Source organism: Chanos chanos, chromosome 1 (genome assembly GCF_902362185.1).
Source record: "Chanos chanos chromosome 1, fChaCha1.1, whole genome shotgun sequence".
Taxonomy (NCBI): domain Eukaryota; kingdom Metazoa; phylum Chordata; class Actinopteri; order Gonorynchiformes; family Chanidae; genus Chanos; species Chanos chanos.
Genome location: NC_044495.1, coordinates 17,627,221 through 17,699,309, shown reverse-complemented (window position 1 = coordinate 17,699,309; position 72,089 = coordinate 17,627,221). Strand labels below are relative to the sequence as shown.

The 72,089-nt window shown below is 38.3% G+C and overlaps 1 protein-coding gene across 1 annotated transcript; it reads left to right on the top strand.

Moving 5' to 3' along the window:
• The first annotated feature begins 16,625 nt into the window (after window positions 1-16,625).
• On the top strand, window positions 16,626-44,029 carry plcb2 (phospholipase C, beta 2). Its single transcript, XM_030767070.1, has 33 exons — window positions 16,626-16,709; window positions 17,309-17,386; window positions 17,830-17,898; window positions 22,686-22,826; window positions 23,436-23,515; window positions 23,662-23,715; window positions 23,938-24,013; window positions 24,107-24,207; window positions 24,377-24,537; window positions 25,001-25,147; window positions 26,255-26,412; window positions 28,125-28,207; window positions 28,395-28,479; window positions 28,926-29,132; window positions 29,475-29,477; window positions 30,327-30,398; window positions 30,517-30,613; window positions 30,819-30,903; window positions 31,405-31,529; window positions 32,136-32,287; window positions 32,969-33,133; window positions 33,358-33,457; window positions 33,832-33,936; window positions 34,063-34,121; window positions 34,336-34,438; window positions 34,709-35,161; window positions 35,361-35,544; window positions 36,260-36,392; window positions 40,031-40,095; window positions 40,504-40,542; window positions 40,853-40,898; window positions 42,724-42,810; window positions 43,859-44,029. The coding sequence occupies exons 1-33, from the start codon at window positions 16,626-16,628 to the stop codon at window positions 44,027-44,029; spliced, it is 3,768 nt and encodes a 1,255-aa protein (XP_030622930.1).
• The last annotated feature ends 28,060 nt before the right edge of the window (window positions 44,030-72,089 follow it).

Below are 72,089 nucleotides of genomic sequence, written 5' to 3'. Positions count from 1 at the left end.
AGTGTACTAAGGTGTTTTGTTTCCCCAGCAAGCCTTTAAATGTTTATCCAAAGACTTTTAGTTGAATTCAAAAACATCAATTTTATATATCCACAAAAACTATATATCCACAAAAACTTTTATGTTTTCAAGGTCATCAAGTCTCTCACCGAGATAAGAGAGGGAAGAATGTTCCAGTGGTGAGCAGCAAAGCTAAAGGCAAGGACCGCCTGACTGGGAGAGCCAGAAAGTGAGAGACTCCTGCACTGCATTCAGCTGAGATCACATAATTACAGGAAGCAAAATATTTTCCAAGGCTCAGACTAAATCCAAATAAATCCTAGGACTAAATCCTTTGAAATTGTGAGATACCCATATTACAGAGGCGTTGCTGGTGGAACTAAGATTTAGCATTGAAAGTATACATATTAATATTTGAAAGTAAAAAAGGTTAAAAAGTAAAAAGTTGAAGTGTTTGCCCTTTTGTTTTTCTGGAAAAATTGTGAATCATGTCAAACTGTAAGATGGAAGTAGTGTATTACTGTAATGATACTGTAAGCAGTATTGACCCACTTTCTTTGCCCTAATTAGTTGAGTAGAGTTTATGTCCTAAGTTTATGTCTTAAGTCTTGTGGGGGGTTTTGTGCTACAGAAGCACATCCACTCACATGTGCTACCTTAATTATCTTCCTTTCCTTCTCATTGTATCCAAACATCCTAGTGTATCCAAACTGTTATATACCTGTTGCACAAAGACTCTAGAAGTTTAGACTCTGCTTAGTTTTTTATTTGTTTTTTAGCAGAAAGATTCAACAAAGTGATGTTCCCTTAGTAAGTTTGTACTGTTCCACCCTCCTTGTCTTGCATCATCTTTCTCGAACTGTAGTTATTACCTAATTTGAAACACGCGGTAATTTCTGCACTTCTTTTTGATTCAGATGGGATGCCAAAGAAGAAGAGGAGCAAGTACAGGTCAGAATTTATTATATTTCCCAAAAGAGAAATGGAATATTTCCATCTCTGGTACTTCAACTGTGAAACTGATTTGATTGTTTAGGTTTCTGAGGTGAATTTGAAGGAGTTTTTAGAGGAATTAGATGCCCTCTGCGATCCACAAGTGGATGACCTCACCCTACAGACGGGGAGCCCAGAGACTGAAAAGGAATCTATTAAGCTAGTTATATCTAAGGACACTTCTGCACCTACTGATTTTAAAAGTGTGACAGTGAGCGAATCTTTTCCTTCAGAAACAGTGATCACTGATACAGCCGCTCAAAAAGGCCTTGAAAAGAAGGTTCGTTTCTCAGAAAACTTCATTCAAGAGGCTTCCAAGCAACCCTCAAACTGTGGAACCTCAGAACAAGAACTCTACCCTTCAAAAGGAGCCTTATATGTCACAACAGACCCTGGAGATCAGGAGCCAAATCAAACATCACAGCTCAAACAAGAAGGAATCAACACAGCCCAGGAATTGGCTCTAACAGATGGCCCCGTCACAGACATCCAAAATAGATACCCCTCATCAGAGCAGGAACAAGGGATGATAGAGCTTCCAAAACTTTCTGCGGTGTCCATAATCAAAACTGCAGAAAGTGAATCTGTCATAACACTTAGTCAGAGTTCCAGTTCACAGAATATTGATGATGCGTCTGCCCTAGAGGAGAAGAAAATGATTCAGACTCTCCAGCACACAAAGAGCAACACCTCTAGGAGTACAGGTAGGAAGGCCTGTGGGTCCATCATCATTTATTAAAGATGATGTCCCTAAGACTTCATAGTACTGAGAACAAGCTTTACTTTGAAACTTTGCTTTTAGGTTTGATGACAGAAATATTGTGTTTACCATGAATTTTGCATTTTATCTTGTCTCACGACTAGCTACTGATAAGGCTATGAAAGATTTTTTTTAACAAGGTCATTGTCATAGACAGGTGAGTTACTACTCCTGAGTCAACAACAGTAAGTTGTTCTTCTCTTTAAAGGTATTTTAAGCAAGATGCAACACACAATTTTTTTTTCTAATCACTGTTTTAACACCTTTTGATGGTTTGTTTAAATTTGAATTCTGAATCTCATCAGCGCACACTAATTAAAAACTTACTTGTAGGCTTACTGCAGCAGCACTAGGCTGCTACAGCTGAAACTCTGACATGAGCAAATGAGAGAAGAAAATGAAATGCTACTGGAGTGCTAGGGTCATCTGATTACTGACTGTATTAACAGTATCCATTCACAGTGCCTCAAGAAGGACAATGTGGGTATTGCTGCTTGAGCTCAAATCAATTTCACAAGTTTCAGTTTCCGAGTTTGAAATAGTAATGTACAATGGCAAACTAATTTTTTAAGTTGTGCTAACTTACATAGTCCTTAAAACCAAATATTTGTGCATAATTCAACTATCAGTGATAACTTTATCATTGGAACACTTGAACTTTGCCTTTTGATCATTTGTAAACTCAAAATATCAGGGCAATTACTGACTACCTTCCAGCATCAGGTGGTGCCAGGCCTCTTCAATCATGATAATGTGTGTACTGGTGCTGACACTGCATCTGAATAAAGCCGTATAGTATGTTATTTAACTACAAAAATCATTTGGAACAAAAAACTAATGCTATATATTGGTTACTCTGGATTGCAATTTATTTTTTGAGCCCCAGCAAAAATATTTTGTCTCTGGTTTATATCTGTTCTGTGAAAGCTTTATCTGCATCCATTTTTTCATTTCCATTCTTTGAACTATCTCTAGGCCATGTCTTTGGTCAGCTTTAATGTCAGTTTGAAGCCATACAGAATAACACAATTTCTTTTTAATTTATGTTCGCTCTCTGTGTTTTCTCCCTCACAGAGGAAATGATTGACTCCAGTCTGTCCATGCTCAGTTTGGACTCAGAAAAATCTCTTCCTGATCATAACACCAGCACCGAGAAGGTGATTCTGAGCACACACTTTAAAGATCTGTCAAAGTTAGATGAAAAAGACAAGTGATAAACAGCTGGTCAGATATACCATATGTCTGATGGCCAGTCCAGGTCACTGGTTTGTCTACGGGTAAATAAGAATTTGTGAAGAAAGACGTAAAAGGAGTATAAAGCTAATAAACAATCATACTCTTTCGTGTAAGAAAAGCATCACAAACCCTTGCAGACACAAACCTTCTAGGATTATGTTTGCCCATCCCTACTGAATGGGTGTCAAAGTGTAGGTGGACTTGTGGGCTTTTCTGTTTTCAAGTACATATACTGATTTCTTATTAGATGTGCACTTTCATTTGCTGTAGAATTAGGGGCTGAGTGGAGTGATTCATTTACATTTCAGTTTTGAAGTGCTTCAGCCTCACATATTTGAACCATCCACTTAAGTTCCATTATAGTTCAGAAGTGGTTTAACAATAGCCTGGAAAATGTGTTCTGACCACTACATGCACAAGGGCCATGCTTTCAACCATGATTTTATGTAATTCTGTTTTGCCTGCATAAGACTGTGATTTCAAAAAGCAGTACTGTTCTGATAATTACTTCTCTTAACCCTTTTTTCCTTCAGGCTCGGGAGAATGGGAAAATCGTCTGACTGAGGAACTCTCAGACAGTCAAATCCTGATCTGAATGTATACCAAGACATGCAAAAAAGTCCCAATAATATTCATCAATAGTTTATTCCACTTTTGCTCTTAACAATATGTTGACAATGCTAAATTAGCTGTATGAGTGTCAATATATATCTGTTTGATTTAACAGGTTTTGCAAAAAGTAAAAAAAAAAGTAACCACAGTTGTTTCTGGTTATTTTGAATAGATGATAGTAGTTTAAAGTAATGTGTTAGGCAGTTCTCTGAACTCCTTGACCTTTGTTTTACAAAAATGAGATCCTTAGGTGAGGGAACACAAATGGCCAGAATTTCCTCCTAGACTGTGATAGGATGCTGGAATATGTGGTAAATCCCCTTTGGAAGAAAACTGGTAGATTATAATTGGAGTCAAGAGGTGTGTGACTGCTGGAGTTGTTGGATGTCAAACAGAAGCTCTACATGCAAGCATGGAGCAAAAAATGATAGTATACCTTAGAGCAGGGGTTTTCAACCTTCTTTGAGATGCGCCCCCCCCCCCCCCTTTGTCTAGGTTTGAACTCGTGTGAATATTCACTTGAATGTCCCCTCCAACTATGTACAAGTGACATCATTTTCCTCTTATAAGAAACTAATTTTGTGCACTGCTTACATTATTCTTGTAGACTTCTGATGATTAATTATTGTGCTGACTGTGCCTTTAATGTCTTGTACACTTTGCCAGTCTGGAGGGGATGACCATAGGCAATATTAATTGTGCCTGTTAATCTAGTTTCATTTGTGTCACTTGTCAGTTCACGTTGTGAGTTTTTTTTTTTTTTTTAAGTTCATCAGTCGATTGTTTAAATGTATTAACTACTATCCTTAAAAGACAGTCCAATTCCTTGCAATCCAACAAGTCTACTAGATTCATTTTCTGACTATATCAGACAGTGCCACTTTACGGCAATTTCCGCTTGTGACAAAGCAAGGCACTGAAATGCAATAGACTTGCCTGATTTCTGCAGGTTTCTGTGGTATACTAATTTTTGCTTTTTCAGCGTCTGACCAAACTCATGAAAGAACATCCTGAATTTTTTGCGTCCAGTCCTCCTGAGGTGCACTGTTTAGATCTTAAAGTAAAAAATTTTGATTATTGTTTGGAATTTTTGCTTAAAATATATTCATTTTAAACATTCTGGACTGCTTAAAAGTAAATTCTTTAAAAGCACTTTATTTTTTTAAGAACATTGAAGAATAGTGAATGATTGAAGATGTTACACACTCTTTTGTGGGTATTGCACCACTACAAAAACACTGTTAGTCACATCTGATAGATAGATAGATAGATAGATAGATAGATAGATAGATAGATAGATAGATAGATAGATAGATAGATAGATAGATAGATAGATAGATAGATAGATAGATAGATAGATATGGCCCACAGTAAACCTTAAAGTAAGTTTAAAATGCCCATGTATACAGACTGATTTTGTTTTGAGATCCAGCGTCTTTTATAAAAATGGATTCTATAAGCTGGTCCATGAAGTTAATAATGATTTTGAAATAATCCCAGTTTATGATTATATTGTGGATTCAAGTAATGGTCAGCTGACCCTTCAGCCCACAGTTCTTTAAATCTGAGCTCCCTAAAGTAAATTTATTTTAAGTCTGACTGATCTGCCACTTAAGCAGCATTTGACATGTCATCTGTACATTACTGCATAGTATTCTAAAATAAGTTCAAAACCTGGTAATACATGTTTTGAACTGAGAGCCAGACACGTTTTACCAAATTTTCTGTTGTCATAAGCTACACATTGAATACTGTGTTGATGTTTTCTAAAACTTAAGAAAATGCCATTGCACTCAGAGCACATGCTGTTATTTTGATATCAGTTATCTCACATTTGGGTAGGAACTTTGAATTAGACATATTGTTATTTTGAATAATCAATATTTAAATTAGGTATTTTTAAAATATGAATGTAATTTATATATTTTTTTATTTTTAATGGTTGTAGTGCTGATTGATAAGTAAAAGTCATTTTCATTGAGTATTTTGTTTAAACAAGTGGCTTAAATAATTATTTATACACATTGTATATAAAAACACACAATCTTAAAATTGTCCAAATTTGATGGCACAGCAATTTCCCCCCTACTCAGTTGTTACCAATAATAATAATAATAACGATAATAATTTACACCTTAAACGCACAAGCAAACAATGCCCTATTTGCAGATGATCTACTCAGGATGATGCAATAATTGATGACAGCAGCCAACAATCTTTTTTCCGGGCAGCTGTTGAAATGACGTGATTGCATATGACACTCTGACGTTCAACACAACAATAATGATAATAACAACAATGTGATGTTACTTGAACTTACTTGAACAGATCATTTGTATTAGTTCTAAATATGACTGGTGCAAGTGTCTGAAGTGAATGACAGATCGCTGGTTTATTGTTCATCACAATCTAAGTGGCTGTGCAAAAAGAAAAAAAAAGAAGAAAAAAAAACGTAGGTAACAATTGATAGCTTTACTTTGAGTTGCTTTGCTAGTGAATCATCGTTCTAACCAGTCCAAATAAGAGGACTAACAATGACGTTTCTCCATCTAGGTGGCCAAGCTCTTTAATTATAGCCATGTTTTCTAGCAGCAATAACTACAGTCTTTACATGATGCCTGGAAGTTTGCACCTGTCTCACCTACGTAGCCTGTTCAAAGCTCTAAGCCATTAAGCTGCCAACAGTGACAATTAATCCTATTAAAGGCTAGAATCCATCTATTTCTTTTTTGCTTATGCCAACCCCTATTTTGCACAACTACCCATAACAACATACTCTCGTACAGGAACATCCCAATTTGCATATTAATTTGAGGATTCAGCAAAAGTCCACAGTTCATGTGGGCTGTCACTTTAAAATCAGTTACAACCCCCCCCCCCCCCAACCCACCCACATTAGTAAATCAGGCCCTCTGTTCTCAGCACTTGTTTGTCTCAAACTAGCAAAGAGGAAAATATAACCCAATTAACTGTCTCATGAATATTTATAAAGTCCAAAATATCTTGTTGCTTTTGTGGAACAAACAAGAATAGATGTGTATTAAGTGGTGAAATGACTGTGAATGTATGCTCTGTTGGAATGTATGACAGCATAGAGGTACTATATAATGACTTTATGTCCATGTAATCTTAAGACCTACAGTAATCACTGTCTTTGTCAGGTAGGTTTTTCTCCTACACTAAAATACGTATTACAACATGATATATGTGTGCGGAATGTGAATGCTTTAAATCTTTTGAACTATATTTTACTGTGTGCCCTAAAGCGCAATGCTGTTGGTATAGTTTAATAAGTATTTTAATAAATAGTTGTTTAAATTATTTTTACTGTCTATTGGTCTGTTATAGTGATGATGAGGCAGCCTAATCTTATAAAAAAAGACACCAAATATTGATAGTTGAGAAATTGTCAGTATTCAGCATTGCGTTGATCTGGGTTTGCTGATTTGGTTGTTTGAGTTTCCCCAAATCTATGTACACTGAATAACTAGAAAGAGATCCATAGTATATTCTGATTTGCAGCTAGGATATCACCTGTTCAGAGTAATCTAAAACAATTTCTCCACTAAGTACTTTACCCCTACCTGGACTTTCTGAGCATCTGCTGAATGCTGACTGTTCTGTGATCAGAACATGACTTTTTTGGGCTCTAGAAAACCCTAGACATATATTAAATTTTCCAGATGCTCAAGGACACTTTTCCTTTTCTTTTTTCAGGAGAATTTCTGAAGGTTCTGAACTCCCCTGATCAAACCCATAGGACTCACATCCTATGAGTTTGATATAAGAACTCTTAGAAAATCCATAACCCTTACAAACAAAATTTGACTACAAATAACTGTGACTTGATTATTCAACACAAGCGAGTGAAATGTCATCCATATGGTCACGTGAAAAGTTTAATATCCCTAATAATCTTACCCATCAATAACCTTGTTCATATAACCTAGTTGTTAGAATTTTTAAACAAAATGACAAAAATTAGGTCATGTTGAAAATGAAAAAGAGAACTAATCAAGGAGAAACAGTGGCTTACGGTGGATGTACTACAGTGGTAATGCCATGTCACATATTGACATGTTCCTGCAAATAGGCTGAATGTTAACATTTCTCTAGGTGCCAAAAAACAGTTTTAGGTTTAGCACATCCCAGGCCCAAACAGTGTAAATATTAGGCTAAAGGAATAAACCACAGGCTACAGACTTGCCCTGAATACTGCTAAAACTGTTTTGTCTTTCAATTTCAACAAGAAGCCCCTTGGTGCTAACCTCACATTGACTCAGTTACTAAGTAACCACTGTAAACCACTCTGCTCTTGCTCACTAGCAACCTAGTTATGTAAACAGACATGTTTGCAAACGTCACTTTGAAACCTACCACAGACTCAACATGAGATACCAGACATTCATTCTGGAATGCAGCAACAGCATAGCCTGCCCTGCAAAATCCACTTATGCATCATCAGACTCAAGCCTGTGAGCTATGTGTGTTGTGTAAATGTACGTCAAGATAAAATTTAATGGATGAGTTTTAGACTATGAAAAATTATTAGACTTATTTTATTACATAAATAAAAACAAATTACCATTTTTGTGTGTCCAAATATAACCAGACTGACTTTTAAGATTAACTGTAGTCTGGCAGTTACCAGTAGGTCCACACACTTTTTCTAATACCTACTCTAATATTTTTAAGATTATTACAAACCACTTTAATAATCTATGTACCTGTTTTATAATCATTATTTGTATTTGAGGTGCACTGTAAAATAACTGGAAGTTATTTAAAATACTTAACTAGGTTATGGAGTTATCCTCAAATTTGATCAAACATTGAATTTTCATTCAGAACCCTGACTTGCGGTCACACATGAATATACAAATACTGACGTGATACTGTTTTGTGGAAAAGACCCATCAGACCTATTTCAGTGGTATAGTTATCAGACCTAGGCCAAAACACTATGATTAAAAGTGCCAACTATTCCAAATAGGTTAAGGATTTAAAATACAAGGTTGTGCAGTTATTTTTACAATTGACACCATTGCAAAGCAGCTACTGTGGACCCAGAGAGAAACAGTCAAATGAAAAAATTCCCTTCAACTACAACAGCAAGCAACAGTGAGAGAAACCAAGACTAACATGAGGGAAGCTCTTTAATTTATTTTAAGGTGTATATCATTTTATAGTTGTGCTCTCATGTGGATGGGATGTCTTTTATACGTTATTATTCCAAAAGGTTGCAGAGTTTCTATTACGTTACTTTTTTTCCCACATCCTCACAACATGTTAAAAGTGCAAGTTCTGGGCAAAATGTCTTAATTGTAGGGCATTTGGTGAAAAGACCTGTGTGTGATTGCATACAGTACTATAAACAATACTGAATGGCAGATTCCAAATTCCACTTTTGCACTTTTATTACTTCACTTTCATTCTATTTCAACAATTCTATAGCTCAGCACATTTATGTCCTGCCAAATAGAAAGTCCAGAATATAAGAAATATTCTAAGGTTGTTTTGGAAACAGAATGCTACATAACATGGTGTTGCCTGTCTTCAGTGGACTTCCTAAGGGAATAGGCTCTTATTAATTTACAACGATCCCTCTCCAGACTTGTTGCCCTGGAGACAGTCCCCTTCCCCCTTTATTCCACTGAAACAGAGCATCTACTGCTACTCATTTAATTGTTTTTTTTTTTAACAGGACCTCTTGGGGCAGTTTGCTCCTTGGGGTCCAGGCTTTTCTTCACTAGTTCTTCTGTCTATATTGACCTCCAACTTCACATTCATGTGTAGCAGATCTGTTACAGGCTCCTCTCCTAAAGGACGAAATGAGAGGTCTGGTTGTAGAGTATACTGATCTGCGAACATAATATTTGCGTGCGTCTTCCAAAATAAAAAAATGACATTATTTGCAGTGCTTTATATCAATTTCTCATTTAACAAAGGTCCAGCATCCACTCCCAAAAAACATAAATTTTCAAGACTTGACCACACAAATGTATGTTTTAGTCCATCTTTAGCCTGGAACTCAACAGTCTAGTCATGTATTAATTATATGAATCTAACACAAATAGTGATAAAATGAGCAAAACCTACTTCATCTTCATTTCTTCGCAATTGTATTTTGTGTTCAGAGCCAGCCAAGCACTTCAAAATAATTTCAAAACTAAAAGCTAAACCCATTCATGTCAACAAGAGTGCAAACACTAGCGAAGACTTTGCTTCATGTTACTCCCAGAGCTCCCTAGGCTTTTGCTGTCGCTAAGCAGCTCTTCCAGGTCTCCTGTTATGTCATGCATTATGTTACATACACCTGTGGCCTGCTCTGGAACACTACATTTTGAACTCATGACACTCGGTGCTTTCTGTTCACTGAGAGAGAGAGAGAGAGAGAGAGAAAGAGAGAGAGAGTTTTCTTTAGGGCCTTCCATAAGATTCTGAAAGAGGAAGAGAGTTCATTACCCACATGTGATGGCAACATGTGCCACACAACAATTTGAACAATCTTTCCATCCATTAAGCTAAACATAGACAAAGAGATCTTCACTTTAACATGTTTAAAGATGGAAGCTGTCTCTATAGCTCCTGTTTTTGTGTGCATGAAATATGTAGTGCAGAATCTACATGTGTTTGTCACAGGCTCTTGGATTAAGTTATTATGCCATAGAAAGTGAGAACGTGTTTATTAGAATACGACTGTTGTAGAGTTTAGCACCAGGAAACAGAGGCTGCAACACTGTTATTGCAGATTTTTAGTCTAAAATAGAGCAGACCAGGATTGTGTAATACGTTCTTCCTTTTTTCCCTTTCTTTTGACTTCAGAGCGATCAGTCGATAAACCTCCTTCACAAGCAATTCACTGGCAAAGAGCCAGGGTAGCAAGAGTTCACTAGCAATGACTCAGAAGCTGAGGTGAGCATGCGCTCCATGCTGTGAGCTGTGAGAGGCTGATAAACACTGTGTCCTGTTACACACACACACACATACACACACACACACTGTGGGACTTCCAGCAATAAAACATATGATTTGATTAAATGCAGATAGATTGGCTCCAGCTCTGTTTTGACTTTGGCAGTCTACATATTGTCCTTTGTACTTATCAGCACAAATCATCTCTTCATTATAGACCATCCTGTTCTTTTCTGGTCAACAGAATCTTTGTACAGGCTTGATTTTTGATAATGCAGTGAAACTTTCAGTTATGATATTGTACGAACTGTCATTAGCCAAAGGTCAAAATGAGCAACTCAGAGTTCAAAACATTTTGTTCAGAAAAGAAAGAAAAAAGCCTTCTTTTAGGATCACAGTGCCACACACATTTTTTTCATTGATTCAAATCTATACAAATTTTATTTTTTTGTCTGGTAGGTTCTGTAAGTTTTATTTCTTAAAAAATTAAATTTTGGCACACTGTTTATGAGATGGCCATATGATCAAACAAACAAAGAAAAGACAAACAAACAAAAAATCTTTGGAAAACACTTAATGACCTGCATTAAATACTAGTTCTGTTTTATGCTGGTTAAGAGTATTTGAGCATTGCACTTTGTATTGTGTGTTATATAACATTACATTGTGGTTGGTTTTTAATACAGTTGAATTTCTGCTTTCTTACAACCTTTCATACACTGGACAAACTTGCTTTAGCTCTGAGGCAGTTTCTTAGCTTAAACAAGACAACTCCCGTCATGTCTCAACACCTTTCAGAAAAGAGCTTTGACAAATGACACAAAACCTGTGGAGTTTCTTTAAATGTCTCCTACATTTCCTGGTCCATTTACATTTTAATCTCCTTTGAAATCACAGGGAATGAATCTATTGCAGTTGGAACACTGAATCTGAATGTTGCATTCATATGGCTCACCTTTACAGAGGCATTTTTATACCAGTGTTGGAACATTTATGACTATACTATATATATATATATATATATATATATATATATATATATATATATATATAAGCTATCAGTGAATAGGCTTTCAAGTTACAAAATACAAAAAACTTCATAATTTTACAAGGACATTTATTCACCTTGTAGTGATTAAAGTATATGCGTATGATACACTATATTTGTAAAAAGTGCCTAATTAGACTAAAAGTTCAGTCAGGCGCGAGCATGTACCGTGCCATATGTACAGTGCCAAATACAGAAAACATTTACATGGTTATTTGCACATACCTGAGCATAACTCAATGCAGGTTCCTCATAAAGGAATCCTAATTAATTAGAATATAGATATATTCAGTTGTAATGCACATTAATAGCTGTCCTGTTATGTTTAAAATGCTTGCCAGGAAAATGTTTATGATCTTAAATAAAAGACATTACAGATAACATTGTCATGTTGACACTGCAGTCGAAATGCATTTCTCTTTTATACACTGTGCTTATGAATGGCACTGTGTATGACTAACATAAGTAATTTATTTTGGACTATCATTTACCATATTAATATGCAAACAGTCTTGACCTTGAGTGATGTTTATCTGAAATATGGCATAAATGCATTAAGGCAGAACAATAAAAGTGGAACGTTAGATTATTGTTGATATACATAGGAATAGGTCAGATAAAAATACTATTAGAGCTTTTGCTATGTTTTATAGATAAACGATGTGCGTGTCTGAGGAGCGCACACCGTCCTAGCTCCTCATACTCCATCATCTGAGAGCTCGGAATCAAACTCCATCCAACTCAACATCCAACTTGGTTTGTCCAACACTCCCACTGCTAGGTCAGCGAAGGCCCAACTAGTTCTTTCTGTGTGGCCCTTGGTTTGTTGCAGTCGCCGTGGGGGCCGCAAATTGAGCCTGTCTCGTTAAACTTATAGAATCCACTGCGTCTTGATCCTCAGTTGTTGTATCCCGAAGGTGCCCAACGCGTTCATCGCGCATGTTGTTGCGGGAACTGAAGTCAGTTGACGGGTTTTGGTCGCTATTCACATCCAAAACCTCAGCTCCACTGTTAACGTGCGTCAGATTTGCCTCGGTTTGGTTGATTTTTGAAATGTCTGTCTGTGTGTAATTAGTACCTGTTTCGTTCGTGGTCGCAGATACGTCTTTTGAATTGCAAGGTACTTGTTTCCCGCAAGAAGCCGTTGGCTTCCATATTAAGCTATAGTAAATGGCCAAGATTATTGCCGCGAGAGAAACAGATAAAACATAGGCGAAAACAGTGGCCAGTCTTACCCACTTTTTGTTGGTCTTCGCGGCCATCTTAGCTTTTTTATCCCCTGTGTAAGTGGCAGGTTTGCCCCTCTCCATGTTAGGCATGAAGTCCCGCTCCCGCATATTGCCCCTGTTTTTCACTCGATGTTCCACCACCCCGTCCGTCTTGATGGTTTTTGATTTTCCACAGACTAAGAATTGTTGTTCACTCCCCCAAATCTCAGGACAGAGAAAAGAAGAATAGAAGCTTTGGACCAGTCCCCTGTTTTATGGCTAAATTGATTTCCACTCATTCGTCTCTCAAGGAAGCTCTGTGGTTTGTCTTAAAAATCCATTACGGCATTGCAGCTCATTGTGGTTGATGGTAGTCTAATGGGTCTAGGGTTTTCCAGCATTCAGTTCACGCGTCATACACGCAGTTATCAATTCGAGTGAAAATATGAAAAGAACAAACAGTCGACCAGATTGATGCCTCCTTAAAGCATGTACTACTGTAGTTTAGGTAAATCACAAAGACAACACAACAGCCCCTCTTAGTCGATACCTGAACTGCCTTGCCTCCGCTAAAAATACAGTGGAAGGGGCGGGCGGAGGTTCTTAAAGGGGCGGCAAAGGTAGAGTGGGGTGCACTAACTGATGAAACGTTGACACAACGAACGTTCATTTCATTGTTGACAGATTTATGTGGGGCAGGGATACTTGCTCTTATGACTGCACTACTGGATTAGAAGAGCATTCCTACTGAAGTGGGAAGTCTTACACTAAACACAGTGAATACACCATTGTTTGTTCGTATAAGACATACCAAGCGGCGCCTCTTCTTAGTTTGTGATGAGTTCAAATAACCATATGCAAACAACTATTTGACATGACGTGTTGCGTCAGACTAATCTGTTCAGTACCTTGGACAGCAGATATTATGTTAGCAGGCTGTCAGCGCCTTTTAATGATTCATGGCAAGAAATCGAACACGGTTTAAAGCCAAATATGCATCCAGTTAAAACCATACATATGTCATGTTATTGCATTAGCCAGTTCCACCTAAAAGATGCCATAAAAGGTGTCAGTAAATGTGTGCTACCTCAAATTAAGAATATAAAGGTCATTCCCAGTGCAAATCCAAAAAAAACTTCTCTCACGTGAACTCATTCGTAAAACTGTACAAAGGAGTGGTTGTCTGCTCTAAATGTTCTCTGGTTTTACTGAATTATTCAGCTTTTTCATGCTGAATTAAAAAGCATGAAATTAATATTTCAAGAAGACTGCTTCAAAACTCCCATGCTGTTGCTCAAATGATAAATAATTCATGTATTTATCAAATATGTTCAAGTATATTGTGTTCAACAATATTTTTAGCATTGTCACATCCTTCTCTGCATTCATTGTCACATTATTTCTTGCACAAGTGCTGATCATTTCTACAGAAAGAAGAATGAACTCTTTCTGTATTTGCTTTAGTAAATAGAATTTAACTGGTGTTTCCAAATGTTTTGCAGAATATCTAAACTGACCTTTGGGCAGAGATGAGTTTGTCTATGTTTATGTTTGTCTATGTTTATGCTTTATAGTAATGAGATTTCCCAACAAAGATATGTTTTTCAGTTTATTCTAAAGATGACCATCTCATGTTGGAGTCAGTAATTTAGTAAGCATAGCTCAGCTCTGAACAGGGATAACTTAATAGAGAAACTGCTTGTTGTGCTATTTTTCAGATTGAGTGTTTTGAATGAGGTGCACAGATAATCTATTTGAAAAGCTTTGTGTATTTAGCAAAAGAACCATAAACTTCTAAAAATGCAATCAATACATTTGTAATCCTGCAAACCAGACAGCTAAATAATTGGAACGTATTTAGTTCAGTCGTTCAGTTAGGTCCTATTAGTCTGACTAGGACAATTTGTCATGGGAAGTCCAACACAGTTGGTCAGGTGTCATCTGCTCCGCAAGCCATGGCAGAAAAAGGACACAAGAGGCCACAAACACATTTCAATGACCCAACACTGACACACAGGATACACACCACTAGGTTCATGCATTCAGAGACACTAACTGTATAAAAACAATTCAAATTTTCATCATTTTTAAGGGGAAACATTGTTTAAATCAGTGCAGTTCTTTTTGGGCTGCAGATTTATTTTATTTGCTAAAATAAAACAAGACCTAGTTTTATAAATCATGTTGTGATAATGGATTGCCAGAAATCCTTAATGAGCAGATGCTGGGACTTGAAAAGTGAAAATTGCCACTGAATAGATGAAAAGAACTACAACATTTGGAGATACCCGGTTTTACTGGATTGCATTCCTATTTGTAATCCATTTCAGTTACATGTATTACATGTTACATGAAATATATACTTCAGTAATAAGATACAGCTTATGTAATTTTGCATATGCAGTGCTTTAAAAATCTCAATGTAATTTGCCTTAAGGTTCGAGTTGTTTTTTTTGTTTTGTTTTGTTTTGTTTTTTGTTTTTTGGGGGGGGGGGGTTTGTATTTTCAATATAAATCAAATTCATTCTAGTTCCCCTGGTTAGAATATTTTATCTCGGATACATTTATCACACATATCACCAAGATATTTGTGAATTTTTTTCTTGGTACAATTTGTTAAATTTGCCATGTCTCTGCCACAAAGAAAGTAGAAAAAATTCCAGTTGTGCCATTGTTGCCCTCGGGTGAAACAAACGCTGATGGACTGGTAGTGAAGATTTAGTTTAGCAGTTCTTACAGTACTGCTCAAGAAACAAACAACAAACCAAGGATGTTACATGCTACTAGAACAAAATGTTTATATTTCTTATGCTGTAATATTTCATTTATATTTGTCGCAAGTTTTAATAAACAGTATTTATGTGTACTGTAGTTGTTTGCATTGTCCTACTTGACTGTCCCAGTCTGCTTCAAAAATTTACATGTTACCTCCTTGCTGAGGTCATCATTTGAATATTAGCCAAATGATGGGGCAGGGAAATCAGGAATACAAAACACAACAAATCATTGCAGTTGTTTGCATCAATTTCAACACTTTTCTGTGCTCAAACATTCCTGCTTGTAGGAAACTACAATTACCACAACTACTTTTGTGTTAGATTTTGTATTTTCTTTCACCACTATGACTGTTTATGGTCCAAATTGAACAAATTAAGCAGTTCAAGGAAATTTTTAACATTAATGAATGTACTTAGTGTAACAAATGATAGGAAAATGTAGTTAATGTAAGAAACAGTTTTGGCAATGTAAAATAAACAAGCAAATAAATAACGTGGTTTCTGCAGTCACATGCAAATATCAGAGATGCATTTTTCAAGCTGCTCACATTAATACATATATAATGAGAGTGTAATGAAATTGTTGGAGTTTGCTTGCTCTCCATATGAAATCAACTCAGAGGAATATTTCTATCTGAACACCTCAGAAAGATGTTGCATATACTTCTACCTCAGATGTATGCAAGATAATATACATCAACATTTACAGTGTATCGCAGGTACCTCATTAAAACACAAGCAAACAAGCAATGAAGTGAATGTTAGGTTCAATATAAAAATCAAAAGTAAATTTTGAGAGCACCTGAAGCAGTGAGGAGTATGGAAATTGTTTATTAGATTATTTTTCCATGAAATTTAATTGCTTGTATCCAAGTTTTCAAATCCCTCCCTCCATGGCCTCATTTGCAATGCATATCATAGGGTATTCTCCATGTTTGGGAACCGACAGGAGTGATACGGTCAGTCTTGTATCTGAACTCAGTGGACATGAAAATGAGTGATGAGTAGCAGTGATCAAGATTCCAAGGTGTAAAGATTTAAAATTGACTTACTAACTGTGAGGGGAGCTAGCAAAAATGAACAGGAAACGGTTTACACTACAGGAGCCAGAAGTGAAAGACTATCTAATCAAAGGAGATAGGTTCATCAAGTGGAGAGAGGTAAGTTAACCTCCTGGTCACAATTCTCCCAATGGAAGTCCTATATTTGTGTGTTTAAACAATGTGAGTGACAACTTAACAAGAGATATCAGAAGAAATACTTTTTTTTGACATATGTCTCATTTATACAGCAGTTACGTAGTTGAAAATATCTTTTTCTTTCTTTTTTTAAGTTGAATTGGAAACATAGTCCTTGGAAGGTATAACAGCATGCTGTTATACCCTCCACTTTATGGGACACAGTGGCAGGCACATTATTGTTTGAATCTGAAGAATCCTGAATTCTGAATTTGGAATTCCACAAAGAATGAATTAGTGCCTTGACTCCCTGAAATTCTCTCTCTCTCTCTTTCTCCCTCTCTCTCTCATCATGTATAATGAATTGTCCAAAACATCAGAGAATATTATCATAGGCACCATATTTTTAAATAATACAGCATTTTTGCATGCATGGCACTTGAATTCATTTGATTTTACGTTATTTGTCAGCATGTAAAACACATTATGAGGATTTTTATTATTCATAGCATAGATGATAAATTTGTCTGTGGTTGCTTTATTTTATTTAATTTTCCAAATTTTTCCAATATGTTTGCTAGGAATCCACACGCACTGTCCCAGTCACCATGAAAATGGATCCAAAGGGGTACTACCTTTACTGGACCAATCAGAGTAAGGTATGAGGTTTAGTTTCAGAGGTTAAATTCTTAATATCAGAATTAAAATCAAATTTGGCAGTCTTCAGTTATTTGTTTATGAGGATTTTAAGTAAATATTAAGCATAAACATAAATTTGTATGGATTTTTTTTTTCATTCTCCTGATTGAAACATGATGTAATCCTTTTTTGCTTCTTTACATACTGAATAAAAAGAATATACTTTAAATGGGTCAAAAAAGCATCAGTAAACTGACTCTATACACCGTTTGTAAGGGTCACCAGTTTTGTAGTAAGTTCTTCAGCCTAAATGTCCTGTCCCTGTGACATTGTATTATTCGTATCTGGTCATTGTTCATTCCAAATTGAAAAAAAAGCAAATGTTAGTGATTCAACCTCTGAGAAAGTAGTAAATTCTTGTCTACTTTCTTTAGAATGTTTATATCTTACTTTGTTATCACAGGAAACAGAATTTTTGGATGTTGCCACTATTAGGGACACAAGATGTGGAAAATATGCAAAACTTCCTAAAGTAAGTTTCAGTTATTAAATATGTCTTGAATATTTTTGTTCAGTGATTTAACTACACTGTTACATCTATATGGTTTGCTCCCAAGGATAATTTTGTCCCTGATCTGAGTGTGATAGTCATTGTATAGCAACATGTTTGTATTTAAGTGAATTTGCAATGCAAACAAAGGTAGTCAACACAGCATGAATGTAGTTGTAAACACTGTTCAAATTAAACACACACAAACACACACATACACACACCCTCATATTCAAAATCACACACACACACCAGTAATGTCATGAATGTGCTGTACATTAGAATAATTACAGGACTGTTTGGACTGAATTTTGATTTGGATTTCTACTGCTGTCTTCTCTTTAATTTCAAATGGTTTCCACAAAGAATTTCAGCATATAATCAGTGTTTAATTTCTTTAGGAAGTTATTGGTTACAAATCAGATGATAAACACAGAATGTAACTTTAAAATATTTATAATATAAAAAATATAATGCAATATACTGTTCATCATAAGGTGGGATGGTTTGTACTGCATAAACTCATAGTGTTTTGTTTCAGTCCTGCAAAATTTGCATGAGCATTTGTCTGCTTTGCTGGGCTTTAACTCTCAAATGTCCTGTGCATGGAAAATAGTGGTGTACATAACAACAGCATTTTGGCTTACGTGCATAAGAAATTGTGAGTCAAACGAAGGTCAGCTAAACTGATTTCCCTGTGTCCTGTGTAGTCCTCGGCCATATGGAATTCATTCAAGATTCCAAACCATTTCGAAAACTTTCTATGGCCTTATTTATCATATCTTTGCTCACACATTTGATTCTAACTGTATGAAGCACATTAGGTCACTTATCCAATGGGTCTGTGAAGTTAGTTTTTCATCTTTCCATTTCAATATGATCAGTCTGCTGGCAATCAGGGAGGCAAAGCAGGTCCAAAATGTGTGTAAAAAGTGACCCTCTTTGACTTTTGCATTTCCTGCCCAAGGTGTTCATATCAGAGTATATCTTAGCAAGCTTCTCTTTAGACAAGTGTGGGAAATAGAGAAATTGGAACCGGACAAGCCCATGCCTTGCATATATTAATGAAGATGAACCTTATCTAGGAGTCCAAATAAACTACACTCCAGTAGGGGTGTAAGAAAATATCGATACACTTGAGTATCGTGATATTATGTTTAGTGATACTGTATCGGTTTTTAAAAATACTGTATCGACTTTCAATTAATAGTTTACATGCAAAGTGCTTACACCCTTGTCCCCTAGATAGCAGTATTGTAATCTATCTTCAGTAACTAGATTCTACCACTCCAAGGTAACAACGTAAACTGAGACAGAAAGTAGCGTATTGCTAGGCTTCCACTAAGCGAAACACCTCGCGAATTGCGCCCCACCACCACTTGCGCCCCACCGCTGTGGGGGCGTGGTCGCAAAAACAGCAAGCAAGTCACCTAGCTCAAAAGTTCGAGTGCTTAAAGGTCTACAGTGGTCTATTTGCCCTTACCAGAGCCGTTGAGAGTTTTTTTTTTTACTGCTCTGGCCCTGACTAAGTTCATGTAACATGTAAACGGTGAGACTTTATTTTATAGTATGCTAATTACCTGGTATTAACTAGGAAATAAGATAGTAATAAAAATACAGTTATTAGGAAAGTGCCAAAAAATGGATGGGAAGTGTTCCAAATAATTTCCTGCTAAGTACATAGAAACAAAATAGTTATTTGGACACAGTGGTGGTTCTAGCTTGTATTGCGCCCTGAGCGAAACCACCCCCCCCCCCCCCTCCCCTTCAGATGTGCAGATCAGTAGTGCCAGAACAAGTTTTAAAGTGGGGGGGCAAGTACATGGGGTAAATCCAGACCTGTAGGGGGGTACGGGGGCAACCTCCCTAAGGGAAAATGTTCTTAATTCTGCCAGGTAAATGCACCATTTTCCCACAGTTTGAGACAGAAACAGAAAGTCTAAAGACAGTGGCATTACCAGGATGTCATTGCATATGCTACTTTGCAACTTCATAACTTGATGCAATCAAAACACAGACACTGGAGCTAGAGAGCTGGAGCGTTCAAAGCACCAGCAGGACAGGAACATATTTTCAGCATCTAGGGTAGCCTACTTTAGATGGAATTACAAAGAAATTGTGCTTTACAATCGAGTAATCTCTGTTGGTCATTCCAGTTTCCCAAATCAACAAAATACATTGTGCACAGCCAGTGTACGCTTCGCCCCTCCTCTTAAACATTATTGCGTTACATACCTTGCAATCTAGACTGGCTGGTGGTATGGAGTGACATCACAACTGGGAGTAAAAATGAGCCCTGAAGTAAAACGAACCCTGCCCCCCTCCCCATCTTGTTCTTCTGAGTGGGAGACCTTCCCAGGCAGTAGCCTACCTAGCTCACAAACTAGAACCAGGTCGCCTACACCTACAAGGTTAATTGACCCACACGGTGACATGATATCGTTGCCGTGACGTACAAATGAGTGATAGAAAACTGATCGCGCAAATGTCACCATTCCAAATTTTTTTTTGTGTGGGCCCCCATACAACCGCTAACGTTAGCATTAGCAAACCAAGCTGACCAGTAATGTAACCACCAATGGCTGATTCCGAAAGAGTTAGACCGGCTCCCACAGGGTATAGAGCTGAATTGTGGGCTCATTTTGGCTTCCACAATAAAGAAGGCACTAAAGAGATCAAAAAGAGCCATGCCGTTTGCAAAATCAAATTCTGAAATACCAGAACAAGTGGCATGCAAACATCAGATAGGGAACACAACGAATTTGAGGGCACGCTTAACAAGACACCATTCTGATGTACAGCTAACGGAACAGCAAACAGATAACCTTAAACGAGTGTATCTTAAATTATATTAAAAAATCACAGTATATTGCAATACATCACAATATATCGCAATACATCATAACCTCCCTATCGGGATACATATCGTATCGCCACACTCTTGCCCTACACTCCAGTAGTTTAGAGTTATGTTTTACACCTCATTTTAGCTTTATACTTCATTTGCTACTACAGAGCTAAAAATGGATAGTGTGCAAATTTGCATATTATGAGTAAAATCCTTAATTTATTGTAGGTATGGAACATATAGGATAACCTACTGCAAGTGAAGTGCTGATGCAAAGAAAGTGCATTCCAGTCATGCCCAACTGTTGAGGTTTATCTGATACCAGTGACTTACATTATCCCTAATTTAATACACAAATGTGTAAGTGCAAATGATAAGCACTGATAAGCACTAGACATACTGACTACTGCACTAATACTACAATGTTTCATGACTACTGCACTGATACTACCCTGTTTACATAAAGCTGCTACATACCCCCATGTGCAATACTGTTGCTTACACCCACCACTTTACTTTAAATTTTAAGCCTCCTTCAGAGTGTCTTTCAAATGCACTCTGGTTGTCCATAGACATAGGTTGCTGTGTTACAAGAAAAAATCCAGTTGGCCGCTGCCCGGCGAATTCGCTCCTCATTTGAATAAAGCTGAAAATACTTCTACTCTGCTCGCTTGATTCGCTTCGCTGTCAATCCCACAATGCCTCGCACAAGCCATTTGCCCAGCTTCATTGAAAATGAATAGGAAAGCTTCACTTCGCTCGATTCGCTCCGCACCAGTGGACACATGCCACCAGTTTGTATGGGGCAAAATTCGTTCTGATTGGGTGAAATCAGAGCGAATCCGGTGAAGCAAACGAAATTGAGAATGCGAATCCCTAACTTTATGCAAATGAGAACCACGCGAGAGCCAGTCAGTTCAACATGATGTGATGTGTTTGGTATGTGACGTTCTCTAGAGAGATGGGAGCAACAAAAAAAGTCCAAGATGGCAGACACTAAAGGCTACATGTAGCATGAAAATATGTATATGATTAAAAGATGTATGGGCAACCATTTGTGTCTACATCAACACGGGTTGTTGTTTACATGTCACATGAACATAGTCGGCGCCAGAGCCATAGAAAAAAACTTTCTCAACGGTTCTGGTTTGCGGCAAATAGACCACTGCAGACCTTCATTTGCTTGCTGTCTTTGCGACCACGCCCTCAGAGCAAAAAGTGATAGGGCAAAATTCGCGAGGTGTTTCACTATGTGGAAGCCTAGACAATAGGGTTGCTACGATTAGTCAACATAGTCGATGGCGTTGACACTGAAAATGTGTTGACGTCAATATTTTAAACTGATGCATCCTAGTTTTATTTTTATTAATGTACCTTTTTGATTTCTATCGACTAATCGAGGCATTTTACAAAGGCTGCCCTTATGAGAAAAAAAGTCAGCAGTGGGCCAACATAACAAATGCCTTCACTGTGTACTTGTTCTTAAAATACCTCTGTACTATGTGAAATATATCTTAGTAATACATAAGAGTACAGTAATAGCTGCTATGCAGTTGCCATACCAGTGCTTCATTCCTTTCAGAAGCATTTATATTGAAATTTTAAGAAAAATGAATATACTGTGATATATACTGTTACTGCCTGTGCTTCAAATTATTCTGTGGTATAAATTTTAGGCCAGGCCTACGTAGAAGTAAAGCAAACATGGATGGGGGTGGTTCATATCCGGCAGTTAACAATTTTTCCTGAAGGTCTTTTTTCATCTTCAGCTGGTCTATTACAACCATACTGATGATTAATCAATACTTATTCCATTATCTATCATTATTAATTCATTACAATTCTGGACTTGAGTCCAGAATATGTGTCATACAGAAAAATACTATATAATTTCTAATGCCATTGTTCTCCTCATCAACAGCACCCTAAAGTACGCAATGTATTCAACTTGGATTTCCCTGACAGTAACTATTTGGCTAAAACCTTAACAATTGTGTCAGGCCCTGATATGGTCAATTTGACATATCGCAACTTCTTTGCTCACAAGGAGAAAGTGACACAGGTAAAATATTTTATACATTAAAGCATTAAAAATACAATACATTAAAAATAGGAGTTATAATAAATATCAGTACTGTTTTCAAAGTTGTGTGTGCATCACATACTGTAAATTTAACAGAAATAGACTTGAGTAATGAAACAACCGTAGATATATTACAGACCCTACATTTTCCTTCAGTATCTGAGATCAAAAGGCATACAACAAGTGACTGCCATCGCAGCTGTTTAATTATAATGGGTGCATTTCTTCTTACGTTTTAAGTTTCATTATGATTTCCTGCTCTCAAGCATGGGCAGTCCCTGATGTAAATTGCTTTGTAGTGATTTATGAGACATAGCCTTCTATACAAATCAGCTCCTGTGGTTAGGTAAATCCACTTTACAAGTTTATGACTCTAATATCCTTCTCTAATAACCTGTGAAACACATCCATTGTGCTCTGTCAGTACAGCATTTGACTACTGTCTTCCTGAAGCAGTGGCTGCCATGCCCTCTGCAGGCAGAAAGTAAACAATTACTGCCAAATCATATCTCTCATTAAGCAGACAAAGGCTGTTAATGTTGACACAACAAAGCACAATATTGATTGGGATTTTATAATAACAAACAGAACTGGGCAGAGGACATTCTGAATATAGTCTACAATCCTTTAAGGGTCAATGCCTGCAGACAAGTCTTCCTGGAGAAAATGTAAGAAAAATTACAGAATATTTTTGTTCCATTATATTTTAGACGGGAAAATTATCAAAATGTCAAAAAGAAATATTAAGTTAGAGATATGATTGACAAGATACTCATCTCACCCTCTCAATTTTTTTTTTTTTGATATATTGTAGCTATGTGCGCATCTCCTTGCAGACCAACAAAGATGGCAAGATCCCTGTCAAAAAGTGAGCATAAAAACGCATGGCTTGTTAAGACTTAATAACAGCTACATTAATTTGTTAACTTAAGTTAATCTGGTGAATAAATTTAAGGCTTAGTATAATGGATTTGCACTTGTATAATGCAGTTTCATACCATGGGATTGAAAACCTGACTTCTGAACAGTATGTGTTACATGCTGGGTGAAATATACTGGCATGGATATATTCCTGTTATGTTTATCTCAGTATCTATAAGATGTTTCCAGCTGACAAGAAGAAAGTGGAGAGTGCACTTGCAGCTGCTCATCTTCCCAAAGGAAAGGTAAGAGTTTTATGTGTATGAGTGCATGTGAGCCTCTTCATTATTATGCGACATAGTTAATAAGGCAGTATATTAAATTCTGTGTTCCTTCAGTTTGACTCCATGAAGCCTGAGGTGTTCACTGAAAAGGCATTCAAGGCCTTTCTCAACAACTTGTGCCCAAGACCAGAGATTTACGAAATCTTCACATCACAGTGAGTCACAGACAAACTTAAGTGACTTGATGTATTTCTTATTTTGAATACGCTTATTTAGAGTTCACTTATTTAGAGCTTAAAACAATGCAGACAACTGCTCCTTGGCATGACACCTGTGTTTTGTTAAGCCATTGCAGTTTTTATTGTTGATTACATTGCCCTCTAGCTCCACTAAGCCTTACATGACCAAGGAGAGCCTGGCCAAGTTTCTCAATGAGAAACAACGAGACTCTCGGCTCAACGAGGAGCTGTACCCACCCGTGAGACCTGAGCAAGTGAAGACCCTTATTGAAAAGTATGAACCCTGTTCCTCCAATGCTAACCGTGGTGAGTTTGTAGGACAATCTGGCAACACCTGCTGCTTTAATTCATCGATAACATCAAGCAATGCACCTTTTAAAACTTGTTGTATTCATGGAAAAAATCTTGTTGCAGACAGATTAGAATATCACACATATTGTGGCTTTAGTTTGCTATGAGTGAATGATTGATTAGTAGAAGAATTTAAGTGGTTTAGATGTAAAGGATATGGCCTAATAATCACAGGGTCTCAAATTCAATTTCTGAGTATACCAAGAAAAATTATGAAATGGTGACATAGTGAAACCTTTGTCGGCTTCTGGTTGAACCACAATGGATGCTGTTGTAGGAAACTTCAAAGTGTCCTTTTGCAAAACCTCTTCTAGCTAGACTGCATTTGCTCTACAAGAGGACAAACAGTTTAATTATCTGCCCACATAATATTTCTGGTCTTGTGTCTCTAAGGAGAAATGCCCGATATGTGTTTTAGGTCAGATATCTCCAGAAGGGCTTTTCTTTTATCTGATGGGATCAGAGACATCGGTTGTATCCTTAGAGAAACTGGCCCAGCACCAAGACATGAACCAGCCTCTGCCTCACTATTTCATTAAATCCTCTCACAACACGTATCTCACAGGTAATTCAGTTACTACCTCATGTATACCACATACCAAATGTATCACATGTACCATCAACCTCAGAAGTAGAGACTGTTAATGAATCATGTATAAAATTACTGAGATTCAACTTTCAACTTGCTGATCGATTAAATTAAAACAGTTTATGGTTGACTTATTTTCATGGAAACCCTTTTTTCGTAGTGCAACCTCTTACACTGAAATTAACTGTATAAATTTTTGCAGTGACATGGCATTACCGATGTAGCTTTTCCTGATAAGAATTTGCATTCATATTAAACTAACAAGAGCGTCGCTATACGCAAAACGTGTGGTCCAAAAATAAAAGATGCTGGCTTGAGACTTGACTTGGACTGTTTCTCAAAGAAATCTCTTTCCAAAATTAAACTTGTGCAATATCAGTATATCGGGCTATGCCTGCTGCTTCAGGCTTTTTTTTTTTTTTTTTTTTTTTAAGAAATCAAAGATCCTGTTTTGAGATATTGCCTTGTAAATGAGATAAAGAGAACACAGAAGGAATCATCAGAGTTTGGACATAAAAAAAAAAATCTGATAGCAGATACAAACACAGACCACTGCAGAATTGTCCAGTTCACATATTATAACCCAAAACAGACACTTATGTAAAATTTGAAATTTCTTAGGAGCAAAACCATCATCATCATAACCTCAAAAAAACCAAACAACAAACCACTTGATGGTGCTATCGTACCTTTTGCACCCCTGTATCTTACCACCATTCATACCTCTCACCTTTTTCTCAGCTAATACCCATTTGATAGCCAACATCAATTTCAAATCTTCTTTGAACAGTGGTCCTTCTAGTTTAAAACGCAAATCCTTGCTAATACCGTAACAACTTCCATTACTTTCCCATTCAGAAGGACTGCCTAAACCTGGGCTTGTGTACACATCATTCAGTTGTTGACAAATAAGATCTGCACTAACACATTTTGCAGTAATTGGGCAGTAGCCAGGTGTTCTTTACAACCATGTGAAACACAAACAAACTGTAGATTCAGCTGACAGAACTGTACAGCTTGTGTGTCCTTTCGTACAGTTTCGTATTTATAGTGTTCATTGCCACACTATCTTTGTCCCTACAGCTGGCCAGTTCTCTGGCGTGTCCTCTCCAGAGATGTATCGCCAGTGCTTGTTGGCAGGCTGCCGATGTCTGGAGCTTGACTGCTGGAAGGGAAAGCCACCAGATGAAGAGCCGATCATTACTCATGGCTTCACCATGACAACTGAGATCCTATTCAAGGTCTGATTCCCTAGAATTAGGTGCTGCAGTATTTGTGGGATAGGTATTAGGCTTGTTAACTCTGCTTGTAAAGAAGCAATGTACATTTTGGTAAAACTGGCAAAACTAATGAGGTTTAAGGCTAGAACCATCAAGCGAATGTCTGATGGCATTGATGATTTTTGAAATTAAAATATGAAATGCCTGATAAAAACTGAATTTTCCTAAATATGTGTTTAGATGCTTACCTAATTTTCAGATCACGGCAGAAAAAAATTGTGTCTGGGCTCCAGGTGAATGTAAGATAATTCAAAGTAAAATAAACAAACAAATAGACAGGCAAACAAGCAAACAAACAAACAGATAGACAGATGGACTAATAATAATAATAATAATAATAATAATAATAATAATAATAATAATGAAAAAAGGACTATTCAGATTCTATTCTGAATAACAAGTCAAGCCATGGCATAAGTAAAACACTACAAAAATCTTTGCTCCCTGGAGTTCTGTAGCCCTCTTTACCCATAGAGCTATATTGTTTCCCTCTCCTCACTGAATCTCACTGAAATTCACTGAGTCCTTGCCATTCTTATCTCTCCTCTAATTTCACACGTATATTGAAACGAATTGTCATATAATAGCACAATCTATGTATACATTTAGAAACAATTGTGAGTCACCCCATCATTTCATCAAATAAAGACAGTTACGGTATATAATTTACCCAAGGAAAGGTATGATTATATATACATGTATGTATTTGCATACAACAATTTTACAACCTGATAATTTCAGATGGCGACACACAGCAAAAAGATTAAATGTCGGATAGGCAAATGCAACTGGCTTAAGGCCCATGAAAACAGTTTGGTTTGAAAGAGATTTGTTTGTGAACATTATGTACAAAAATTTTCAAAGGTGTATTCCAACTGTGTAAGGGTACTTATTGATGCTGACTGGTCATTAGTAAATTTTACGTCATTTAACTGGTTTTATTCCACATTTGCTATGTAGTAGAAAAAGAAATGTAATTGTGATAAGTGAACTTAATTATGTTGCTTCTATTCCATAACAAGCAAAATAAAGACTTACTTTTTGTATTGTGATGCAAAGTAAAATAAGCTGACAAAACACAGTTAATGTATGAACTAGTTGTCATGTCAATGGGTATCACGATGTGTTAATAGCTAAAGCAAAAACTTTACACTCAAATCACTTAACACTCAAAAACTTAAATCAGGTCAATGTGTGATTTTGAGATTGTAAGGCCACCTGAACAAAATCCATAGTCAAAATTTTTTCTTAGAAGTTTCCTTAAAGGAAAGTCCCTTTATGGCCTACTCCAATCATAACAAAAAAGTCAGCAGGTTCAGCTGGTGTAGTCGCCTGATCAAACAACTACAATGCTGTGAAGTTGTAGAAGGTTTTGTGACTACTACATTAACCAGAGCCCAGTATAACGTATAGCTTTGAATTACAAGTGGCATGGCTTGATCTGTTTAATGTCAGGGAGTGACAAGTTGTTCTTTGCAATCACCAGGTGGCCACATACACATACTGCACACTTTCCTTTAAAGGAAGTGACTGTAGCACAGTCTGACTGGTACAAATAATTTCGGAATGTCCACTGAATCAAATCTGTGTAGTCATATGCAGAATTATGTTGACATGACTTTTAGCTATGTATAATATATGTTCAAGTACAACCTCAGTCTGTTTTGTTTCAGGATGTGATTGAAGCCATTGCAGAGAGTGCCTTTAAAACCTCAAAATATCCTGTTATTTTGTCCTTTGAGAACCATGTGGATTCGTAAGGCACCCCTTTATCTTCTACTATGTCTCCTCAGTCGTTTAAAGTTCCTTCTTTATAGCACAGCAAAATATTCTATTTGAATAAAGTAGCTTACTTTGTTTATAAGTGTGTAAAAGACTATTTTGCTGCAAGTGAATCTTATTTTAATCTTATTTGAGAACCACTCTGAGTCTCTGTTAACCAGGGTCAAGCAGCAGGAGAAGATGGCCAACTACTGCAAGACCATATTCGGAGATGCTTTACTTATCGACCCACTGGACAAGTACCCAGTGAGTGCCACTGTCTGCAAATTTTGGTGTTGATATCTCATCTCAGCATTAACACTTCTACTCTCATGTTACTTTGTCAAGTAATTTTCATTTAATACACTTAGCACACATTTCAACTATTATCGAATTTTTACACATTCTCCTCAGGTCATATCCAGTAGCTTTCATTTTGGTAGCATTTAGTCCATCAACACCTCAGCTAATAGCTCTCTGTAGTTTTTTGTTGTCTGGTAGTGTGCCATCATATGCAAGATGGCATTATAAGGACTATTGCAACTCTGCCTTGGATAATATGCAAATGTGACCAGCAGTAAATCTGGTCAGTTCTTGGAATGGTTCAACACAGGCTAAATCTGGGATACTCTTAAGCCACCACTCATTGTTTCATTTGTTTTATCTTTCTTTCTTTCTTTATTTCTTTCTTTCTTTCTTTCTTTCTTTGTCAGCTTAAACCAGGCCAGCAGATACCAAGTCCTGCAGAGCTCATGGGGAAGATCCTTATCAAGAATAAGAAGAACAGCTCGGGTGAGACCAAAGAAGGCCAGTCCAATGTAAAGAAACCTGTAGTTCAGGACCAGCAACCAACCCCCACTGACTCAGCTGAACCCAGTCAATCCACTACTGCCAACCAGGAGGCACAAGGTGAGTCCAAAGTACACTCACTATAGGATGGCTATACATATACATACAATTGTTCAGTAGCTATAGTCAAATATATGAGCTTACGGTCTGAATTATGTAGTTTAATGACATTCATGCTGCAAAATGCAGGCTGCACACTGAGAATGTCAGGTCATTTGGGGACATACAGTGATCATATTTCAATATTACACAATTAACTGTTTTTGGCACTTAGCCAACCTCATGCCACTGGAATGTGTATATGGATATTCTGATTAAGGGGGCAACTTGTTTGTCTGTGTGTGTGTGTGTGTGTGTGTGTGTGTGTGTTTATAGAGAATTAAAAATGAAAAAGAATTGTTTTTAATTCTAAGGGTGTTGGACAATTGCAAACTCTGCTATCATGCTCTGTGCTCCAGCACTGTAAGTTGAGACCAGCTGCACCCATGCAGTATTAAAAAAGGTTAATTAAAGGTTAGTGATGGCAAAGACAAACCGGTTATCATCACTGAATCAAATCATCAGGTACCAGTCTACCAAAAGGCCTGTTTGCAATGTCTTCAGACTAGTTTACTAACCATAAGTTAGCTAAAGGTACTTGTGATCCATAAGCACTGAGCACATCTTAAAACAAAATCTGGGTTTTCCTTACTCTGGAACACATACACTTCTTCAATGCTTCATCAAATACAAAGCAATGAAAACAGAAGTATACTAGTTTTTTCTTGGATTTATTATGGACCCAAACAAAAATAGAAGTTCTGCACAGTTTCACTTCCTCTCTTGACCAACAAAAAAAGCAAAAATAAGCAAAAAAACAAACAAACTAAAAAAAAAAAAAAACTAAAAAAAAAACTAATAGAAAATCTCACAGTATCCAAGTGAAGCCTGTAAAATGAGACAGGTTAATAATATCTGATACCATAATCTGACATAATCTTCCTTTAGTTGTTATAGTTGGTTCCATCGAAAGTTACTGTATTTCACTAAAGCCTATTTGCTCATCAATATATGCACACATTCTAGCTGATTTGGATTTATATTTAGAAATTTATGCCAGTTTGATTGATTTCAACCTTTTCATGCATATGTGTTCTTTAAAATGTTTCCAAATAAACTCAACTTCTACAAATGACGTTCCTCTTCCTTACCTCCTTAGTACTGATCCCTTGACCAGATTATATAAGTGGTTTTAACCTGTGAAGCTGTTTTTCTCTGAAGGGGAGGTACAAGAGGATCACGAAGAACAAGAGGAGCAAGAGGAGCAGGATGAGGAGAAGATGAAGAACTCAGATGAGGTTGCTCTGACACCATCTTCTTCATTCCTCCGTTACCTGTCTATCCGAGCAGCACCTTATTGTTCATTTACAAATCCTCAGAGTGTTTTCACTGACTCACTCCATTTGCTCATGCCAGGGAACTGCTGGTCAAGAAGTGACAGCATATGAGGAGATGTCAGCCCTTGTAAATTACATCCAGCCCAATAAGTTCATCTCCTTTGAACATGCTAAAAGTGAGTTTAAGTGGACCTTACACATAGTTATGTACCATTGGTTGTATGTGCTTCATTTTGTTGTAGTAGATGCCCGGGCCACAGTTAAAGTCACCTTTTGGTAAGAAATCAAAGTCACATTGTGCCCAGGAATGATATAACTTTGGGTTATTCTGATAGAAAAAAAACATTCAGTAACAATACTTTGTGTGTTTTGTGATCACAGAAAAGAACAGGAGCTATGTGATCTCATCATTTGTGGAGACCAAAGGAGAGAGTCTGATAACTAAGAGCGCTGTGGAATTTGTGGAGTATCCTTTTAAAAACTGTGAACATGTGATACATCTTCGTTTATTCAGTGGTCAGGGTACAAACCCTCCTCAGTAAACTTACAGGGCTGGAATGTGTGAAGTATATATCCCTAAAAGCTGGGCTTTAAGTGACATAAATAAGCAGCATAGGTTTCTCCACTCTCAGAGATTGATATAGGATTTAGATCAGATCAGATTAATTATATCCTGATTGTTACATATATTGCAGTTTTTGTGTAGGCACATATTCTTGTGTAGTGCTTGTGAACTGGAACCAATGTCTGCTACCAACAAGGGAGCACCAAATCTAAACTAAAGATACATGATGTCACTGGGTAATGTCACTGCCCATGTACACAAGACACCATGGGATCAAAAAACTAAAAACAACAACAGCACATCTCAAAGATAGTCTGTAATGCTCATCAAAGACCAGAGAATTTTCATTATAACACATAATACACTTTAACCCCATGAGAAGCTTCCTGAACCCTACTGTAGATATAACAAACGTCAGATGAGTCGGATCTACCCTAAAGGCACACGCATGGACTCCTCCAACTACAATCCACAGCCCTTCTGGAATGCTGGCTGCCAAATGGTGGCGTTAAACTACCAAACCATGGGTGAAGTCTTTCTTCATCTATTTCTGTTATTACCCTGATATAGATCCTCATTTTTATCACTTCTTCCTGTTCCTTTCTATAATTCTCTTATAGTATGATGGACAACAAGATATAATGCACTATGAAACTGTGTTGTCTTATTTTTTTGCAGCGCAAATATCATAATGCTTTACGAATGTTTGGCACAAAACTGGTGTCAAATTTGTCTGACTTGCACATAATTGTATTTGGCTCCTTACAGCCATGGCATATTGGACACTATCATCTTTACCCCGATAAGAACACTATTGTTGCTTAAAATTTTGTAGGAAAAAGTTATTACTGTCTATGAGAAGAAAATAATTATTAGCTATGCCATGTGATGTATTCTAAATTACCTATAAAGAATCACAGATGTGTTTTTAATCCATTATAATGGGGCTGTTTGTGTGTTACTGAAAATTGTTCTGTAGGCATACTTATTATACTCTTAAAAGTCACTATACCTGTGGTGCTCAATAGAGAGCACTGTTACACAGTTAAAAACGTAACATTGTTGAGTATCCCAGAAATGAGTTGAAAGCAAAACAAAACCTCAGCATAACAATTCATTTTCTCATCCACCAGATTTCCCGATGCAGCTGAACATGAGTCTGTTTGAGTTTAATGGAAGGACAGGTTTCCTCCTCAAACATGACCTCCTTCGACGAAGTGACAAGAAGTTTGATCCATACACTGATAGGATTGACACTATTGTGGCCAGTACACTAACAATCAAGGCAAGTACCCTCTGTTCATGTCATATGAGAGTAAAGAGAATGGTTGCACCAAAATATAGTACAGTTGTAGGTCTCATTCTTTAATTATCATGAGGGTTTTTTTTTTATTTGACCCATAATTTTGGTAATTGACTCCCCTGTTGAGCAGAGCTCCTTTCTACTGGTTAAAATACAAACCATCCCCATACTTTTTATATTCCTGTTTACACTGTTTTAGAGTTGATGTAACGCAGTACTATGATCCACTGTGTTAAAGGAAGCATAGACTTCTGATGGAATCAGTCTACCAGGATAACCTGCATTTCCATTACACTGCAGGTCATTTTCTATTGTGAATAGAGCAGTCTCTGTGTTGTGATGTGGGCAAAAGGCAGACACTGAGAAATTAAGAATAAAAATATTTCGGAATATTTCTCCAGGGAAAGCATATGTGAGGTGGACCTGTTGATGTTTAAAATGGTGGTATCTAAATTGTTTCTAAAATAAGATTTAAGTAAGGACAGTTTTCAAATCAGTTAGAAAAACTGTTTTGGGTAGAATATTGTGTTATAGCTAGGTATTATATTATATTATAGCACAAACCACAAAATCCTTTAAAGAGATTTATTAACTTTCACATTTATTTATTAATAAGCACAACCAGCAGATTTAATGTTTGCCCTCTATTTTGTTTTGATCCAGATTTACTCAGGTCAATTTCTGTCTGAGAAGAATGTGAAAACTGCAGTGGAGGTGGAGATTATTGGATTGCCCAACGACCCTAGACGCAAATACCGCACCAAATGGTCAGCCACACCCAACGCCATTAACCCATCATGGAACGATGAACCTTTTGTGTTTGAGAAGGTCAGCCTGAAACTCTCTGTGTAACCCCAAATATACTAATCTAGGAGAAAAATACAATAAATGTCCCAATAACAAAATATGGCAGCCATCCTTCTTGGCCAGAATAAGTATAGTTAGTTTAAAAAAACAAAACAAAACGCAAACATCTGTCAGCTCAAAGTCACATCATGGAGGTTTTTGAGGATGAAAACTAAAATGAAATCTCTTTCTGTGACTGGCATCAGATATTGCTGCCAGAAATGGCTTCACTGAGAATAGTGGTTCATGATGAAGGGGGGAAGTTCCTTGGACACAGAATCATCCCAGTTGATGCCATTCAGTCAGGTGACTCAAAAGAAATGACAGTGTCATCCCACTATGTACAAGAGCATGTGTTAGATTACAAGAGTACGTGTTAGACTACATGAGTATGTATTAGATTACAAGAGTGTGTATTAGATTACACAAGGATTTGCTAGAATATATGAGCATGTATTAGATTACATGAGTATATATATTATGAGTATGTGTTAGTTTACATATTTACATATGTGATTGTAAGGATATGATCTTTTTTTTGTTTTTCTTTTTAAGAGGTTATAATGTTCTGAGTAAGTGAACATTACTCAAATAGCTTGTGATAGCTGATGAGTCAAAATCGTGTCTGTATTTGTTAAGGCTGTATTTGATTTGTTTGAACGCTTCTCTGGGTGCTGTAGGTTTCCAGCATATCTGCCTGCGCAGCGAGAGTAATATGCCTTTGACCTTGCCTGCTCTGTTTGTGTTCATCGAGGTGAAAGACTACATTCCTGCTGCCTTTGCTGGTAACCAAAAACACTATCTCCTGTCTCCAATCTGAACAAAGACTACTATTGATTATCATAGACCAACTATTTGTGCATTAGAACAATATACATACCGGATCGTGTTTGCTTCCTTTTTTTGTTTAGATTTCACAGATGCTCTGTTCAATCCAGTGAAACATTCTGACAAGGCACCAAAGACAGAGGTAAAATAAAAAAAAGATTAAAATTGCTCTAACCCACAACAGAATGACAAGAACTCTTACGGTAAAAGTGTGATATATTTGTGTTCACATAAGATGTGCACATATGTCAAACTGCCTACCTATCTACCAGTTGCACTGGTAATTAATGAGTCAAGTAACAGTCCCTCCATTGTACCTTGATAGGTATTTTCCTTCTTTACTGTTTTTCTTATAGAGCTCCACATATGTAAGCCCTTATGAGTTACCAGTCTCTACAACAGCAGAGTCAGTGGTGACTACTAAAAACAACTCTACCCCTGCACCACCAACTGTAGCAGGTAATGTCAACGTGAGGACCGTTTTTACAGCTATGTCTATCCAGGGAATGCCAGCAGTCCCACATCTACCTTACATGTGCTGTTCATCTACCTAAGTTGAATGCAGAGTTCTCTATCAGGAACATTATGTTGTCTTACAGTATAATGCAGCTTGTTATATGTGATGGTTCACTGGTATAGAACTAATGTGTCGTGGGTTTTGCCCCTTTAACTCCATGGCTGGATGGTTTTTAAAGCCATTACATCATCTCACACTTTCAATTTTCACAGAGCCTGATGTCACTGTCAGTCCAGCAGAGGGCTCTATTGCTCTGCCTTCAGAAGAACAAGGACGCATCCTCGGACCCTCAGACTCACCCTCAGACTCTGTCCAGAAAGAAGTTACCCCTGCCCCAAATACAGAAGTACCCACTACTGTAAATTCTACCCAAACACAGGACACTTGCACTACTGATCAACCTCAATGCCTGTCTAAGGTTTCCCCCATCCCTGATGCAGTCACAACCCCTGAGGCAGCCACTGCACCAAATTCACCTACTACCGTAAATGATAGCAGTACTAATGAAGAGTTGAGCCCAGAGGTTCCTCCCTGTTCTAATGCTGACCACAGTGATAATCGTGACTCTGAGGTCAGTTCCACCTCTGTAACAGACTCCAGCTCAGCCGCAGGATCTGACACTGCTGTCAAAAAACCAAACCCCCCTTTGGCCTCTGAGCCTGCAGGTGAGACTTCATTGGATATACTGTAAGGACAAAATGTCTGCTCTCTTAGTTATTGTTTATGAAGTGAATGATAATTTGTTATTGTCAGTAATAGAGATACAGCTCTGTAGAAAAGGATCCTAACATTGTGTATACTACAAATTACTTTCTTTCTTTCTTTCTTTCTTTCTTTCCTTCTTTCTTTCTTTCTTTCTTTCAGAGCCATTCACAGTGACTATAGAGGACCTGAAACAGCACAAGAGTTACCTGAAGGTCACTAAGAGACAAGATAAAGAGATGAAAGAGCTGGAAAAAAAGTTTCAAAGAAAGGGAGAGGAGCTGACTCAAAAATACTGTGAACAGTTCAAGGCCCTCAAAAAGAAGACCTCTGTGAAGAAGAAAGAGTAAGATGAAGTTTTTTTTTCAGAGAACAGCCTGTAGTTGGGCAACAACATTACTCCTCTCTGGTTTTATTCTTTATTGTATGAAACAGACCCATGAAGGAAAGCAAAGAGAACAAGTAGTTGCATAAAAGTGCTATTGCATAACATTCATAGAGGTGATAAATAGATTGGACTAATATTCAGTTATCAAGGCCAAAGATGTTTATCAATTAGCAAAAATGTTTCATACGAGCCTTTTAGTTAAACATGTGCTCTCTCAGTGTCTAAAATGCATCGCAGTTCAGGGGCTTACTAAGTGCAGCAGTATTTCAATAATCCTTTTGAATTCATGAACAAAGCAGCAAGGTCTTGCAAGTTACAGCCATTTTATGAGGAATATCAGATGGTGCTGGATTTGTGTAACTATAAAGTTCGTTCATGCTTAAAAAGCCATGGAATTGCTGATTTCCAAAATGTCAGTTAGATCAAAATGGTTAAAGTATGCAATGTGTGTTAAAACAGAAGCAGGAATAATGAATGCAGTCCACCCTATCTCAGTGGGCAGCAATGTAAGGACAGACTGTATGGTGGTATGTTCCATTAGTAGCTATTTGCCCCTGGACATCAGAGCTAGAAAAAACTTTCACTACTCTTCCTATTTTAAGCAATTACACCAAGCAATTTTACACTGAATTTCCAGATTAAGGATATAATGAGCTTACTCCTTGTACTACAGCACAGGATCTGGAGATGAGGATGTCAGGTCAAAGGTGGCTGAGCTGAAACAGAAACTGCAGAGTGAGCTCAAGGTGCTGTGGGTAGAGCGTTATGATCAAGTGAAAAAGAGGAAGGAGCAACATGCCACCGAGGTACTGAATACAGCCACCATATTTAGCATAAAGTCATAGAAAACACCTGTGGACTATATAGGTAAATGAGTATTATTTTATATATTTTTACTTTGTATTCCTGTAGTGCTTACTCAGAATCCAACTTACAATCGCCAGGAGTATACCCCAAGTAGAGCTGGGCGCAGACATCAGAGTTTCATACTCACCAATCTGTAACACCACAGCAAGTAATATCTGTATCTGCTGTGCCATCATGCACTACTTGGCTTTCTTTACTTTCTGTGCAGTTTCCTCTGGTGATTTTTTCTTTTTTGTCAATCAGGGAAGGTAATTCATGTGGGATTTAATTACTCCATTCAACGCTCTTTTATGCCCTTTTTCAATCTTCTTTAGATGCATTGTCAAACGGGGCCATTAGCTGTGCTTGCCCTGACTGTCACTGGCGTAACAACTCAGTATTCTTAGAAATGTTTCAAGCATTTAATTACTGCTCCCTAAAATGACAGAAAGTGGTAAATCAAGTTGGAAAACCAAGGCAAACACCACAATACATACTTAGAGATGTGACAGTTGGGATGTGATGTGATGATCTTCATATGTTGCGTATAACTGCATTGTATTTTTAAAGCTGAGATTGCAGCTGCTAGGTTTTCATGGTAAGATGCCATGACATTATAGAAGAATACAGTATAGTATTTTGTCTGCTAAATTGATATACCTGTTAACGTAATTATTGCCAACAACCAAACCTCATACTCAGGTAATTACACATGGTAGTATAGAAGGTCAGTTAGATATATGTTAAGATTATGTCAGATTAATTTTTGAAGCTATAAAAGATTAATTTTTGAAGCTATAAAATATATATATATACATATATATATATATGGATGTAATGTGCCTGGGTTGTCTGTAAGCTACCCTAATGGGATCTGCTATAGTTGTAGGTCTTTTCTTACCATACAAAAGATCACCTGCCATGTGAAACACTCACATTAAACATACTACATACACATACTACATACAAATTTATGAAGGAGTACTTGTGCATGTTATTTTCTGAATCAAAAATATAACAACATCACATTTTTCATCCGACATCAACACACTGTTCATAATTACAGCAATAATCAGACTTTAATCATTTATGACATCAGTTATGAAACAGTGAACATCTTTGGACATGACATCAGATTTGAGCTTCCAGCTATTGCTTAAAGCTACTGAACTATGAGATATATGTTGTGCACAGAAGGCAAACTTGTGCTTCAAACCATTCTAGAATAGGGACTAAATGGGATTGTTCTTAAATCTAGGAAAAATCCTACTAGTAGTGGACTATAGTGAAGCTGAATGCCATGTATTTAAGGCAGGGGTAATGGTAAAGCAAACCTACTGTCTGATGGATAACGACAATGATATTGACAGATAATGACATACTTAACAATAGAGACATGATGAAACCCTTTGTGCCTTACCACTATGGCCAGTGGTAAGTACATGGTGTTTGATGCAGAATCTGGTATTACAAGACAACCAGAATTTGGACTGTTGTACAAAGCAGCGACAATACATAGGGTCAAGATGTATGTACTGTGGTAAAGTTAAGTTTTGTTTTTCAGTACTTATGTCTGTTTTCAGTACAAATGCTGTTTTGCATTCTGACTATTCAAATTAGGAGCAGATAATAATAATAATAATGATAATAATAATAATAATAATAATAATAATAATAATATTTATTTAGAGCCCAATATCACTGTTTATAGTCTCAAAGGGCTTTACATGTCTATAACAAAGTAAAATCAAAATTATATCATGCATAAGTTCGAGAAAATAGATAAGTCTTTAGTCTTGTTTTAAAAGTATTGAGAGAGTTTGCTTCTCTAACTTCTGTAGGTAAACCATTCCAGAGGAAGGGAGAGCGGTAGGAAAAGGCTCAGTTGCTAGCGGACTTCTTTTTAACTCTTGGAATGACTAATAATCTCGAATCTTGAGAGCGCAGGGTGCGGGGTGGGTTATAGGGTGTAATTAAGTCAGACAGGTAGGAAGACTCAAGCCCATGTAAAATTTTATATGTTAATAAGAGGACCTTAAAATCTGCCCTAGCATGAATTGGGAGCCAATGAAGGGAAGCCAGGACCGGGTAATGTGATCAAACTTCTTCGTTCGGGTCAGAATTCTAGCAGCAGCATTCTGGACCAGCTGAAGACTATTGGTACTAGAGACAGGCAGGCCAGAGTAAAGAACATTGCAGTAATCAAGGCGAGACGTGACGAATGCGTGAACAATGGTTTCTGCATCAGCCATACTTAGAAAGGGCCTAATTTTAGCAATGTTACGGAGGTGAAAAAGTGATAAGTTTTGGTTGTGTTCTTGATATGAGTGACTAGCGAGAGACTAGAGTCAAAAATCACACCAAGGTTTTTAGCTGAAGAGTTTTGACAGATAATGCAGTTGTCAAAATTTAGGGTAAGATCACTAAAAAGATGCTTATGCATAGGGAGACCAATGATCAGCATTTCAGTCTTGCCTGCGTTAAGCATCAGGAAATTTGAAGACATCCAACCCTTAATAGCACAAAGACATACCTCAAGGTTAGCCAGTTCAGAGCGGTCATTGTGCTGGATAGGTAAGAAAATCTGAGTATCGTCAGCATAACAATGGAAGTTAATGTCGTAACTACGAATAATGTCACCCAAAGGGAGCATGTAAATAGAGAATAGAAGAGGGCCAAGGACTGATCCCTGAGGAACACCACAGTTAAGTTTACGGTATTCAGAGGTCACATTATTATAGTGGACACACTGCTTTCTCTCAGAGAGATAAGATTTAAACCAAGAGAGCGCCAGGCCATGAATGCCAATTTTGTTTTCCAGGCGCTTTAACAGTATAGTGTGATCGACCGTGTCAAATGCTGCACTCAGATCAAGCAGAATAAGAATAGAAGTAGCACCAGCATCCATGGCTAATAAAAGATCATTAGTTACTCTAGTAAGCGCGGTTTCAGTAGAGTGAAAACACCTGAAGCCTGACTGAAATATTTCAAACGGACTGTTAGACGACATATGGGCTATCAGCTGAGCAGCTACAATTTTTTCAAGTATTTTAGAGAGAAACGGGAGATTAGAGATCGGCCTATAATTATTTAAGGCTCTAAATTAGATGTCCTCTTCACCTCTTTGTGAGTAGTTCTGTGGTGTGGTCCATATGCAGTACACAGCATGCAGTGCACTCATCAGCACCTGTGTTCTTAACCTCATTGGACATGTTCCAGACTGGTATTACACAGCATTGATCACCCATCAATGCTTAGGAGCTCTCTGCTAGCCTTGACTGCTCAGAGCAAGTTCATGGATCAGCAAGTCAGGCATGTATTTTCCACTGGATCAACTGCCGATCAGGGTCTTACAGTCTTAAGCACTGATTGACTGGTTGTCAGCTGCTCCCACACAGGTCTCCCAGTGCACACAGTAAGAAGGATAAGTCTCTGATGGAGTCATGTCGGAAGTGTTGCTTTGTAAATCGCTTTTTTAGGTGCCACTGAAGATCGTAATATATGTGAAAGTGACCATCTGTGCCTTCTCAGTCAAAGCCATGTGGAATGTTCAGTGGGTGTGGTTGACACTTCCTGTCTTCTGTTTCCTGCATGACAGCGTCTGGCCAAGCTTCTGGAGATGGCCACAGAAAGACACAGCAACGAACTGAAGGCTCTCCACAGGTGTGTGTGCGCGTGCGTGTGTGTTCGTGCGTGTGTGTGTGTGTGTGTGTGGGTGGGGGGGTGTGAGTGTGTGTGCTGGTGTACAGTTGCACTTTCAGAACTAAAAACAAACACACAACAAATGATGCTAAAAAACTCATAGAAATCATGATAAAGTGTAGTTAGTTCTCTCATCTGGATGATGGATTTAGGGTGTGGGAGTGTGTTTACGAGCATGTGTGTGCCAACATGCATTGCCATTATAATCCATCACATCAATTTGTTCATGACATTTTTTTTTTATTTATTTAACATTTTTTGCAGTTGTCCTTTTGTAACATTATGTTTTTAGAGTGTACTGAAATCAAAAGGTAAAATTAATAATGCTCACTGTCAGTGTCAGCTGCTTATTTACTTTCTTTATCTCAGAGAAGACAAGGACATGAAGAAGAAAGGAGACAAGGGCAGGTGAGATGGAAAAACAAATATGCATGCACGTGTACGCACGCGCACACACACACACACACACACACACACACACACACACACGTGCACGCGCGCACACACACACACATCATTCATCATTCCCTGATGAACTCACACTTGCTTACACATGTTTCTAGTTTCTATAACACTATGAACTCAACATAGCTTAGATGCAGTTTTATACATTCTAAATAAAAAAGGCATTGACCACAGAGACGGGTTGCTGCTGTCGCTGATCCACCATGTTATCAATGTTTTTATTCTTTTCTCTTCTTTTCTTTTGGTACAATAGATTGAAGAAGAGTGAGAGTTGTGACCAACTTGAGGATGATGCACAGGTCAGTAAGGTTACTGATTTACTGCATCATTTTTATGGTTTTCATGACTGCTTGGAGTAATTTTTCATACAGTTGTTTCAGTGAGAAGGACTCCTAATAATTTTGCATTGAAAAAGAACAATAAAAACTCTTCACCTACTCAGCTTTGAGAATACAATCATCTCATTTTAATACAAGACCAAAATCATACACATACATATTAGTATGTGCGTTCAGATCAGTACAACAAGTCCATTGAAATTATGCATCAGTCCTACCAGTTACCTTTCACAAATTAGAATGCAGGGAAGCAAAATCACAGAACATTTTATCACCAGTACATAGAAGCACACAGGCAAGGCTGAGAATGCCTAACTTTATGTTCATTTACATTACTTGCATTATTTAATGCTGAACTGAATTAGATAGCATACTTATGTATTTATCTTTATTAAATGTTGCCTGCAATATATTATATCTCTCTAAGCATCGCTATAGTTACAGAAAATATACTTCAGTGAGTACATTTTAAGTTAAAAAATCTTACTTCCACAGCAGACTGAGCAGATGACAGTTTCATGACCTGTTTTGATTAAACTGACTGTGTTTTCCACAGTGTTGTATGATGTGGACAGTTTTTCTTTTAAAATGCAGCAATGACAACATCTCCATGACAGCAGTCACAAAGACTTTGCTGCTATGATGACTCTTTGCATGATGTATTGATGGATACAGTTGTGTACAAGCTGTATACAGCACAGGCTTTTAGCCTCAAAATGACCAGTCCCCCAGGTTGCATTCAAAGATTTGCACAGTGAAACTGTTCTGAAAAATGAGTTGAAGAAATGATAACAAAAATTGGTGTTTTATTAACGTTCATGTTTTGCAAGGTAATTGTTGTGATGACTCATTGAATAAATGTGGTGAAGGGAGAGAGTGAGAGAGAGGGAGAGGGAGAGGGAGAGAGGGAGAGGGAGAGGGAGAGTGAGAGTGAGTGTGTGTGTGTGTGTGTGTGTGTGTGTGTGTGTGTGTGTTAGAGGGGCACTGAATGACTGAAAGCTCAAATGAGTGGACAAAAGCAGGGGTGAGCGCAAGTTTATATGCATGTGAGTGAACAATCCAGCAAAGACATGAGAGTGTGAGTAACCATGGCAACAACAACCAGGTCTCATTTTCATGCCCCTAGTCGACTTCTTTAATGTTATGTTGATTTGCTCTGTAGTAACTTTATTTCGGTACACATGTTTATATTGAATGTACTGTATGTTTCCATTAAGTTTTAGTGATGAGTACATTATGCCGAGGGTACTAGTGTTGTTCTGAACGTTGAATGTGGTGGAATAGTGCATTTAAATGACAATGCATTTCAATGTGAGTGTGCTGGTGTTGACTGCACCGTCATTCAGCAAACTGTTATTGAGCAAAGATGTGTTGATTTCATCAATGTGTTGTGAGTGGGTATATACCATGTTGTGCTACAAACTGTTCCTATAAGTAATAATTTATAAAGTGTCAGAATGGTGGTGTCACCTGTTTTGTGTTAAATGTGCCAACAAAAATACCTGAAACTCAGCGAGAAGGCAGCAAAACCTGGATTTGTAGCTTTGCTATCAGAGAGCTTCTCATTAAAATGGGACAGTACAATAAAGTTTGGTACTGGAGTGTGAACATCATGTTCAGTGTTCAGTACATAGGAGTTAACTGTAGTAGTAGTAGCATTGAGTTTACTTGTGTTAAAATGTGACAGTGTTCAGTGCTTGTACTGATTTTATCATAACTGTGATTGACAGTGACATGTATGCTGTTGAGTGTGCTTGTTTTTTATTGGTGTGTTGTCCCTCTGAAGCTGACTGACAGCAGCATCATTCAGGAGGACGCTCTTAAGAAGCAGCAAGCCATGACTTTGAGTGAAATCAGAGCACTGGCTAACCAGGTAGGATGAAAACTGTCATACCAGTACCTACTGCTCTATCCCTGTGTCCTCTTTGTCCATTACTGTGCCTTTCAAAGAATGAAGATGAGGATAGTGATGTCATATTGGAAGAAATAGAACCCAAAAGCATGTTTTAAATGTACGACTGAAATGTGCTGTGCCTTTTGTTCCCAGTGCAGAATTTCTCTTTTTTTCCTTTTTAAAGAGTCTAAGAATATGCTGTCTTTCAGCCACCTAATTATACTCCTAAAGGCAGGGTCAACTGTAGTTCCAGCAAAGGCTCTTGGTCTCCGACAAGTCTTCTTTTATATGTCTGCTGTGGAGCTCTTGGCAGAATTTTGTGAACAGAATATTTTTTCATGTAGCCAGCAGAGTGTAAGTGTTTGTGCACAGTCAAGTACAACGTGTATTTTGATTTACACTGGTTACTGGAAAGGGCTACAAATGTCATTTATAATCACTCAGTGGACTTATAGCTCAGTGGCTTCACGGTGGCTTAGTGGTTGCCTCACAGCAAGAAGGCCCTGGGTTTGAGGTCCTTTCTGTGTGGAGTTTGTATGTTCTCCCCGTGTTTATGTGGGTTTTCTCCGGGTGCTACGGTTTCTTCCCACCACAAACACCATGCTAGGATTAGTACTCAGTGGCAGTGACCTTGACCAAGGCCCACGGCTTTAGTGTGTGTATGCTCACAGATATTAGGATGGGTTAAATGCAGAGGCTGCATTTCACTGCTCACTGCTCAGTTTGTGTGTGACAAATAAAGTACTTCTGCTTATTAGACAGTACGGGCATACAATAAGACATATTTCTTGTAAATGCCATCTCTTGGCCCCCACAAACAGATTTTGGAGAGCCTGTTTTTTTGTCTAACATTTTTAATTAAATCCCTTTTGATCTGCAATTGGAAATTATGATGAAGTTTCAATACAATCAATGCAGAAATTTAAGCCATTTGTCCAGGCTTCTGGGTTAAGAAAGAGACATAATAAATATCTCCCCAGTTTTGAAATGACTCATTTTGACTTTTGACCTCCTCAATTCCAACCAGCTCAACCAAGAGGCGGTGGCAGAACATGCTCGGAGGATGTGGTCCCTGCCTTTTGACCTGCGAGAAGCAGTGAACAGCTGTGTGGGCACACATTTCCCTGAAGAAGTGGAGCAGGCTGGGGAGAACCAAAGAGAACGGGGGGGGCAGTATGGACATGTCTTTCTGGGGTGACGTCTCCTCTGCTGAGTCCCCCTGATACCGGTGATGAAACGGTCAGCTCCAAATTATAACCTACGTATGTTAAAGCTATCATAGATATCTCAACTTAAGGACTCAGTTCTCATTTGTTCTAACTCAAATTCGTAAATGTTCATGTACAAACAATCGCCTCTGTTTTTAAATTGATTTTCATCAAAGATAGTTGACTGCTTTTTGGACATATGTGGTAGAGATCAGTTTCGGTTTTGTACGAACATCACGTGAGGTACTGAAAGCGCAACACATAGTGTAAATGGTAACAGCATTATCCTTATGTTTTATTTTGGAGTGCTTAGTGCCAGTGTACTTAAAGAACAGTAATCTGAGCAAGAATAAAGTGAACTCACAAAAACCAGACAAAAACTGTCTAATTGTGGAGACAAAATTGCCCATGGAAAAATGAGGTTATCATACCTGAAAGTCCAATTTTAGACTCTATTCTTATTCTAAATGCAGACCGTGTGACTAAATCCATCTGTGCTCAAATGGACTCGCTTCTCTTATCCTTGCCCACACACCTCATAGAAATGTCTCTGCAGCATAATGATTAATCAATTCTGAGATTCTGCCTGAATTAGTTGTAATTTGCCATGAAAAATCTTTAGATGGAGGTCAAATGGTCAAGCTTTAATGCTTTAATAATGTTGGAAAGTTGGACAGAGGCAGAAGTCAGTTGAAGAGGCTATAATTTTTCATATATGATTCTGCAGAGGAGGAGAATAAGGAGGAGAATAAAGGGGAGAGATTATTAATTTATTTGTTGCTATCTGTTTTGAAAAATATATGTATCTGCTTTTAATGTTAGATGTAATCCTGTTTTTCCCACTGATTGTGCTGCAGATCACTGGAGTGCTGTCAGACCAGGTTTGGGTCTCTAAAAAAAAAAAGCGCATTAAACCAAAATGCACGAGACTGTTTTAAACTGAAATGTGAAAGGAAAAAATTCCCAAAACACAAAACACACAAAATCAAAATATTGTGTTTAAATTATACATCAGATAGATCTTGATAAAACAGTTAGAATGACATGGTTTCTTAATTGTATTATGAACATGAGTGTGTTGGTTGTATTCTTGACTGTGGTTACAACTATTTGTTTGTGCAAATTTGTAATTCCTGAAGTAAATTTGGTCATTTTTGTGTAAGGTGGGTGTACAAAAGCTTGGAAACACTGTAATCCATACTCCTGTTAGTGATGAATTCAAATCACAGCTACCTTTTAGAGAAATAAATATGTGAACATGTTAAGTGCCATTGGCTTTTACATGTTATCAGGTGGCCAATTTAATAAACATAATGTAAGATCGCCTTTGCTTGTGTATGTGTGTGTCTGTGTCTGTGCATTTTTGTCTGTTTTTCTCTTTATGGTCTGCACATGCTAAACAATCTTTATACACATGCTTTTCCATGTGCATTTCACAACAAAGAAATAACCCTCAGCATGTCAGTATCAACAGTTGTTGACATTTATAAATGCAAAAACATGTGGTTTGTTTCCAGCACTCACTTTTTCTCTGAAAATGTGAAAAGCCACTATGCTCAGCTAAAGCAAGTGTGTGCTATTTATAACAGCACTGATGAATAGCCTGGGTCCTGTTTAGAAGTGTTTGAAATACATGGCATGTGGACAGCACTCTCAGCCACATGGGTAGCAACCGTCTGTTCTCAGAAGAGATATGAATTCATTTTTCCTTCTTATGACTGGGTGAAACATGACCATGCAGTATCAGAAGTCAATTTAACTGAGTCAATGAGATACACCATGGTGTGACACAACTGCACATTCAGTCATACTTTCTTTTGGTCTAGCAATTTATACAGTTCAAATGGGCTCTCTCTTCCTGGGCAGGGGTGAGTGGGTTCAAGGCTAATGCCCTGAGCAAAAGAAACACACAATTTTCTGAAATAGTTCAGTAACAATGTGTCACTACTCTAAATAATCAGACAGAGAAAAAATATTATAATACTTTTGGAATCATAAGAAAAAATCAGATATGCAAGTGCACAAATGACAGACAAAGTAAATGAAAATGTTTTGACCACCGAAGTACAATCCAGGCACTGCATAGTAGAGAGCACTGCACAGATAAGTAAATGGAGAGAAGGATCAATAAACCCCCAATTTCAAACTGTGACCAGTTTCATCAAAGCAAGATCCAATGATCCATAATCCTTTCATACAGCTTTACACTTTGCTCAAAACACCTAAATATCAATTACAGTCTAGCACAGGCGTGGGCAAATCCGGTCCTGGAGGGCCATGGTCCTGCTGTTTTTCTTGTCGACCAACCAAATACAGTCTCTGATTGGCTGAAGAGCATGCACACCTGTTTTCAAAGTGAAAATCAACAGGTAGCTAAGAGGTGAAAACAAAAACCGGCAGGACACCAGCCCTCCAGGACTGGATTTGCCCACCCCTGGTCTAGCATGTGCTTATCAATAATGAAATCAGGAAAATAAGACCACATCTGTTAGAGTATGCAGCTGAACTTTTTGTCCAGGCACTTGTAATCTCAAGACCAGAGTACTGTAACTCTCTCCTGGCAGTATACCAGCACATGCTGCACAACTGCTGCAGATGATTCAAAATACTGCTGCACAAAAAGACGCTGACCTTCAGATCGACCCGTGGAACTACGCCTACATACATTGGGTCATTCATTACGACTTATGTTCCATTCCACCTGCTACAGTCCATGAGGGAACAGGATTTGATTATTCCACCACCATGCAACAGAAAGTCAAAAACGGATCTCTTTGCATGAGTGGCTCCTCAATTGTGGAAATGAGTTACACAATTCCATCTGGTCTAATGACACCCTCACAATCTTCAAGACCCACCAAAAAGATGAATCTTTTCCGTGAAACCCTTACCTCCACAGCCACAAACCAACCCACACCCTTACACTTGATCCCTGCCCACTGACTAATAGCTCAAATGTTCCTGTGTTTCTATGATGTATGTTTCATGGCACTCCCTTATACATAGTCTATGCCAATGCTATGCTGTCCTGTATACATTCACGTTTATCATAGAGATGTCCCACCCCATATAATGGGTATTAATAGCACTTATTTTTTGGATATTTTATGAAGGTACACTATAGCTTTGGATTATGGGGCAACAGACCCACTTTGTTGCCATGGTGGAAGTATAGTTGTTGTGCTGATCATTGTTCAGAAGCATCTCAACTAGTAGAACTGTTTCTTCTCTCACAGTTCTGTAGCCCCAGCCTGTTAGCGCTGTACCTGACTGTAGTTCAATCTTTTACTTCCTTCAGCTTTTCCTGCACTTGTATCTGGTCCAATACTGAACTTACTTATGCCATAGACAGCTTCTTAATGGCTACATGTTTGGTTTGTATTCAGCAGCAGCTAAATGAATAAATGTAAACGTAATAATATATAAGTACTGTATTGTGTTTATGTGACTATACTTCCCTGTATTGAATTATGAGAATGCGCACTAAGAGAGAGTGATGCTAGGTCAGACAGAAGTTGTTGCTTGGTGCTAGTTTCTGCCCTCTGTTCATGATAAGAGCACATTTGCTTTGACAGGGTTGGTGAAGTGAGACATATATCACCTCACACATTTCACATTGGACGTGAGAGGGCAACATTGTGAGTCAAATGTTTTGAGTCATATGAATATCAGCCCAATCTTACAGTCTCATACAGTTGCTCATCAGTATCCCATTAGGCTAATAGTTTGGTTATAGTGTTGGCTCAGTGTGAACTGAACAATGTTGGGGTAGTCACTCAAAAAAAGTAATAAGTTATGTTACCAATTACTTCTTTATTTGTAATGGGATTACTTTACTTGTTACTCCTTTTGAAAAGTAATTACACAACGCATTACTTTACTTCTGAGTTACTCTCTATAACTACAAATTCCCCAAATTACCACATGAAAATACAAGGACAAACTTCATAGTCCTTTCATTACTTTGTTTTCAATGTGATAAAGTACCACAAAGTATGAAGGCATAACATACCAGCCTGATCTAGAAACATCTGTGACTCAAATCAATTTTTGTTTACAGCAACTGTAGCACTAGTTCAGCCTCAGCGCACATGCGCTTCACGTCATGCCTAACACCCCGTATTTATTCATTCATTCATTCATTTTCCAAACTGCTTATCCCTAATTAAGGTCGCGGGGTGCTGGAGCCTATCCCAGCGCTTACTGGGCAAAAGGCGGGGGAAACAACCTGGACAGGTCGCCAGTCCATTGCAGTAACACCCCTTAGCTGTTCTAAAATAACTATAAAGCGTGGCCTCATTCATGAGTTCACATTTTTGACCAGTGACAAAAAATAGAAACACACAAGTTTAGCCATCTAACGATAACAAACTTTGTATAGTGTAGCGAGCTACATTAATTGGAACGCTGTCGTTTAGCTTCATTGGTTAACTACTGGCAGTTTCTAAAGTAGCTAGTAATACGTTTTGGTATCATCATCAGCCGACAGCTGCATTATCTGTATTTTGTGATTAAAAGTAACATCAAAGTTCTCCATATTATTGTCCTGGTTGGCTACATCGTATTTTCAGATTTTCTCAAATTTAGCAGACCTTGCTAGCTAGCTAACTAACCAGTTGTTGGGCTTGTCCCATTTAAGGGGAGCTACAGTCAAGGACCCAATATCTCCTTAGTGACAGTGGTAGTCATATTATAGATACACAGTTAAGGTGAACAGGCATGTGGCGCATCCTAGCTGCTTCTATAATCATGTATTTTAACATTGCAGGAACACTGTATTGACCAATTAGCACCTAAGACTGTAACTATCCGTTAAATTTAGATATATAGCACGAAAAATAATTTTTGAAAAGGCATGTGTTACGCAGTAAAGGACATTTTAATAATCCAGTAACTGTAATGTGATTACTGAAATTTGAATTGTAATGCTTTACTTTACTTCGTTATGGAGGAAGGTAATATAATTACAGTAACGGGTTACCTTGTAACTTATTACTCCCATTGGGTTTATTTTAACATGGTTAAACCACATGGAACAATGAAGATAAAAAATAAATAAGTAAATAATCAGTACAACACACAATACATATCAGAAAATGTGAAAGAACAAAAGGCAAAGACAGAGACGTCTGAAAAATAGAGGGGAAGACACTAGCCAAGGGAACAGTCAGGAGAATACACAAGAATACACAAGAACACACCAAGTGAGCAGTACAGTGAAGGCTGAATTGGTAACTGGAGTGACAATTGGCAGGGTAAAAATATCAAGGAAAGATAAGATAACAAGGAAGAGAATATGGTAAAAATGAGTATGAGAGGAAAAGAGAAGGCCAGGGAGATGATTGAGAGTTGAATGTGAAAAGGATACTGTAGCACAAAAGAAGTGGCACACAGAAACCGTGTGTGGTAAGGCTGTCCAAACTGGAGCAGAGCATGTGTAATTTGCACGTGAAAGGAGCTTCATGATAGGTATGTAGACAGTAATTTAAGAGCTTTTGGGATAGACACTGTTTTCTGGCAAAGAGGGGTAGTGATACCATGTCAAAAGTGTGTGCATATGCGAGTGATCAACGACAGATATGTGGGAGGAAAAATTGGGGGTGATACGCCACACTATGTGTCTATGTTTATAGTTTGCGTGTGTGTGTGTGTGTGTGTGTGTGTGTGTGTGAGTGTGTCTGTGATTGTGTATTTGTGTGCATGCATCAGTAGTTATCTCTGTGGTCCACTACAGGGAAGCAGGCAATGAAATGAGAGATTTTCTGGTGCGGGTACTGTGTAGGTGTAGTAAAAGGGGTAATCCATGGGCAAATGTCTAAATGTCTGTTATGCAGGCGTAATGTCATACTAAACACTCGTCCCACACACTGCCTGGGCTGTGCCACGTCTCTGTTACATGCATTAGCAGATCTGATGTGGGGACATGCTGTTCAGCATACTCCCATCTGGCCCATGACTAAGACTGATAACAAAGTGTTTTCCTCACTAGGGAAACACACGGGCTACTAACTAATGCAATCATGACTATCTCATAATGGTGTTATACATAAGCACAGATATCGAGTTTGATTAATCTAATGTGGTGTATCATGTCATGATATTATATGCTGTTCAATAAGGTGTGTATATGTCCTTTAAAATTACATCTTAAGAGAAGTTTTTAGGCCTCTCCGCAAACACCAGCATTCCCAGATTTGAAACTCATTATAGAATGTTAAAGAAAAATCGACAAGTTCACACCTTCTCAACATCTCCAGATGATCTTTTTAGTCATCTGTTATATACTCAGTGAATACCTTACTATCATTTAAATATCAAAATAATTATCTGTAAATGAGTTCCAATTTAAAAGAGTCTAAAAGTTACAAAGTTGTTATGAAGTTGTTATAAAAAAGACCACCCTGTCGACTACATGGGAAGTGTGGTTGAAGAGTGAATGAATAGGGAGCATCACAGTGTGACCTGTAGCCATTTTAGTTTTCTACACGTAGGACTGGCACTGAGCCGTCTGAAAAAAGAATATGAAGAGGAATTTGGTGTGCATTGTTCCAGCGCTCAATTTGAGAAGTTTAATAATGATATTTTTGATGTTTTGTTTTTATTTGGTTGTACTCAGTACAAATGCAAATATTTATGCAATCATCTATCGGGAGCTTATCAGCTGAAAATAGATTTTCACATTCTACTTAATACAAATTCATGCCCAAGCCTTGAAATGCTATTAATGTTAATAGGTATAAAGAGACAGAGATGTGATATATCTCTTCCAGACTTCATCAAATTCCCTTAATATGCAGCTATAGGCCCATTTTTAATTAGGGTGATCCATAGAGACTACGTTAGCCAGTTTGCTTTAGTAGCCTTTTAACCGATGGTATCTCTTTGTTGGATAAATTCACACAGTATACAGAGCACAGCTTTCAGCTGATCAGTATAAAAAACATTATCGATATTTGGCTTAGCTGTGATGTACTGAATTCACATGGTGAACAACACAGGAGCATTGTATTTTATGTAATTTGTGACCTTAAGCTCCCAGGTACTGGAATATACAGCATACAGAATATTTAGTCAGTAGGCTTCTGTACAACCACGATGAATTTTGTTTTGTTCAACAGGACCACATGTTAGCACAGTATTCATTTGCAAAACTGGTAACATAACCAGTGACTGATTTACATATTGTGGTATTGAGTTACATATACCTTCATCAGTCTCAAATCATATATCTGGTATTGAGCACCCCAGAAAAACTACACCAAATTATGTGCCAGTACAAACTCACAATCTTTTATTATTTTTTTAAAATCACATGACTTGTTGATTACAGTTTGTGCCTAAGCTCCTGTTGTGTTTAAACCCTTTGTGCATCAATCCCTAAATTCACAAAAGGCCAAAGAATGTAGGAGAACAAAAAAACTCATCAATCAACAAGCATCATGGCCATTAAGAGTTCAGAAGAACTAAGGTCATTTTATTCCAGTTCTGACCACAGAATATAATTTTTATTATCATTATTATTATTATTGTTATTATTATTATTATTATTATTGCTTTCTTATTATGCCCTACCACCACAGTATCACACAATTAACACACACATACTCACGCATTTCTCTCTCCTTCTCTCTCTTTCTCTCTCTCACACACATGAATGAATTCACTAAAGTTCAAGCTCTTCCATCAGTGTTGCACATGTCATCAAGCCTTCCCAGGCAGTTAATGCCTTTCCCTACCTCTCCAGACCATCTGGTTTCACTGTTGCCTAGCAATATTTCCATAATAGGCCAAATTTGCCTCTGAGTCAGGATGAATGCATTTGCAAAATGGTGAGTACATGTGTGTTGTTGTTTTTCAAGAGAGTGCATAGTAAAGAAAACAAGGACTGGGATTAGCAACTGTTCTCTAACTTTGTGCATCAGAGACTGCTAAATAAAGTGATCAATGCACAAAATTTGGCCTGTAGGGGAGGGGGAGATCATTTGAGCCGGTTTGTAGTTTGAGCACCTTTGTTTCTAGGCAACCATAAGTAAAAATATTTCCAAGGTTGTAAAATGGTGGATCTTTTTATTTTCCGACACTTTTGTTCAGAAGAGCACACAGCCTGGAAAGTGAGTTGAACATTGTACCGATAAGAAAAAAAAAATTGTGATGTCAGGTTTTTTCATTTCATTTTTAAATCCCTGTCATAAAACACTAATAAACTGTGGCCAGGAGTCTAAAGGAATCCAACTGGCTGTGTACTCTTTGGTAGGTATATTGGCCAAAGTCATTCTCCCTCTTGTTCAGCAGTTGTCACTGATAGTTAGTTGTCAGTTAGGACAATAACACTGTTAGTGAAGTGATGTATGTAAGCAGCTTGCAGTGTGAAAAATGCAATGATTAAATTTGTGTGTTTCAAGAACGGTGCAAGGAGGAGACTTGGGAGTACAGGTAATTGGACATTATAAATTGGATAGAAAGTAGAGAAGTACAAATTCAAAATAAATATAAATGCGTCTAAGGCAGATTTAATAGTGTTAAATTAATATGAACAAATGTACTTGTAAGCAGAGCAAACAAGAGGTAAAAAATATGCTGAAATAAAATGCCTCCAGTGAAATGTGATACCTGAGGTAATTAAGCAACTAATATAACATCATGCTAGGGGTCACATATAAAATGTTGAGCAGATAAAGTCACACATAAATGACTTTAGGAAGAGACTTCATAGCCATTTAAGATTGGGTCACATTTGACTAGAGTCTCTCTGATAAGTCTGTTCAACTTACTGATGTTTGATATGGAAAAGTGGTTAACAGTGATGTTGGGAAGGACATCTTAGGGAGTGATAACATCAGCTAGAACACACTCCTCAAATGTGACATCTTTGTATTGATCTGAATTTTTTTTAATTGTTAACAGCATTATAAAGATAGAAATTCATTTAATGCAAAACACATAAATTACAAGCTGAGATTCTCTCCAGTTCCTGTTGACACATTCTGGGGAGTGACTTATGTGCAGATATTCAGACCGGTTATTGCAATGCTGTAGAAGACTACAATTACTTTCAGTCACATGTGGGAAGAGGCCCTATATAGAACCCCCAGGTTTCTATTTCAAATGACAGAAATATGAATGTATGAGGGGTCCACAGTTCATCAGCACAATGCAACTTGTGTTTTTTTATATAACTTTCCATGCATTATGTTCTTGGAAAGGAAAAGTTGATTACAAAAGGTGAGACACCATGTCACCATAGCACCGAAAAGATTGACTGAAGTCATATGTTTACCGACGGATGATATGTGAAAACAAAAATGACACACCTTCAGCAAAATAGATAAACCCATCTCATTACTGTAACATGTAATTTTCTTAATTGCACGAGATCAGTAATGTTTCAGTACCACTGCTGAACTTTTACCAGAAAGATTGTTGCCCTTCAGCCAAACACATTGTAATACTCGTGTCTTGTTGGTCCTTCAGTGGGTTACTTCATTAGAAAAAGGGCTTCATCCAATGTAAGCACAATATTCATGCCCTTTTTAACCAGCCTCTAAATATGTCTAGACTAGCAGTGGTCTTTAAACTCTTTCCCCTGTTCAGTTTCTCATGTCCTTCAGCTGCCATCGCAAAGCATTGACGTCTGAAATGGAAGGGTCAAAAAAGTCGAAGCTATTTTTATGGCATGCTTTCAATTCTTTGTTCAAGGTTCTTTCAGGCTGTGAGTGTGAGTGTTTGGGCTATAATAAGCAACATGCATTTATTTCCAACTGCTTGAGTGTTGCACTTGAAGATTAGAGCCTTATGTATTGATCAAAAATAAATCCAGAGAGAGTACGGCAGAATATGTGAATAACAGTCTATGCTTCCATTTCATTGTGATTATGAATCTACCTGCTTCATGGCTAATGTCATAAACTACAATGGACACAGCAAAAAAACAAAAACAAAATTGAAGCAAAAAAATTTTTTTTAATGTGTCATTCAGACTATATATGCCATGTTCACCTTAAAAGGGAACCCGAGTGTATTTGACTGAGTATCCCCCAGATTGTAGTTTGTTGTTAATTTAAGAGAGAACAAATGGTGATATGTGACATGTGTGATTTTGTTCAAAGTAGTCAGGTATTTCTACTTCCATATGAAATCATATGGACTGTAATTTTTTATTTTGGTGCATGTGAACACATTGACAAGTGAACATGAGGCATGCTGATAATTAAAAGACACATTTTAATTCGCATTGTTACTTTGTTGCTGCCTAATACCAGCAGCAAAAAAAAAAAAACTGTTTATTACTCCATGTCTTTTACCCCCTTGCTGTTCCTTTGCTGTTGCAAATATTGCTCAGCAGCATTTTCCTAAAAAACAAATTAGCTTCCTCCCTCAGGTATTTAGAGCAAAACAGGATGAGTGCTACAACCTTAGTTCCCCGACCGTCTGAAAATATCACTTAACAACATGCACCTGTTTTTTTCTCTGAACCACAAGGTTGACTGCTGAGCTTTTGAATTGGTATTGTAAGTGCTTTCTTCCAAGCGAGTGACAGATAGCCTTGGGGTTTTTTTTGCTTTGTTTTTTTTTTTTTTTAGAGAGACTGTACAAGGTTCTTAGAGTTTCTCCTCTTTTATCTATCCGCAAACATTCCATTCAGTGGACAAAGTCACTTGTTGATGAAAGTTCAGTAACACTAATATTTTTAAATAATAGTTCAGCTTGTTATTCCATTGAACATTTATTGACCTTCAGCCTCCTGTAAATTGTGCTCCTTATTATTATTTCATTTCAAAGAGTCTCAAATCAAGATTTCTCAGTTGTTTATATTTTATGTCATACTCATTAGAACAAGAAAACCAAATAGGATATACCTCTGCCTTGGCAAAAGATGTTTCATGTTGTGTTTTAACCGAACACAAAGCGAAAATTTGCCTTGCTTTCCTCGCGCAGGTTTAATCGCTTGCCTGAAAAATGAACAAGCGAATTCCGCGCCACGTCCCAGCAAGCATTTTTGATTACAGCAACGCTAATAGCAAGTTTACTAGTCACAATAGAAGACAGCTAAGTTATCTTGCAAAGAGATTTCTGGGAAGGGGGGCACGGCTTTTAGCCCTACTTGAAGGTGATTGGCTTTTGCTAGGCGAAATTTTTGCTCAAGTTGAAAATTTTTTAAATTCTCATTTGACAAGGGTCTATCTGCAGTCTCACAGACTACAGGACACACCCACTTTACTACATGACACACCTACTTCAATACACAACACACACCCTGAGATAACTTCCTGGATTAGCATGAGACGTTTAGGTCTCTCTCTAAACCTAACCGTCAGTGGGATCCCTCCCTAACCCGAAACGTCAGTGGAGTCCCTCCCTAAACCTAACCCTAAACCTAACCATCACAGGACCCTAACCCTAACACTAACCCTAACCATAACCGTAAGCTCCAGGTCTCAAACTAACCCTAGGCATCAGCCCTAACCCTACATGTTTTGTAGTCCTATCAAACAGCAAAATTAAGGTGCTTTGGAGCAGAGTTTTATTTTGACACAGCCAAAACCAGAAGTCTAATAAGGCTGGCGCAGTGTGCAAGATGGTGGCTTTGCAAAGTGGGTGTGTCATGTAGTAGGTGTGTCGTGTAGTACTGCGCGTCTGCAGTTAGACCTGCTTGGCTCATTTCGCCCATTTTGTGTCACTCGCAGTTTCACTGTGATTAACGCTCATACATTTCGTATCGCATTTGGTTAAAACACACCTACAGAGAAGCACAGTAAATATGCTACAAAATAATAATTTAAGTGAACGGTACACATCATATTCAGGGAAGATGACGACCAATACATGGCTACAAACATATGCAACACATTTCAACACAAATTTTCTTCAGGCAGCTTTCAACTGAAGCAAGAGAAGGCCATTAAAAATGACATTTTGGAAGGGCACTGTACGGTATATGTGACACATCTGGATATACAGTTAGTGATGTCTCTCATTTGTCTTCATGTAAACATCATTTGGAAGCCATGAACTTCAACTTTTTGGAAGCTATAAAATAAAATATCTATCAGAGCTACTGGGGATGTTTTGTTGTTTCATGGAATTTATGAAAAAAATGTTTGGTGCTTCTTCACAAGTCTGTCTTATCTTGTCTGACCTAGTCTGTTATTTACATGGCTTTATAGATTTGTAGAGTTTCAGTGTCTTTGTTGCACACCAGTGGATGTTAAAAGATATTTGGCCAGCTTGACCAAGTTATTAGAAAGGTGCCTGGATTTAATTTGTTGCTTATGTATGGTGATAGATATTGAAATTGCTCCATTAGTTGTCCCTAACAGACTGACATGAATGGCTTTTGACCTTGAGTGCCACACCGCTGTCTCAATGGGATTTGCATTGGCTTCAGAATGGCTTGTGCTCTACCATCAGTTAACTGATGCATCCCTCCTCTTATAGCTAATCATTATACAGTGCTGTGCATACATACTGAGGATGGACATTTGGTTATCTGTGGTTTATACAAAATAATCATAACACAGAAAGGTAGATGGCTGAGCATAGCAATACTCAGATATTATACAGCCACACATGAGTGTTTCAATAGCATGAAATGAATAGATCTGTTGTCCCATTGTCCAATTTTAATCCAATTCTTTCTCATCTTTGTTTTCTATTTGATCACATGTAGCTATGGTTACATCAGGGACTGCGAGGATAAAGTGTTTTTGCATCAACAATGCCCATGCTAGATTTAGATCATCAGTAAATGAGTAAGAATAGCTTATTAAAAACATTTCCTAATATCTAGTATCTCCTAGATCTCATAGTTTTCCCATTTGCCCTTGATCTTGAACTTGCCTTATCAGGATTATATACTAAGCCATGAATCAGAGGAACCCAGTGGATTTGTAATTTTCAGTTGTCCCAGTCATCCCAGTGGGAAAGCTTATATTACCATCTGTCAGTTATGTGTAAGCATGCACAGTTAATTGACTGGTGTTTGTTAATTAAGGTCTTTACGACACTATCTTCAGCAACAGTTCTTTCAACCCATGACATCTCTTATCCATTTAACCCTGTCCTTATTCTTGACTTTAGTAGTGCACATTCTTTAATGATCTAGGCGCTTCACACACAGACATTCATCAAAAGTAGGTTTTGTTAGATGGTTTATTAAAGCCTATCAAATATTGCCACAAAAACAGACCACAGTCTGTTAAACTAAAGAGAGCATGTACATAGCTAAATTGTGGATCAAGCATTCTACCTCTCAAGCTGCACAGATCATCAAACTTTGTGTTAGGATACAAGGGCTGCTATTGCAGCAACACACCAGTGTCATACTCTCATTCAAATTGAAAGACTGTGAAACTTCCATTGAACCCAAAAGGTCATGTGGTCTTGTATCAAAGGATTCTTTTTCCCTTTTTTTTCATGTCTGTAATATTGCCAAGATAAGGAGCGTGCTGTCCTTGCATGATACAGAGAAGTTAGTTCATGCATTTATAAGTTCAGGATTACATTACTGCAATGCAGTGTTAACTGGATGCCTCACCTTATCCATTGACAAGCTTCTGATGGTTCAAAATGCTGCAGCCAGAGTTCTTACAAGAACTAAATTGGAGCATATTAGTCCTATACTCCTCTAGTCCTAACTGGCTACGTATAAAGTCAAGTTAAAATTCTGCTTCTGAAAAGACCTTAAACACTCTAGTCCCTTAGTATGGAAGGGACCTACTAACAGGTTAAAGTCCCACCTCCAAGACTGCAAAAGGCACAACTTCTGTTACTACCTAGAAAAGCAAAATACACAAAATCCAGACAAAGTCCTCAGGCTAGAAACAAGTGCACATGATAACTGTTTCATTGAAGTGTTGATTAGAAACCTGGGAAACCTGAGCACTGATAGGTGGATACAGTGGATGCAGAGGCTGGAGGCAGGACAACTACATATGTTCTGTGAAACAACCGAGGACTATAGAACCACAGTTTTTGGTTTTGGTACCATTACGTTTGGAACCATTACGTTCCTATTTCCATAATGCACCATATGGAAAGAGTTCAGCTACTTTGCATCACAACCATTTTCCATCCACATCTCACTGTCAGGCAGCAAACAAAAATGGACAACAGAAGATTGCACTTTGGCTTTGGTTTGCAGGTCAATACCTCCATGCTGGTGAGTGGCCTTCCAAAACAGTGCTTGCCCAAACTATTCTGTGGGTAACATCCCTGTCTAGACTTGGTTAACCCTCACAAAGTGCTGTCAAAGGTGACATTAACAATCACAGTAAGTTTTCAGCCACTCTCTGGGATTGTTTTATTTGTATAGGCTGCATCATCGCAGCCTTTCTGTTTATTGTGAACTCAACAACATCACATGTTTCATAAAGCATGAAACAGATCCATGCTCTTCTGCATTATGTCCTTAGTGCCAGCATTGAGAGCCCAGCCATTGAAAGGATTAGTTATATCCACAGTGGTATAAAAGCTAACATCCCCCTTTTGACACTTTACTTGCAATTTGGGTCTTGCTCTAGGTGTTGTGTCCACAAAATTCTGGGCAGAAGTTTTCCTGCAATGGAGAGTAAGAGGTTGCCTTCAATGTTTTCACAAGTTTCAGTGTTCCATTTCCATCCAAGGAGATGGCAGTGTCTTTAAATTCCTGCTGGATTTCTTTGTGTATCCACCGTGTTTGGAACCTCTCACTGAAATTGCTGACCAGTGGTGGGCCACTAGCTTCATGCACAGGCATCAAATCTGTAGTAAAATCAGACTTCTGTCACTGGACAGTTGCTTCTGTGAAACTTGAGAGTTCAAGAATCATTAGTTGTAATCTGAGGCAGCCAAACAATTTTTTAATATTTTTTCATATTTGATAGCAGATAATCAATTGAAAACGCTGTAAAAGTGTTCTACCCAGCACTTTGGAGTTCATCAGAATATCATCACGTTCCCATCAGCACTAGAAGATAATCCTGATAATCTTGATCATCTAAATAAATAAATAATACATTTAGAGGGAAACTCCCATGTTCGTGTATATGGAAAGACATATTAATGTAATAAAAGATAAGCATAAATGACTATAATGTATCTATACAAATAAAGATATACAAGAGAGTATTTCTATCATAATGTCTGTGATTAACATATTTCTGCTGTCTGATCAACACATTAATTTTAGTTGTCAAGGTCAGCTTCATATTTCCAGTGTCACAGGTGTTTCTTTAAGCAGGAGGCTTTCCCTAATTAGAGTGTCAGTCTGCTTAACATCACTTGTTTATTTGTTCTCACAGCAGTTGTGTCAAGGGAACCTCCAATGAATAAGAAAAAAAAATCTATTTTTATGCATGTAATCAGGGACAGCTAGGGCATCAAGGACAGGGTTAGTAACTTTTAATGCTCATCAAAGAGTGAATGAGTTTTCCTTTATGTAGTGCAGAAGTCTTGCTTTCTTCTAAAGTCTAACCCTTCTTTTGAAGTTATGTAGTTCCTAGCAGGTCAGTGTAACTGGACACTGAGAGCCAAAAAAAGCTATTATTTTCCAGTACAGCAGGTCCTGTAAAAAACAAAGACCTTTACAAAGAAAAAGAGTCAGTCATTTAGCATTAGTGACAGTGTTTCCACATTAATGCTTATACATCCAATCCCTGACTAGTGGTCATATACAGTCATCCCCTGAGTTAGAAGTATAATGCGTCCCTAACAAAACCCTTGCAAGGGGAATTCTCATAACTCAAAAATATAATTACCATTCATTTCAATTGGAAAAACTATTATGCTTTTCCAATCCCCCAAAACGGACACCATCTAAGCAAAAATGGCACTACATCGTTTGAAATGGACACAGTTTCTTAAATAGATGATAAAACCTACCAAAATACAAGATAACAAGGAATTTTCCCTGCATAAAATACTCCCTAATATAGATGTTTACCTGCTCTCATTAAGTTTATGCATGGCTATTCGGCACCACATACATAAGACTGTGAAGCTATTCCCAGCATGCACCATTGTTGTGTATAAATAATTGTGTGTTGTGTTCACCTTGCTCACTAATAAGTACGTCACTGTGTTCTGTTGATGTTCAAAATTGGTGTAATAAAAGTATTCTGTTCAATAGTATCTTTTTGAAGGCTGGGGTCATGACCTCCTCCAGTCTTTCTCCATTGTTGTTGATTTTAACTGAGTCACTAAACAATACTTAACATTTCAGCTGTTTGCAGGGTGCCAGTAATCAAAACTGGTTGGTATGCAGTTGCTCTTCAGAAGCTAAAGTGGAGGTATTAAAGGAAATGCCTCGTATCATATTCTTGACTAGTGCCTGGCACATTTACAGTACAGTACATTTATACTGCCTACAGGCCTCGTAGCATTGATGTGGCAGCCTAGAAAAATCTGCAACTGCTTGAAATATTTACTTTTTCCAACTTTTTTTCATTTAAGTGTTCCAAAATATTTTAAATATTTTATCTTCACATCTCTAGATGCCTAAATCAAAGTAAAAATGATGGTATACTGAAGTCTATATCAAGAAAACTGTAAAAAGGAAAACAACAACAAAAAAGCAATCAGCTGTTTAACAATTCTGTACATCCTGTTTTAACTTTCTCTGTAACTGGAACATCACAGTGCCAGTCAGTATTGTAACTGTTTGAACAGTTTGTCCAAAGGATTTGTGGGATCAGCTGGTAACTATCTTTCTCTCACTTTTTCAGAAGAAATGTAAGGTATTAAGGAGAGAAGAGAGAAAACATGCATGAATATATTATTAGACTCATGTTAGCAAACTAAGAGGATGCTGCCCTTGTCTAGGAGGTGATGAATGTCAAAAACAACCTATGATTTTACATATTCCTCAGAAATGATTATGGTTTATGGCATCTAAATTTCACATACGCACACACACAAACAAACAAACCAAAAAACCCAGTAGACATTTATTAACATCCAGCAGGTTTTTTCTTATGCATCTAATCACAAGTGCCAGTAAGTACTTGCATTTACATGACCTTTTCTGATTGACTTGGTACCTAAAGTAGAGCTGGGCATGTCCAATAAGCCCCTGCTTGAAAATATGGATTATATTTAGTTGCCAACGTGCCTGAATCCACAGAGTAATTTACCCAGAACCTGCAGCCTGTTTAAAAAATTCAGACGTCTGTTCCTGCATGTCAACAGTTTGTAGTAATTCCTGAGGGATGTTAGCACTTGAATACTTGATAAGATGGTTTCCACTACACTTGTTTTTGACCAGTTTAGCTTCTTGTAGCCAGACTAAAACATTTCTCTGATACTTGTTTTATAGCATATTGCTAAATACATTTTTTGTGATGAGGGATGTCTGATGGTAACATTAACAAGCAGATGACAGGTGAATCTCCAGTCTAACTTTATAGTCATTTTGGATAAAGCCTTTTAGTTCCCAAAGAAGCAAAAAGATGTTAGATCTTACCTTAGTGCTATCAAACACCATGATACAGATGAACAGACTTGGCATCATTATCCTAGTCCATGATTCAGTTAGGGACTCGACAGCAGTAATTAGAGCTGGATGTAGGAGTGAAAAACATTGTCTGTCATGGGGCTAAGGACTAATTAACCATCTGAAGAAGTTCCCCTTTGTGGCAGACACCATTTTATTACACAGTTGATGTTATTTTTAGGAAAGAGAGCTGAAGAGGGGTGAGCACAGATGCTCACCATTATCCATGTATGCTTGATTTACTTCTGGCAGACATTTTTTGCAAGTTCACTGTAATAACTGCTACAGTAGCAAATGCATCAGCAGTATCACTGATGATCAGAATATCATCAAGAATTTTTAAAAATTTGTCTGCATTCTACGAAGTCTGGAGACCAGTGTGGATAAGAAAGATTTCTATTTCAACCCGAGATTTCTATTTGATACAGTATCAAAATTGACCCAGAATCACTCCCCTTAATCCAGTTCTATTACCGCATGCGACTTTGTCGATTTTTTCTCACAAAAAATAGACTTAATCCGTTGTGATATTAAAAACAGTCAACAAAACCAATGCGCCGGTATACTCCCCATCGCTGCCCCAGAGCCTAATCAGGATGTGCACTCTTTAACCCAATTTGAGCCTATCTCCCTAGACGCGCTCTCCAAACTGGTGCACTCCGCTAAACCAGCCTCTTCCCTGCTCGATCCCCTACCTCCTAAACTTTACGTAGAACTTTTCTCGATCCTCTGCCCTACAATCCTCAACCTTTTAAATTTGTCAGTTAAGTCGGGCGTTCTACCCTCTGCTTTCAAAACAGCCGCGATTAGCCCCCTACTTAAAAGACCTAACCTCGACCCAGAAAGCTTGAATAATTATAGACCAATCTATAATCTCCCGTTTCTTTCTAAAATACTCGAAAAAATTGTCGCTGCGCAACTCATCGCATACATGTCCTCCAACAGCCTCTTTGAAGTGTTTCAGTCAGGCTTTAGGCATTTTCATTCCACTGAAACCGCATTAACTAAAGTGACTAATGATGTATTACTAGCCATGGATGCTGGTGATACCTCATTACTTATTCTTCTCGATCTGAGTGCAGCATTCGACACAGTCGATCACACCATATTGTTAAAGCGCCTGGAAAATCAAATTGGCATCCGTGGCCTGGCGCTCTCTTGGTTAAAATCTTATCTCTCAGAGAGAAAGCAGTGTGTCCACTACAATAATGTGACATCTGAGTATCGAGAGCTTAACTGTGGTGTCCCTCAGGGGGCGGTCCTTGGCCCTCTCCTTTTCTCTATCTACATGCTCCCTCATGGAGACATTATTCGTAGCTATCACATTAACTTCCACTGTTATGCTGATGATACTCAGATCTACTTACCAATCAAGCACAGTGACCGCTCTGAATTGGCTAACCTTGAGGCGTGTCTCTGTGCCATTAAAAATTGGATGTCCTCAAACTTCCTGATGCTTAACGCAGGTAAGACAGAAATGCTAGTCATTGGACCCCCTGTGCATAAGCATCTTTTTAATAATCTTAAATTAAAATTGGACAACTGCATTCTCTCGCAAAATTCTACAGCTAAAAACCTTGGTGTGATTTTTGACTCTAGTCTCTCGCTTGTCACTCATATCAAGAAGACTACCAAAACGGCCTTTTATCATCTCCGCAATATCGCCAAAATTAGGCCCCTACTATGTTTAGCTGATGCAGAAACCATTGTCCATGCATTTGTCACGTCTCGCCTCGACTACTGTAACGTTCTGTACTCTGGCTTGCCCGCCTCTAGCACCAGAAGTCTTCAGCTTGTCCAGAATGCTGCTGCCAGAATCCTGACCCGAACTAGGAAGTTCGATCACATCACTCCCGTCCTGGCTTCCCTTCACTGGCTCCCAGTTCACATGAGGGCTGATTTTAAAGTCCTCCTATTAACATTTAAAATTCTCCATGGGCTTGCACCAGCCTATCTTTCTGATTTAATTACACTCTACGCCCCCCCCCCCCCCGCACCCTGCGCTCTCAGGCTGCTAAATTATTAGTTGTTCCAAAAGTTAAAAAGAAGTCTGCTGGCCATCGCGCCTTTGCCTACCGCGCACCCTTTCTCTGGAACAGCCTACCTATAGATATTAAAGAGGCAAACTGTCTTGCTACCTTTAAAACCAAACTTAAGACTCATTTATTCTCCGTGTCGTATGATAGCATAGTCTCAAACTAATCTTCCGGTATAGTTCAGTCTCTGCTGTAGTCTCTCCTGGCATAGTTTAGCTTAATAGCTGCCGGCTTAGATACCTCTCATCTTCTCTCTCTCCTCCCTCTCCTCTCCTCTGCTCTTATCTTAACCTGATCAGTTTCTGTCATTAACCTGCTCTCTTCTCTTTGTGTGAGTGGTCGATGTCTGCGCCTGCTTCCTGGATGTGGCACCTCCCCCTGACCGGCTGAATGACTTTGTGCCCTGCTGTCCCTGGCCCTGCTCCCCCACGTGGCCCTGCTCCTCCTGCGCCCTCCTCAGCTACTACTCTTGCAACTTTCAATACAAAATTATCTATAAAATTATTTTTCTTATTTCATCTGTTAAGTGCCGCTACTCCAACTGCTCTCCTTCCCTCCCTCATCTCCTGCATGGCTGTGGCTCATCTGTTTGAGCATGAGTGTCTGGTGTGAATGTGGCTACTCTCTCTTAGGTGTCCCCCCCCCCCCCCCCCACCCTCCATGCCATCCCTCTTCACCGTCATCCCGATGGCTGCTGCGGCTTCGTGTCCTCCTGCACTGCTACAGCTGTGCCATCCACCCCAACTGAGCCCCATGCTGTTGTGTCATTCCTCATACTACCTACCAGTTGTGTTCTCATTTATTGTCACTCTGTTGTTTTGTAAATTGCCCTCTGGGCTGGCACCTACTGCACGCCTGGCTGGCCTAGAAGGGGTCTCCTCTCTTTGTGGTCCTTCTCAAGATTTCTCCTATTTTTCCCTAACGTCTGGGTTTTTTGAGGAGTTTTTTCTTGCCCGCTATCAGGATCAAGTCAGGGGGTGCCACCCTGCTCTGTTTTGTTGTAATCCTGTGGGCATGTAAAGCCCTGTGAGACTGTAAACAGTGATATTGGGCTCTAAATAAACTTAAACTTGAAACTTGAACTTGAACTTGAAAGAACAGCTCCTCAATCAGAGTGTTCAATAAAGTAAATGGACATAGAGACCAGATTCAATTTATATACTTTGTATAAAAATGGTGTTGTCTTCTGTAAAACTCCCTGCTAACTACAGCATGGCAAAAATAGCTAAAAGTTACTAGTAGTTAGCAGGGCTGCAACGACATAGTGATAAATGTTGAGAACATGGCCTCAAAGGTGAGTAGAGAGGTAAATAATCCCCGGGGGGCGGGGGGGGGGGGGGGGGGCACAAGCTCTTTGGCACAAGCTCTTTGAGTGTGACAGTAAATGGACAATCTCAAACAGTTCAAAAGCAGTAAAAGCAAAATACTGATGTGTTGAGGCTGCAACTATCATTAGAGTTAATAAAATATTAACTCTATAATATGATTAATTATTCACTCCAATGTTTAAATGGAATTTATATTACAATAACCTGCACTTGACTATTAAAAGACTATTAAAGACTACCTTCCTCTGCCACTGGTCCCTGGACTTCCTGACTGGAAGACCTCAGTCAGTCTGGATCGGGAACAGCATCTCCGACACCACCACACTGAGCACTGGGGCCCCCCAGGGATGTGTGCTCAGTCCACTCTGCTGACTCACGACTGTGCAGCAATGCACAGCTCGAATCACATCATCAAGTTTGCCGATGACATGACCATGGTGGGTCTCATCAGCGAGAACGACAAGTCAGCATACAGTGAAGAGGTGCAGCGGCTAGCAGACTGGCGCAGAGCCAACAACCTGTCTCTAAACGTGGACAGAACAAAAGAGATGACAGCACGTCACCACTCTCCGCTGAACATCGACAGCTCATCTGTGGAGATTGTCAAGAGTACCAAATTCCTCGGTGTTCACCTGACGAAGAACCTCACCTGGACCCTCAACACCAGCTTTATAACCAAGAAAGCCCAACAGCATCTCTACTTTCTGCGGAGGCTGAGAAAAGCCCATTTCCCACCCACCATCCTCACCACATTTTACAGAGGGACTACTGAGAGCATCCTGAGCCGCTGCATCACCACATGGTTTGGTAACCACACCATCTCCGACTGCAAGACACTGCAGCAGATAGTAAGGACAGCTTAGAAGATCATCGGAGTCTTTCTCCCCTCCATCACAGACATTTACACCACACGCTGCATCTGCAAAGACACCAGCATTGTGGATGACCCCACGCACCCCTAAAATAAACTCTTTACCTTCCTGCCATCAGCAAAAGGTAACATACAATTCGGGCCCTCACAGCCACACTGTGTAAAAGTTCCTTCTGTTACAGACTCCTCAACATCCAGAAGCTGGACTTGACACCCCCTGCCCCCCCCCCCTACACACACACACACACACACACACACACACACACACACACACATACTGTACTGCCAATACTGTACTTTGCTGCTAATACTGTACTTTGCTTACATTTACAGCAGTTATGTTTACATTTTTTTTACAGTTTATGTTTACTCTACAGCAGATGTCTTGTAATTTGGTACTATCTGACTTGGTAATTTTGCACTGTCTTTTGCACTGTCTGGCTTAGAATTTTTGCACTGTCTTGCGCTGTTTGTACATGTTTGTACACATGCACTTTACGGTGTCTTGCCTATGTAGTCTCATGTGGCTCTGTGTTGTTCTGTGTAGCACCACAGTCCTGGAGCAATGTTGTTTCTTCCCACTGTGTACTAGCTGTATATGGCTGAGATGAAAATAACGCCTATGCCTAACATCTAATGTCTACTGGGCTTCAGACATGAATCCCCCAGCTTCCTAACCCTAGCTTCCTGTCCCCAGCAATTAAGTGGGTCTCCAATACAAATAATGAGGTTATACACATTAGACAATGTGCAGAATCATGCCTCTCGGTAAGCAAATAGCTGTTATAGCACATTGCTATAGAGTGCAATATTTCCTGCAGCACACTGCTTTATTGCAACAGAATTAAAGTTCTAAAATTTGAAAAGTTCTTCCTGCATGCCAAGAATAAGAGAAATGCACAAAGCGAATGCAATGAAAAGTAACAAAGAAAAAAACTGATTAGTATAACATTGGTTATAGGTGTTTTAATGTAATGCCTACATCTTTGTAAAACAGCAATTTTAAATTAGTGGTAGTAGCTGTGGAATACTGTGCAGAAATGCTGGTAACTATCTATTCATACAAACCCCTGCCATAAGATACATGAAACATATTAGTGATGTATTTTTGCTTCATATGTCCTCTACGTGTTTAATAAAAGGAGTTTTGGAGCCAGATAGCAACCCCGCTGATGTGTTCACACATGTACCATAGCTTGGGTGAACGCTTGCTGAGTTTTATATTAAGTAATTAAAATGTAATTACATTGGCTTGAAGCCTAAGGGATGGTACTGGACACTTACCGCTCGGTGGCTTTTGATGTGTTGCTCCGCTGTCTGTCGTGCAGGTCCCCATTTTTTAATCTGCCTTAGAAAATGGATGAACCTGTTTCTTCTGTGAGGTGTGAAATCTGGCAGTTTGGACAAAGAGGACAAATCAGTCATTGCCATAAATGAGTAAACAGTAGGGACATGGCCTGTGTTTTCTCAGTGCTGTGTGTCCACAGAGCTGTATACACTATGCTGCCTGACTCTCTCCATAAGAACACAAGGGCTGAGATCCCCTGAGTTTGGTGCTTTCTGTGAATATTTGATCGCATTTTGTTCTATGTATTTCCATTATTAGCAGTTGTGATTGTGTTTGTTATTTAAGTATTAGCCACACTACTTTTGTAGTCATCAGAGATCTTGAAGCATGTTTGCTGATGAACCTTGCTGCATTTTTTGTTTTGATTCAGATGGCTCACATTCCTGCAAGTGTTTGATACTAAAGGCAATATGGCTGTCAGACTATAACCAAGAAGGCTACTACTATTAGTATCTTTGCTTTAATTCATTTGGGAATCTTGATGACTGTTATGAACAAAAAGTAACATAAAAATATTAATTATATGTGTAAGAAAGAATGAAGAATGAACATATTGACAAAGAACCCATAATGAACAACGTGAACACAGACAGTGTTAACCAAAGCTGTTTTCATTTGTAACACTCCACTTCTGTATCTCTTCTTCTGTTTCTTTCCCCATTACTTTGATCTCATTCTCCTCCTACATCACTTCCCCATTCCTTTCTCCTCTTACTCCTCCCTCAACACACACACACACACACACACATAGACACACTAACTATAGCTTGGATCGTAAGTACAGCACTGCAGCTGATAACTCAGATGCACAACCAGTCTGTCAACAGAAGTCATGTGCACACTTGATTTGAGACCAACCATATACAACAGCAATGCAAGCAAACAGCACAGCAGAGACCACCCTGTGTGAGCACATTAACTCAAGATCAGCACCAACAATCACTTGACACACCCAATTTCGCACAAGTCCATTATAGCTAATAAACTCAAATCAGTCAATACACTACATCTAAGGACATGTAAATAGAGTAAATAGCTTCATAAAAGATATAGGCAACAAAGCAAACAATGCACAACAGCAAAACATGTTCTGACCTTTGGATGGTTTCTTTCATGAACTTCCTTGCAAAAAAGGCTGTTAAGATCAATTTTGCACAGGACAACACTTTTGGTGGACATCAGGTCCAGGTGATTCAGTCTGTTCTGATCCATTTTTTACCACTGATCTGTTGATCAGTGCCAATTTTGAGCTAGCATGCTCTCCACTCACACAGGTTACCAGCAAATTCGTAGACAGTTAGAGTACAATATCGACATTTGGAAATATTGACTGCACTTTCACCCCTTGTAAAAGTTGTAGTAGTAGTAGTGCCTGTGTAGCAATATTTGTCCTCGTAGTTGCAGTATGTTGTACCACATGTTTTCTACTTCTTTGTTTTGTTTTTTTTTTTGGTTGAGTGTTCTGGCTTCATCACAAGTAGATAGATTCTGGTTAGGGTCATTCATGATCTTTATCAACAACTCTTGAATGCTGGTTTAATTCAGAGTAAATGATTTAGTTGTTTGTGCTTGTTCTGACTATCTAGTATCAGAAAGAGTTTTGTCTCTCTGATCAAAACTTTAAAAATCCCTCCCACAAAGCAACAGTTCAGACAGACCCCTACCAAATTGTCTGTATGTGCCAAAGGGTTAACTTCTTTAGTGTGTGCTTCAAGGCATTAATAAACATCCAAAGTGCTCACACAACCTCTTTACTCATTGTGCTTTGCATTTTTGCACCTCCCATGATATTTTCTGTCAGACATTTTGATGCTGACCATCGTTGGCTACATTTTTACTTGAACTAGAGATGGCCCACTGAATGACACAACAGTGACCAGTGGTGACCCACAGGTCAATTGCAAAAAAAAAAAAAAAGTACAATACGATAATCAGGGGGCCCTGATCACTCTGGGCCCCAAGGCCACAATCTATGCCGGCCTGTGCATTAATCCACCCTGACTGGCATTTTGTTCCAGCATTTGATATCCTGGGTTAATACTTCAATGTTTGAATGTGATAAAATAATTATTGAATAATTCTATAATAATTTCTATATGTCCATGTTAAACAGACTCCCGCTTCACATATAATGTCACAGATTTTCAGGGATCAAGAATACATCACTATGCTACTGAACTGAAAGATAAATTCTGTATGTCTGGAGCACACAGATTCTTGGCCATAACCCATGACATATTATAGTGTTATATGGTTATATAGAGAGGCACAATAAATTAAACCATTTAAAGGGGAAGAATAATCTTGTTTTGTTTCTGCTTCCTTCGTGGCAGCATTTTAGTACACAAAGAAAACTGGCTCTATGACTTATAAAGCAGTTACTACTTTCAAGCATCCTTCACAACTGATCAGTAAAAACAAAGTTTTGCATTCACATTTCACATTTAAAGTCCTTTAAATGTGACTTATTAATTCATATACACCTCAGTGACTGCACATACTGAACATTGCATCTTCTGTATTTTGACATCTGTAACAAAGGGTTAAAGTGGAAATTTTACACAGCAATAATTTTACACATGTGAATAAATGTCAAAAATATCAGTAACGTTTGTTATTAAATGTATCACTGAGGCTTAATAGAATGACTGATTTAGATATCTCTTTGTAACCTCCACAATTTCTGACATTAAAAACACATACAGGCACTGTTCTCTGCTGAGTAATTATTCCTTTCAAATGACATTCGTTTCTCCACCTGGTGGAAAGACGAGGTGGTGACTTAGAATGGTGCTATAGCAGCAGCATCTGATGGCTGTTTCCGTGGCAACATGGGGAGGGCGAGAGGAGAGAGGGAGGTATAAAAACACTGGCAACTCCTCTGCAAGCCTCAGAATTGTGAGCTCTACTAACCAAGGAAGTGGCAAGAAAACCTGATTTGCACTCTCTGAGAACAAATCTCAAGGCTCCCCTGGAGAGAGGACAGTAGAGCAATGCTGAGGCCCAGGGACCTTTGTCAAAGCTCAGCCACCAAAACATTCTTGGATGCCATGAACAGTGGCAAAGTCCATCTGGCACGCTTTGTGCTGGATGCTCTGGATGGGAGAATCATCAACTCCAAAACAGAAAACAATTGCACTCCACTAATGTTTGCTGTGTGCCTACAGGACCATGGCACAAGGTCAAAGTTCACACAACTTTTGCTGGAGAAAGGAGCTGATGTTAACAGTCGTAATGACCATGGTCGTACTGCTCTCAGTCTGGCCTGTGAGCTTGGCCACCTGGATGCCATCAAACTTCTTGTCCAGTTCAATGCTGACCCAGAGATCACTGACACATGGGGCAATAGTGCCCTGATGTATGCAGCCTATGGTGGACACAGCCAAGTCTTAGAGTTCCTCATTAGAGCTTTCAAACGACTGGGACTGCAGCTGGACAGAACCAATCAAGCAGGACATTCTGCCATCCAGGTAGCAAACTATTTTGGGCATAGCCAGTGTGTTGAGGCACTAAATGTCTCTGGAAAGAAGGCAGCTGGTTCTGTTGACCTGATTAAAGAGGTGAGTGGAGAACCAGAGGAAAAACTTAACCAACCCAATCAGCTGCCCATGCACTTTTCCAAACAATTCAACAGAAAGAGTGATGAACCTCTGACACTGTTATTTCAGAAGCAGTTGACTGTACGAGACAGTAGTATGAGGCGGATGCACTTCAAATGCCAGAACCAGTCTCCAGATGGATCCAGTAGTGAACACAGTCAATCTCAGTCTCATCTCTCTGAAGGCAGCATGACTAAAGATGGACAAGATGCTGTACTGACCTCTAGACATTTCCAAAACATGACTCTAAGAGACATGAGAGCAGCCACAAACATAGACCAGTACAAGAAAGAGGACAATCAGAAAATGAGAAATAATATTCCACGCTGGGGAAAAGCAAAGTCTTTTAACTTGGACATCAGAACGGGGAGAAAACAGTCCTATCAGGGTGATGTTCGTGACGTACGCGAGTCTGTCAGTAAATTCAAGAGAGCCTCGCTGCAAGACGAGAAACCTCTTATTGCAAAGTTTTCTTGCCATGGGAACATAGGCGTAACAAATGATGCAGAGAAATCAGCTAGAATGGCAACATCACTTCTGGACGGCGGCAATCAGTTTTCTGGAGTACGTGAGGATAGTGTGAGAGCACCCAGCGGTGAAAACAACGAAATCAACCTGCCGGTAAGGAGAAACTCCCAAACACGAAGCAGCATCCCTAAAAGCGGAAGACCGAGGAAGCTTCTCTTCAACCGAGAGGAGATTGAACCAGCGAGGATCAAAGTTCGTCCACCAGGATTCGCCGGACTTGGAACGAGATTACTGCGACGATTTACCGCTCCCGAATTCATGAGACTTGTCAGAGACTCACCATCTAGCTCCGCACCAGGGAAGGGAAAGATATCTCGTTCGGAAACGTTCCCTCTCTCTCACTCGCATCAGAAAATTTACAGTCAGCCGAGTGTCGACAGCATCAGCGGGGTGAGGTGTGAATTTGAGACGAGTTCAGCTTGTGGCTCCCTCAACTGATCTGACTATAATCAGAGTCCAATAATTTTAATTGTTTTATGAATAATCAATATATTTTGTAGACTACACCTGCTTCTAAGAATGATGTTGAGTAAGGCGCTCATTTAAAAAAAATATGAGAAATCGCTAAGCTAAATGTTATTTGTAATGACTGAAGCCGGTTCAGGAAACTTTGCAATGTTGAAACTTGGCGTTTAATGGTTCATGTAATAATATTTCATGATTGTCAGCATTAAGGTAATATTTATCGCTATTAATCTATCACCGGTGGTTGTGCATACAATCTTTTGCTAAGCATAACGAACAGTATAGCAATTACAGTGTCCTTATAAAGGTTATATCCACCTGCAGCGAAGCATTATCATACATATTCTGCTACAGCGTTTTCTGCTTTATGTGAAGATACCACGAGCACCTACTGAAAAGACTCAATAT

Excerpts from the sequence above, each read along its gene's own strand:
- plcb2 (XM_030767070.1), top strand. The coding sequence starts at position 16,626 with ATGAACAGGAAACGGTTTACACTACAGGAGCCAGAAGTGAAAGACTAT. Across the intron at positions 24,208-24,376 it reads TACGAAATCTTCACATCACA|CTCCACTAAGCCTTACATGA; the intron begins GTGAGTCACAGA and ends ATTGCCCTCTAG. Across the intron at positions 30,614-30,818 it reads CTCCTTTGAACATGCTAAAA|AAAAGAACAGGAGCTATGTG; the intron begins GTGAGTTTAAGT and ends TTGTGATCACAG.